Source organism: Nicotiana tabacum, chromosome 4 (assembly GCF_000715075.1).
Source record: "Nicotiana tabacum cultivar K326 chromosome 4, ASM71507v2, whole genome shotgun sequence".
In the NCBI taxonomy this organism is placed as follows: Eukaryota; Viridiplantae; Streptophyta; class Magnoliopsida; order Solanales; family Solanaceae; genus Nicotiana; species Nicotiana tabacum.
Genome location: NC_134083.1, coordinates 21,947,324 through 22,019,412, shown reverse-complemented (window position 1 = coordinate 22,019,412; position 72,089 = coordinate 21,947,324). Strand labels below are relative to the sequence as shown.

Genomic DNA, 72,089 nt, shown 5'->3' with positions numbered 1-72,089 from the left:
CATACTATTTTGCTAAATTAATGCAAAATAAACCTGGAATATGAACTCAAATAACTTAGATCACCACTAAAAGAGAAGAGATGAGAATAAAGACTTACCTTGACAAGTGATGTAGATGAGAGGAAAGTGGGAAGATGAAGGAATTGAGGAGGTAAAGGGATTTGGAGTGTGTGTGTGTGTGTGTGAGAGAGAGAGAGAGAGAGAGAGAGAGAGAGAGAGAGAGAGAGAGAGAGAGAGAGAGAAATAATATATTAGAGTGAAAGAGAGTTAAAAAAATCAATAAATAGAACGGGTGGGGGCAGAAGAGGAAAGGGGAGGAGAGGGAAAAAAGTTAGAGAATAAAGAAGAAAGAAGAAAAAACGGGTTAGGGCGTATTACACAAAAAGATTTGCGGCTGAATCGATCGCAAATTTAAAATTTGAATTTTCAAATTGTGACTGATTCGGTCGCAAATGTTGTTGACCAGTCAGGCCTCATTTTAATTGCATATTCCGACCAAATCGGTCACAATATTCAATTTTTTTAAAAATTTTAATATTTGCAATTGATTCAGTCGCAAACGATAAAAAATATTTTCGCGGTATTTTTCGCGTAATTGAGCGACCAAATTAGTCGCAATTTTGAGCCAAAAATTTTAAAAAAAATAAACATGTATTGTTTAATAAAGTTTCCGACCGAATCAGTCAAAAATTGTGAATAAATTAAATCGGTCGGAATTATTCAGTCACAAATTTGTTATTTTTTAGTAGTGATTACAAATAAAGATTCTGGATGCATGAAAAACATAAAACTTCTAAGAACAATTCTAAAATAATTGCATAGTAGCAGTTTATGAATATTCTAAAAGAAATTCCTTTCTTTTTCTTTCTTGTAAAAAAAAACTTTACTTTATAATTCGGGAGTTCCAACTATCCTGACTTATTTCTGTCTTAGTCACCGTATGATCGGTATGGGTCCGATCCCAACCTGATTGAATAGGCCCAATCCACGAGGCGCCACTCGCTTCATGGTTCTCAGCGCTCATGTATCATACCTTAGCCTGGTTAAGTAAATTCTCAGCTACGAGACCCTCGGCTCGTGTGCTCCATACGTTGGCACAAATAGTTTCAGGAAGTCAATGCCTTGGTGAGGACCCTCGGCCTGCACGATGACCCCTTCTCAGAATAGAGGATACTCCCAAAAATCTTTTCTTTTTAAAACTTCTTCTTGTGACATTTCAAGTCGAAAGAAATTTTTTCCTTTTTTTAAAAAAAAATCACTTTTTTTCGAAATCAGCGTTTGTTCATAAAATTTCCAATTTTCACTTGAAGATGCATTTTGAAAATTTTTGAAAATTTGAAAAACTCCAAAAAGCTGTTTTTCAAAATTTTCACTCAAATCACCCACAAAACTTCAAAAACAACCCAAAATTATATTCATGTCCAAATACAACTCTAAATTTTAAATACTATTTTTACTTGAAAAATATTTTCCCCTTATTTTGGAATTTTACAATTCTTATGTCCAAACGCCCATTAAATCTTTTCTGAAACATCATATACATACTCATACTGGTATCCTTAAATGTAAAGCATGACATAAGAATGAAATAAATATTTAAAAGTATTTCTAAAGATTCTTGTTTCTTCATGAATTTTCAACATGAAAATGGCATATAATAATAACACAAAAATCTGAAAATGTATGCACATATATCATAATAAATTATCTAAACTTTAGCTAGAACAGTTCTAAGTTAATAGGTACTCACTCGCTCCAATTAAGTACATATTAACTCTTTTAAGCAATTCATCAAACATCTTGTATGCGTGCTTTTCTGAGTTAAACCGCTTTAGTAAAGGGTTATATCAACTCACCTCAAAACTCCTCGAGCCAATACGTAGGCCCCAATCCAATTTATACCCATCAGACAATTGATTCTTCAACAACCACTGCATTTTAATTAATTTTAAAGTTTTACACCTAAATATGAAATTTAATGTTGATACAGAGAAAAAAGGGAATAATCTATTCGATTCTTACCTACTACTACTGTAGGATAATTGACAATAGGGAATTTTATATACCTGAGTTCAAGAATTAGTGATTTTTAAAGAACCCTAGAACTTTCTATGCGTGAGAAATTTCGTGGCTGCCTCTATTTCGTATAAGGCTTTAAGCCCTTTCACTACTAGAAAACTGTCAAAATTTGTCCACAGAATACCGACCAGAATCGGTCGGAAATTAAATAAATTGGTCGCAAAAGTCAAAAAAAATATTTCTGACAAAGAAAATAGTGGTCCCACAGTAAATATATAACAATTCCGACCAATTTCGGTTGGAAATTGGTCAACATTAAACTCTTTCAAATATACGGACCGATTTCGCTCAGTAAATTTGAAATTATGCTTTCCCGCCCAAGGCAATTGGTTTTTAATATAACAAAAACTATAAATATAAAAAGAAAAATTACCAACCGGAATAAGTTTTAATTAAATTTTTCCGACCGAGTTCGATCGGAAATATAATTTTAAAATAATTAAAATATAAATTTAATAAAATTATCGACCGAAGTCGGTCGGTTTTTGTCAACCTTTATATAAATAGCTTTTAAATAAATAATATTTAATACTTAATTGATATATATATATATATATATATATATATATATATATATATATATATATATATATAGTGTCCATATAAAAGTAATACACACACACACACACACACACACTCTCTCTCTCTCTCTCTCTCTCTCTCTCTCTCTCTCTCTCTCTCTCTCTCTCACACACACACACACACACAGCACACATATATATATATATATATATATATATATATATATATATATATATATATATATATATATATATATAGCTTATAGCTTATATACCAATTACTTAACCAATGTACGATATATTTAATTCCGGTTAGTTAATATATTTTTTTATATAAATAATTAATGTGTTATTTCAGGATTATAAATGAAATTTTAGAAAAAATAACTAAGCATATTTTTACATTAAAATGTCATCATAATTTTATTCACTTGAAATAACTTTTTATTGATTTATGGAATCCTTATTTAATGCACTCTTTTTTTCATAAAAAAAAAACAACAAACAAACAAATAATAAAATGGATAGATTAGTAAATAAATATTCCATGGGAAAAGAAGTAGTGGGTTTTTCCATGGAAAAATAATTTTTTATTAAAAATTTTCAAAAATTACGCGATTTCGGTCGAAATATTTGAAATTATGCTCTTGTCCCACATCGGCCGAAAGATGTGAGCTTTTCCATCTTATAAGTTGAGCTTTAATGCCATAGAGTCCAACAGTCGTGGACTAACAAATAATAAGGAAATATAGGAAGGATCGTAGTTAGTACTTAGTAATAAGATTTAATATTCTATATTTAGAATTAGAATTCAATAAAATAATAATGATAATATATACCGGTGCTAATTAGTAATATAGTAATAAGATATAAAATTGTGGTGCTATGATATCTCGAGTTGGGGAGTATACATGCGATACAAAAAAATATATATCTGGAAGATTTTTAAAATTGTTATATATTTAAAATTCCGACCGATTTCGGTCGGTATTTGAAAATAAATAAAAAAAAGATTTAGTTAATACCGACCAATTTCGGTCGGTATATGTAGTTTGGTTGTCGGTCAACGCATTGAGCTAACCGACCGCTTTCGGTCGAAAAATTTTGATCGATTTCGGTCGCAATACCTTAGCGACCATCATTTTTTCGACTAATTAAAAGCGGTCAGAAATCGATCGTTTTTTCTCAAATTCTGACCGATTTCGATCGATTTTTCTAGACGAAATTAGCCAATTTTTCAGTAGTGTTTTGTTGTGCGTGAGTAACCAGAACGTGAGGCCTTCTGTTTGTTTAAGGCATTAAGCCTTTTGTTTAATCCTTTTGCCTTGCTCAGCCCTTTATGGGCTAAGGCTGTCACGTGCTTTCTTTTATTGTTTTTCCTTTTTTTCGTTTGTTTGTTTTGACTTAACTAGTATTTAATTATACTTACTTTTAATAATTAATAATATTCTCCTAATTATATATCTAATTATTTATAAATAGAGAAGTAATTCAAAATCAATTACAAAGGTTTAAATCCGTAATAGAAGTATAATTTTTATGCACTCAAGGCAAGATTTAAAAAAATTAAATTCTATAATTAGCATATGTTAATTTGAGAAGTGTTAGGTACAGAGAGTTAAGACTCATTTTATATGCCACTATACTGCTTTTTTCCCATGAGTGAAAAAAAGAAGAAGAATTTTAGATCGAAATCAAACCGAGTAGTGAACAATTTAACCCTAATATAAAAAAGAGCCTCATTATCTTTGTGGAAAACACTGCGGATTTTTGTTGTGCAGTGTATCTGGATATATAGAGGCTTTTCAATTTTTTCGGATTCTCCTTCTCTATTATGGCAGCTGGTCCTTGGATCTTTCATCGCGTCAAACTGAAAGCAAGTTTCTTTTGCAGTGAAGTGTCATTTGGGCTTTTTAGTCATCGTACCAATTAGCCAAAAACCTTTCCCAGAGAAAGCTAATAAGTGAGGATCTTCCTTTGGTCTGCATGTCTGTATTGTCTTGTATGTGTAACAGTCATAACTCATAACGGTACTAAAAGCTTAAACCTTGCCAACTTTTCACGTTTATTTTCGTTTCCTTTTAGATTTAGTTAGATACTCATGTAATGAATAAGATTATTTTACATTTATTGTCGGTTACTACTATTAAATAGTGTCTGAAAGTAATTTAGGCCTTATTCAAGACAAAGAGGTGTAAATATCTCTGAGAAATATTTACAGGAGAATACTAGTGTTGAATTCGTTTTGATGTTAAAACAATAAATAACTATATGAATTGTTATGTTAATGGTATTAAATTTTCGGGTATATACTGTAAAATTGAAAGAATAGTGGCTAAAATTATATTGTTCATTTTGTTCTAGTTTAATTTGCGGAGAAGAGAGAAAACTTTTCGAATTCTTAAAGCGGAACTTGATACATAATATACTGTAGCATTTCATATTAATCATCTCGCAAAACATCTCCGAGGGTGCTTTCAGTTTTTATAAAAGTAAATAGCTTTTCTCTATTGAAAAAAAAAATCAATTTTTTTCTTCCATTTGAATAAAATTAAACGCCACCTATAAAGAATATGGTCTGAGTATATCGTCTAGCGCGGAAAAGAAATGGAAGTTAACAAGTAAGTTACTTTTTCTATATTTGCCTGGAATTTACACATGATAGGTCCATGATCAAGTTCAAAGTTTAACTACTCTCTGGACTAAGCATTCAAATTATAGACTGGTGGACCCATCATAAAAATAATACTATGCCCTAAAAGTTCCTTAATTTTGTTGGGAAACCTCGAAATGTGACATGCTAGAAAATGACGTGCTCGTCGCCTCAAAATCCTAGGAAGTTTGTTAAAATCTATCCTTTGAGTCAAACTGATTAAGTTATGAGGTTTGGAAAATGCATCCTACTTTTAGCTGTCATGGTTATTAAACATATAATTGATCTAAAATTCTTTGTCCACGATAAGTGATTTTTTGACTTTTTTTGTAGTCCAAAATAAATAATTTTTTCAGATTTTAAAAATGAATTAATTATTTTTTTCCTACATTGCCCTTGGAGTAAATAATATTAGAGTATGTGTTAGGGGTGTTTATGTGAAGAGATAGTAAAGCTTAATATGATCAATTTCATTGCTAATTAATATTAAAAGGTGGATTTCTTAATCTGTGTGAAAACATCCAAAAAATCACTTATTGTGAATAAGAGGGAGTAATATTTTAGAAATCAAGAAAAGATTAGTTAACTTTTTTCACCTTTACCTGTTCTCTAATTAATATGGAGAGATTAATATAGTAAAAGCAAGAGTAACAATTGAGAACATAAGGAATAAATAATGATAACTTAGTCGATTTATTCTTTTAATTGAAAATTTTCTTAATGAGCATGCAAAACCCAAACAGAACAAGCAAAGGGGAGGGAGTAGCATACAAAATTTTAAGTTGATTTGTTTATGTTTATCCTAACTGTCTCTGAGACATGAAATATTGTTTATGGTCTCTGATTAATTTGTATGAGATAATACTCAGAGTCAATAGTCTTTAGGAAGAATATTACTAACTGTTACCTTAAAAATAAAAATAAAAATAAAAATAAAAGCAAAATCAGCAAGACTATACTATTTGGTATCTGCAATCCTTTATGGAGCAGTTAGTTAGGTGTAAGCAGGATGCGCAAATAGTCATACCTACTGTCTACTGAAGCCAAAGTGCAGCATTTCCCAGAAAGATGCAGAAAATTAGGATTACTGTAATTTCAAAGTGAAATGTGAAGTGATTGGTGAAGAAGCTTTTGGCATCAGAAGACTGTCCCTTCTCCGGAAACAGTTCTCCACTTTGTCTAACCATAAATACCACCCCCTACTGCTAGCAATTTTGTTCATCATCCCATATATGTATTGCAATATTCATGATCTAATATAATATAGAAAGAAAAGTCCCATCTTCCTGAATCCAAAAGAGAAACTTTGCTGCTACTATTTTTCACATAAAACTCAAAAGCAAAATCACAAGCTAACCTATGGCTCTATCAAGGAAGTACTGCACACTTTGTGTGAAAGTTGGACTTACATTGGTTCTTTTATTGTCTCTGGCATTTCATCCTTCCGAATCAGGTAAAACTTGTTTCTTTTTTCTATTAATTGTAGGGCTAAATGCTGCATGCAGAGATAATAAAAATACGATTTTATAATTTTCACTGATCTGTATATGGTAGTTGATGAGTAATTTTCTATCTGGACTTGTGTTTGTGCAGTGAGAATGGCTAGGAAAATGGTGATAGGGTCAAGGCCACCTGGTTGCGTAAATAAGTGCATGAGTTGCCAGCCATGCAAGGCAACTCTAGTCATTTCACCAAGCCAGAAGACCAAGGGTGCTAATAATACAGATCCATCTAAAAGACAAGCTGATGATATCTATTATCTCCTAGCTTGGAAATGCAGATGCAGAGATCAGCTCTTTCAACCTTGATATGATCCTCCACCCCTCCAAGTTCAGTAGTAAATTTTCCTAAGGAAAAAATTAAATTAGTAGTGTCAACTATATATGCTTCATCAATATCAAAAACATATTAGAATGCTAGAGAATTGAGGGATTAACTGTGTTTTTAGTATATAAGCTAAACACTGATTTTGTATTAGATGCTCAAATACTTGTCCGCTTGCGGACAAGAGTTGATGGCATTTGCTTAATCTGCTCCATGTTCTTTGATCTTGCTTTGTTTTCTTCTCTACGTTTATGTGTTTTCTTTTTTGTACATATATAATTTTCTTTTCTAGGTTTTTGCAGAAAGGACAATTCTTGAATATTGATTAAGAAGTAATGATCAGATCCAAGCGTAGATAGGGAATATGTAAGGAAGGTACACCAAGACGTGCCAATACGTTCACCCTTTTCCCCATGCAATGATCGATGGATTTACAATTTGTAAAGCTGAATATTTCCTCGTCCCTATCGACATTTCTGTCCGACTACAAGTACTAATTAGAAAACCAGCCCATAAGAAATGACATAATGAACCATAGGCATTACTTCGCCATAACTGTTGATGTTTTGTACTTCAATACCACACAAGAGAGGGTAATTTGTGCGGTATCCAATTTTTCACGTGCACATATTATAAAAAGACTTGATTCTTCTATGTGTTCCTTATACTACTGTTGCAGAATAATAAATGCGGAACGTAAAGAACACAAGTATTTTTACGTGAAAAACACCTGGCTTAAAAGGTGAAAAAATCATGACCTACTACCCAGTAGGATTTTTTCCAATACTTTACTAAATCACTGAGCCAAAAACAGCATTTACAAAACTCTTTGTAAACCTAGGGATTACCTCTAACCCTTTGTGGCAACCAGCCTCTAGCTGTTGCGGCAACTTCAAGTTAACTCTAACTTGAATACTTCACTCAAAGTACCTAGTACAATTGCTTCTAGATAAAGCTGAAAGGTACAACTCAAAAGCCCTACTACAATGAAACTAGAATAAAAGACAGACACTCGGAACCGGTTCATGTAGCTTCAGGTTCGCACACAAGAATTGCTTGCAAAATGCCTTGCTATTTTGCTCTCAACTCATGTTTAACTTCAGCGTTTGTGCTCCCTGTAAAATGATAATATCCTGCAATATATAGAGTTAGTAGAATAGGAAATAACTAGAGTTCTAATGCTATACTCTTTCATGGTGGAAGAGTTCTAGTTATCTTCAACTTCTAACTCCTCCCTTATCTAGGATAGAGTTCTCTTCGAGTAAGGAGTCCTTCTCCTTATCACTTATGCAACCTTTTCGTTCAGGAGATATCAGATATAACCACTTAAGCTTATCTACTTCACGTGCATGCCTTGTGCTCGAATCTGCCCGTGTTTGTGTACACTGTGTATGAATCTGGTTCATGCTTGGGTTCCTTTATCAATCATCAAAACAAGCTTACTTAGGCCAATAAATTCTCCCATTTTTGATGATGACAAACTCTGTGCCTTTCATAAGCATAAGACCTGTTTCAACTCAGCTCAACATCAATACAATGTTAGAACACTTTCTATTTTTAAAGTCACAAATCATCAAGGACCAGGTTCATTAGGTTATAAACATCATACTCCAGAGTAAAAGCACAACCTATCTTCACTCTTTTGGCATCATCGAAAAGTTGCATAATTATGTTAGATAACCAGATTTTAATAGATATTACTTATGGATACTGGGGCTACTTCAAATACAATCATGGAGTCAAGCATCATATATTAATATAATGATATTAGCTATCTAAGAAGCATCAACAAACAGTTAGAGCACAAAAACAGTTGATTAACATTGATACTAGTCATCCACAAAGCATGAAGAAAAATAAAGATACCGGATCATGAGCAAAAATAACAAAAAGAAATCCCATTCGGGTCACTAGTTTGTCTAACTAGTATGGGAGGGTTTCAAGGCTGGGAAGGACCAGGTTCTTGATTTCTGGCCTGAAGTAGCTTTAACTTATCATGAAGAATGCCTTCATTCTTCTCCTTCTCCTTTGCAAGCTCAGCCCTGAGAGCATCCCTCCCAGTTTCTACTTCAGCTAGCCTCTCAATCTCAGCATCCTTATCCCCACTCTCTTACACCAAGGCTCTCATTTTGTTGTTCACAAGCACCTTCTTGGATGAACCAGGTTCTTTGGCAGCAGCATGGACTTCATAGTCATAAGCATTCAGGGTGTTTGCTCCAAAATGATTCTTGCTTGTACTGACATCCCATTTCTTGAGGGGTACCTTGAAGTGAGCAAGTACATCCGTGAGAATGAAACCATGGGGTATGACATGAATTTTAGTGCCAGTTAGAACCCTATCAAGAAGCTGGATGATAAACCCAGGCCAATTGATCTGCCTCCCACTATCCAGGTATTCCATAAGGACCAGGTCCATGAATGTGGCAATGTGCCTTCTTTCCTACCTGGGCAGCACAACCTTGTTAACAAATTCAAACAACACTTTGTGGGGTGGCTTCATCTCACTTTTGTATACAGCCTTGGGCTGAAGCTTTTCCTCATTGTTAGCAAACTTCCTTGTAATGGCAAGTGAGGTGGGGAGGTTTGCTAGGCTTGGCCATTTTAACTTTTTGTAATCATTGTACCCTTCAGCAGGTACTCCTAGAATTTCTCCCAATTTCTTGTCATCAAAGCTCACAGTGACCCCCTTTTCCACACTGGTGACTCTGCCATTTTTTTATTTCATAATTTGCCATGAACTCTACAATCTCAATTCTGGCAAGCTTTCCATCTATCTGAAGGACCATGTCCTTCCAACCCTGCAGTTGTAGCTTTTCTAGCAGCATCATCATGCCTTCCTCCTCCAAGTCCCTGAGGAGTCTACCCTTCAAGATGGTTCTTTTCCCAAACTTAACTGTCTTATCCTGCTCTTCATCAAATTCCTCTTCTTCTTCACTCTCTTCTTCCTCCACTACTTTCACTTTTCTAGACTTCATGGCAGACATGGTTCATTTTGCCACGGTAGAAGGCTTTGCAGACTTTGTCTTCGAAGGAGACTTCTTTTTGGAAGTCTTTATTTTCTTTGCCTTTGGAGTCACAACCTCCACCTCTTCTGCCTCCTCTTCATCATGAAGGACCGCATGTTCATCTCCTCAATTTCAACTGCCTCAACAGGCTCACTCACTTTCTTCTTTCCCTTTGCAGTAACTTTTCTTTTACTTTTTTCCAAGGCCTTTTCAAGTTCAGCCTCATTCTACTTCTTCTCACTCCTTGTAGCTCTTCCTTTTGTGAGAGGAGTCTCTACAGGGATAGAAGAGGCATCATTTCTCTTCTTGTTTGCCCTAGGAGTTCCAGGAATTTTAACTCCTAAACTCTTTTTCCTTTTTGGATTATAGCTGTCAGATACGTGTTTTAGTAGGTCTTCAAGGGGTTCCTACAAAGAAGGAACATGTTCTTGAAACCTCTTCCTCAACCTAACCAACCCCTCATCAGCTTCTCCAAACCCACTACCCCCTTTTTCTCTCAAACTTTCTTCCTCTTCAGCAGATTTCTCACTCCACAATACCATAGCTCATGTTTCTTCAGTAACAACTAGAGTGAGTGAAGATTCAGCCACTCCTTCTTTTCCTATTTCCCCCACATCACCTTAAGCAACCTCACTCTCTTTTTCTTTTTTCTTTTTATCTTTACCACCAATTTTCCCAGATTCAGTGGTTTTAACCCCCGCCACAGTTCCTACCAGAACAACCCTATTTTCTAGATTTTCAGCAACCTCAGAAATTGTTTCAGATGTAATTTTAGGACTAGATGTTACCCACTCTGTTTCAGTTGAAACAGTTTCATCCCCCCTCAGTAGTAGACTTAAATGATTCTTCAGATTTTTGGGGTTCTTGTGCCTGACTTGCTTTCAGTTATTCATCTAATTTCTTGGATAATTCACTCCCTGCCAATGTCTTATGTGCAATAGCCTTTACTCATCCTTTCTTGGGTGTAGGGTTGGTTGAAGGTGTGGGTGTGGATTCTTTGGATGGTGATGAGGGTATTTCAGAGAGGCTAGCCATTGATAATGGTAGAAGGAATATGTGTGTATTTAGAAGATGAGAGAAGATTGAGAGAAATATTTGGTGGCTCGAAATTAGAAGTGAAGAAACGGCTAAGGCCAAATCAATATAAATAGGGAGAATTTAATTGGGTAACGGAAACTTTTTAGAAGCTCAGGAGTCTAATCAAACTGGGAGTCAGTTTGAAAAGACGTTGATGACTCTCCCTAGAATCTAGGCACTTATTGCGCTTTGGGACTCTCTTTGGGTGAAACTGGTTCATTTTGTAACGTATAAGCTCAAGGAAGGTTAGGATTAAATGGGACTCCCCTTTTGATCATAATCCAAATATAATTATTTCAAAATATGCAGAGTGGAGAGTACGTACTAAGTAATCTTGATGAACCAGGTTCTTCACTGAGAAATCTCTTGTGTAAGTCTTAATTTTCTAAGAGAATAAAGATAATATCATTAGAGATTAATGAGATATTTTAGCACATGGTACAAGAGTATACTAGTAGAAGCATGAGACTGAGCAAAATCTTATCTAATTATATACAAAATTCACAAATTATCTAAACAATTTTTGAGTTAGAACTGGTTCCTTTTAGGTAATCTTAATCATCCCTAGTTCTAATATGTTCCTTTCAAAGTGATCTCTACTTAGAGATTTTGTGAAGATGTCAGCTATTTGCTTGTCAGTAGCACAAAATTCCATAATGATCAAACCTTTTTCATAGTTGTCCCTCAAAATATTATGCATAACATCTATGTGCTTATTTATTTTGTGATGAATCGGGTTCTTGGTCATACTAATTACACTAGTGTTATCACAAAAGATGGGGATATAACCTACATCAATTCTAAAATCCATTAATTATTGTTTGATCCACAACAATTGATCACATCATGAGGAAACAACAATATATCAGATTCAGCAGTAGATAAGGCCACAAAAATTTGCTTTTTGGTGGCTCAAGACACAAGACATGAGCGAAAAAAGTGTGCCATACCTGAGGTACTCTTTTTATCCATAAGAAAACCTGCATAACCAGCATCAGCGTATCCCACTAAGTTGAAATTACTACCTTTTGGATACCATAGGCAAAGGTCAGTGGTACCTTTTAGGTATCTCAAGATCCTCTTGACAACAGTAAAGTAAGACTCCTTTGGATTTGCCTGAAATCTAGCACAAAGGCCTACACTGAAAACAATGTCAGGTCAGCTAGCAGTGAGATATAACAATGAGCCAATCATTCCCCTATACAACTTCTGATCAACAGATGAACCAGGTTCATCTACATCCAATTTTGTGGTTGTTGCTATAGGAATGTCGGTTTCTTTGGAATTTTCCATTTTAAACCTTTTAAGAAACTCTTTCACATACTTCTGCTGATGGATCATAGTTCCATTTGAATTTTGTTTAATTTGTAAGCCTAAAAAAAATTAAGCTCACCCATCATACTCATTTCAAATTCATTCCCCATTAGTTTAGCAAATTCTTTACTTAACTTATCAGTAGTTGCTCCAAAGATTATATCATCAACATATATCTGCACTACCAAGAGATATTTACCTTTTTCTTTCAAGAATAAAGTATTGTCAATCTTACCTCTCTTATAGCCATTCTCAAGCAAGAATTTTGAAAATCTTTCATACCATGCTCTTGGAGCCTGCTTGAGCCCATAAAGTGCCTTGTCAAGTTTGTACACATGATCAGGACATTCCTTGCTTTCAAAGCCGAGAGGTTGCTTGACAAACACGTCTTACTTTAGATAGCCATTGAGGAAGGCACTCTTGATATCCATCTAATGGAGAGTGAATTTTATGTAGGCAGCAAAGACTATAAGGAGTCTAATTACTTCCAATCTTACAATTGGAGAAAAAGTCTCATCATAGTCTATGCCCTCCTCTTGACTATATCCTTGAACCACCAATCTTGCCTTGTTCCTTGTAACTGTTCCATCTTCGTCAAGTTTGTTTCTGAAGACCCATTTTGTACTAATTACTGATATGTCCTTGGGTCTTAGTACCAGATGCCAAACTTGACTTCTTTCAAATTGGTTGAGTTCATCTTGCATTGCATTCACCCAGTCTGTATCCTGCCAAGCCTCAACAACATTTTTAGATTCAATAAGAGATAAAAAAGCATCAAAAGCACAAAGATTCTTCAAAGAAGATCTGATTTTGATTCTAGAGGTTGGATCAGTAATTATGTTCTCAATGAGATGAGAACTTTGATACTTGTAAGGTTTCACAACCAGTTGGTTTCCCCTAGATTTTCCTTCAATGTTTTGTTGCTAAGGAACGGGTTCATGGACAGGTTCCCTCGAGGTTTGAGGATCAGTTCCTCTTAGTTCAGTTCCCCCTGTCAGGTTTCCCTAGGTGGATGGACCCGTTCCATCACCTGTTCCTTCCTCCAGTGCAGCTTCAGTCTGGGCTGTGGTTTCATTTGAGTTCTTACCAGCCCAATTGCTTCATCATCATGTTCCTGCCTCTCAAAAAGAATGTTAGTTTCGTCAAAAGCCATATGTACACTTTCTTCTACACACAGTCCTTTTGTTATAAATCTTATAAGCTTTACTATGTGAAGAATATCCCAAGAATACTCCTTCATCAATTCTGGGATCAAACTTACCTAAGGAGTCTTTACCATTATTGTACACAACGCACTTGTATCCAAATGCCCTAAGATGGGATATATTTGGCTTTCTCCTTTTAAGTAACTCATAGGGAGTCTTCTCAATAAGAGGTCTAGTCATGCACCTATTTATGATGTAGCATGCAGTGTTCATAACTTCTGCCCAGAAACTATGGGGCAGTTTACTAGAAAGAAGCATAGTTCCATTTCTTCCAATGTCCTATTCTTTATTTCAAATACTACATTTTGTTGTGGAGTCCTAGGAGCAGAAACATTATGATTTATGCCATGCTCATCACAAAATTTAGCAAATTTAGCATTCTCAAATTCAGTACCATGATCGGACCTAATTGATGCAAGTTGATTACCTAGTTATTTATGTGTTTTTCTAACAAAAGAAGTGAACATGTCAAATGCTTCATCTTTAGATGAAGCAATGTCCAAGTAAACCTAGAGTAATCATCAACAAGCACCATAACATATCTTTTACCACTTATGCTCAATGTTCTCATTGGTCCACAAAGATCCATATGGACAAGTTCCATCGTCCTGGTGGTTCTTACCATTTTCTTGCTTTTGAAAGAGGATCTTACCTGCTTCCCCCATGCACAAGCCTCACAAACTTTATCTTCCTTTAATTTAATGTTAGGTAGCCCTATCACCAAGTCCTTGGAGACTAGTTTGTTGAGTTGACTTAGACTGGCATGTCCAAGTCTCTTGTGCCAAAGGAGGGGATCATTATCCAACACACTTAAGTAAGTGAGTTCATTATCTGAAAGTGTGAACAAATCCACAACATATATATTGTTCACTCTTTTTTCCTGCAAAACTATCTTGTCAGTGGTAAGATTAATCACAAAGCATTTTGTAGAGGTGAATGCTACCATGTTACCTCTATCACACAATTGTGACACACTTATTATATTGTACTTCAGTCCATCTATCAAGTAGACATTCTCAATAGAGTAAGAATCAGTCTTACCTACCTTTCCAACCCTAATGATATCACTTTCTTCCCATTTTAAAAGGAGACATTACCTCCTTTAAGGTCCTCAAGTGAAAGAAACTGGTTCTTGCTTCCTGTCATATGCTTTGAGCAACCACTATCCATGTATCATATTTGGCTGCTCCCCTTCACTTGGACCTGCAAAAGGAAATCAGGGGTTATTCTTAGGAACCTAAACTAGTTTGGGTCCCTTTCTATAGGCAAAAGGATGAATCAAATTCTTTTTAGCCCAACTTGGCAGCCTATTTTTCCCTTGAACAAAATCTTTGTTTTTTTGAATTGTCTTTTCTTTTGCAGTGCATTCACTTTTATAGTGACGAGTGTTACCACAGTGTGTGCAAATCTTGTTCTCATGAAGTGTAAGATACTTACTTTTGGGATCCCACTTAAGTGCGGGGTTCCCAAAGCCAAGTCCTCTTCTGTTGCTACTATGGTGTTCTTATAGCCATGAAAGTGCATCAGAGGACCTATTCCATTTACAAGTTTTGTCTAGCTCAAGCTTGACCTTGCTTAGATTCTCCTTTAGGATTCTTACCTGTTCGTCTCTCCTGTATAACTCATCTTTCATTTTTCCTACATTTTATTCTAAAGTGAGTTGTGTGTAATCAGCTGTCTTTTTGCCTGTTCCTAGTTTCAATTTTAGATTTTCAGATCTAAGCTCTAGGACAGTCGAGTCAAGTGCATGAACCTGGTTCTTCAACACAGTATTTTCACTTACAGTTTCACTAACCCTAAGTTCCAGGTTTTTGCACTTAGCCTTCAAAATTACACATTCTTTAGACAGATGTTCCTTTTCGTTATTTACATCCTCAGATTCATCAATTAGCTCTAGTAGTAACTCAGATAACCTTTCTTTAGACAAAAATTTAATCTTGTCTTTGAGATGAATTACACTTACCTCAGTTTCTTCATCAGATTCTCCAATGGCTATAAGTGCTTGTTCATCCTCATCATCATCATCATCTAAGCTTTCACCCCAAGCAGCGACCATAGCCTTGGTTGATCCTTTGTTGTTGCTTTTCTTGGGTTGAACATGTTCCTTCTTCCTGTTCCTTCGTTCAGCTCTTTCCTTCTTCCATTTGATTCCCCATAAAGAACAGTTCTTGATGTGGTGATCAGTCTTTCCACACTTGTAGCAGCCATCATTGGTTTGCTTTTTAGGAGCTTTTGACTTACTATAGCTTCCACTTCTTGAAGAACCTTTTACTCTTCTCCTGTACTTCTTGAAGTCCTTGGTGATCATGTCCATTTCATCATCTTCTAGATTAGAATAACCTTCAGTGATTCTGAGTGCCAAGCTCTTTTCCTTCTTAGGTATATTCATCTTCATGGTTTGTCTCCTAAGTTCATAGGCAATGAGATTTCTAATCAATTCATCTAGTGGGAGAGTAGCAATGTTCTTTGACTCTTGGATGGCAGTGATCTTGCTTCTCAAGTGATTGGCAAGACCATAGTAAGTACTTTCTCAACCCTCTCTTCTTCAGGAATAATCCTTCTAAGAGATTTTAGTTCATTTGTCAGTGTAGTAAACCTTGTATACATCTCTTGAATGGTTTCTCCATTCTTCATAGTAAAGTTCTCATACTGAGTATACAGTAGAGTTCCTCTAGATCTCTTCACTTGAGTAATTCCTTCATGAGCCACCTGTAGTGTGTCCCAAATTTGCTTAGCAGTGGCACAGTCTTGGATTCTGTTGTACTCATCTGGACCAAGTCCACAAACAAGTCATTTCTTGGCTTTAGCATTCTTCTCCCACTTCTTCAAGTCCTCAACAGTACAATCTGCTCTTGTCTTTGGCACATCTACTCTTTCAGCATTTTTCTTCAATGTAGCCAGTGGACCATCAGTGACAGTGTCCCATAGCTCATAGTCCTCTCCTTGAATATGATCTCTCATTTTGTTCTTCTACCAAGAATAGTACTGGCCATTAAAAAGTGGTAGCCTAGCAGTGGATTGCCCTTCCCAGTTTTCAGGTGGTGCACTCATCTTGATCTTGTCCTAAGGTGTTAGACTCTTCAAGAATAACCTGCTCTGATACCAATTGATGTTTTGTACTTCAATACCACACAAGGAGGGGGTGATTTGTGTGGTGTCCAATTATTCGCGTGCACAGATTATAGAAGGGTTTGGTTCTTCTATGTGTTCCTTATACTACTGTTGCAAAATAATAAATATAGAAAATAAAGAACACAAGTATTTTTACGTGAAAAACAACTGGCTCAAAAGGTGAAAAAATCACGACCTACTACCCAGTAGGATTTTTCCCAACACTTCACTAAATCATTGAGCCAAAAATAACATTTACAAAACTCTTTGTAAACTTAAGGATTACCTCTAACCCTTTGTGGCAACCAATCTCTAGCTGTTGCGACAACTTCAAGTTAACTCTAACTTGAATACTTCACTCAAAGTACCTAGTACAATTGCTTCTAGATAAAGCTGAAAGGTACAACTCAAAAGCCCTACTATAATGAAACTAGAATAAAAGACAAACACTTGGAACTGGTTCTTCTATCTGGTTCATGTAGCTTCAGGTTCGCACACTTGAATCACACATGAATTGCTTGCAAAATGCCTTGCTAGTTTGCTCTCAACTCACGTTTAACTTTAGCATTTGTGCGTCCCTGTAAAAATGAGAACATCCTGCAATATATAGAGTTAGTAGAATAGGAAATAACTAGAGTTGTAATGCTATACTCTTCCATGGTGGAAGAGTTCTAGTTACCTTCAACTTCTAACTCCTCCCTTATCTAGGATGGAGTTCTCTTTGAGTAAGTAGTCCTTCTCCTTATCACTTATGCAATATTTTCGTTCAGGAGATATCAGATATAACCACTTAAGCTTATCTCCTTCACGTGCATGCCTTGTGCTCGAATCTGCCTGTGTCTGTGTACACTGTGTATGAACCTGATTCATGCTTGAGTTCGTTTGTCAATCATCAAAACAAACTTACTTAGGCCAACAAGGTAAACATTTATGTAGGATAGAGTTTTGAATTTCACTTAAATTTAAATCCTAAAATAGAACTTAATTTCTCCTTTTTCATTTATTGTAATTATATTTTTAAATACAATATGGCAGAGCTAAGAACGTGTTTGTTTCTCATTTTAAATTTTCGACCTGCAAAAATATGCTTTTGCTCCAATGTATATTCTTGCTCCCTCGAATTTTGGCTCAGCTACAATCCACAATTGCATATATATAGTGAAGGATTGACCTTTCCAATTTCGCGAAGAAGCTTCCTTTACAGATTGCTACTAAACAATTATAAGAAAAACTAGTAAATTTGATCGCGATTCGCAGGGGTGGATGCAGAGGGTTAGCCGCGGGTTCAATTGAACTCATAACTTTTGACGTGGAGTAAATTTTTATGTGTAAAAATTCCTTAAAATTATAAAAATAATAAATATGAACTCATCAACTTAAAAAATATAATGGGTTCAATACTAAAAACTTTATAACTGAACCCATAGAATTTAAATCATGGATCCGCTTCTGGCGCTTCGCGCGATTTTAGAAAACATACATAATTCATCAAAAGACCATTATGCTAATGACTAATTTAGATATTGTACCTCTTTTTATGAGAGCAAAAACACTTATATAGTATATTACTATTGGGTTAATTTTATAATTTTGGTTTATTTTGAACAGACACTTCTATGTATTATATGAAGTTTATTTAAGTGTCATCTAATTGATAAATATCTAAATAGTACTAAACTATATAATACTCTAATTAAAATGAAAACTACATAAATTTCATCTTAAAGCTACCAATTATACGAAGAAAAAAATATAAACTAAAGTTAGTTGTGTATGTTGAGAGATAACATTGTACATAGCTGAAGTAAAGATATCTTTTGGTAAGCAACAAATAAATCTGGAACATTTCTGTTGTACTCTTGTTCTTGTATATACTATGATTTTGAAATAAATAAAATCAAAATAGTCACAAATGTCTTTGGTAAAGAAAAAAGGAAGACCCAAAATATTTATAAAGAGGAAGAAAAAGAAAAAAGATAGAATACCATAAGGTATCTTAAATTTTGAATTAAATATTTGGGGGGTTATGAACAACATAGGAGTTATGGATATTATTAAGAGTGGAAGTTAAAGAGGTTTGAGTTACGAAAATAAAAATTTTAAAACAAATAAAGGACAAAAGATAAATACAAATTGTCATAAATTTACATATTAAATATTTGGGAGGCGTGGATATAAAAGACATGAGAGTTAATGAGATTATTAAAAATATGGGTTATGAAGATAATGGGGTGAGAGTTATGAAGATTTAATAATAATAAAAAAAACTCAAAAAAAGAGAAAAAAAATAAATAAGTTGCTTGGCCTAACCTCACTTTCCTATTGCCCACTCTTTAATTTTCAAGGTTACTCTTCCCACTCTCAGGGTCTATTATATTCAACGTTTCTAGAAAAGGAAATTCCTTCCTGCATGCTGTTATATCTAGTTAGGTGCTTTATTAAAAAAACCAATTCAACTGCTTTAGCTAAATGTAACAAAATACCATTGCCCTAGCGGGTAATGCAACTTTCTCTGCATCACATACCACCACATAGCATTGAGCTTTGTAAGCTCATCAATGAAGATTTTTAAGGAACCTAGCATAAATGCAAGGCTGTCAATCACATGCAATGGATCCTCAAATTTTGGAATTAGTATTAGTATTAATGTCACATATACAAACAAATGTAACGATGTTGTGATGCTTGGGGAGTTTCAGTAAGTTCATATATCAATTATTTTGTTACTTAATACCAAACTTTGTTTAATTTTTGGTAGTATTCATTTTGTCTAAGTTTTATGGTGTTATAAATACGTAAAAGTCTTTCTATATAAAAATAAATAAGTACATTCTGACAGATAAAGAACATGAAAGAGATGAGTAGTGTAACCGTACCGTAGCAATTGTCAAGGGTGCAAATAAAATTTGTATAGATTGTTTGAACTTTCTCGCAACATGTCCCGGTATAACACTAAGAGCAATGTTTAATATTACTAAAATATAACTAAAGGAAGTAAAAAGGAATAAAAGAAGAGTATCATGAAAGTCAAAAAGAAAATTACGGCGATCTTTCTATATCACCAATTCCTCTGGTATTCGTGATTTACATTGTCACAGTGGAAAATTTGCTATCAATTTTGGATCCGATTCCAACGACGGCGAGATGTAAATAGGACCACGCAATCAGGTTATGGTTTTTAGCAATCCACAGAATGTGAAGGGATGTTGTACTTATGTACATAATGATATTTGAAAGCTTACCAATGTGCCGTTTAGTGTAACGGGTGTGATGTTTCAATTGATGGTCATTTACTGCGTCATTGTACATAACATTTCGTAATGGACGTTTTGAACGTTTCATAAATTCTCCTAGTACCCAAGTGTCACGACCCAAAATCCAACTAGTCGTGATGGCACCTAACCCAACCCACTAGGTAAGCCAACTTTCAATTATCCAATTCCAATGAAATTAATTAAAAGAGAATATCTAAAACCGATACATCTCCCCAAGAACTGGTAGTACAAATCATGAGCTTCTAAGAATAGAGTATACAAAGCTGAAATGAAATAAATACATAGTCTGTTTGAATAATACATAAACATAGCTTTTATAAATCTAAGGCTACCCTGAACAAGAGGCAGCTACAACAGGAACGCAGGTACATCTTCAAGTCCCGCAACCATCGAGCACAACAACAACAACAGCCAACATCTGCACGCAATGTGCAGAAGTATAGTATCAGTACAACCGACCCCATGTACTGAGTAAGTAACAAACCTAGCCGTAGGTTGAAAGTAGTGACGAGCTTCCACTAAGTCAGGTCCAAAACCAATAGTCCACAACACTCCATAACAACATAAAGCAAATAATACCAGAAGTAACTCAGAGACAAAATGCTCAGCCAAATCATAATTTTAAAATAGTAGTTCTTTCTTTCAAATACATCAGTGAAAACCCAAATCGTTTGCTGGAGTTGCCAAAAATATGAATAGTTTGAAAACAATAAATTTCTCCCAAAATCTTGTCAAAAATAAATAAGAAGTTTCATTTTCCTTCAGGATAACCCGTGTAAAAACAAATACATCACTATGCCCATCTGTCAAGAATGTGTGAAAAATCATGAATGATGTGATGCAGTACAGCACGATAAAATACATCTCTATACATGTATGTCATGTGTGCATGCCAATGCAATGCAACTCAATAATAAAAATCATAAAACAGCCCATCGGGCAGAACACCACTCATATACAGCCCCTCGGGCAAAAATCTCACAGTCACTCTTGCCACTCGGGCATACCTCACAATTACTCTTGCCACTCGGGCATACCTCACAATCACTCATGCCTCCCAGTCACTCAGCACTCTGCACTCGGCACTCGCACTCAGTAGGTACCTGCGCTCACTGGGGGTGTGTACAGACTCCGGAGGGGATCCTTCATCCCAAGTGCTATAATCTGCACGGGCAACTCATGTGCGATAATAATAAAGTATGCTGCAGGCGGGCAGCCCCGATCCACACTCATCCTCACCAATCAGGCCATCGGCCGATATCAAACATGCTGCGGCGTGCAGCCCGATCCTATGAATATGCAACATGCTGCGGCGTGCAGCCCGATCCCATGAATATGAAACATAAATCAGGCCCTCGGCCTCACTCAGTCATAAACCTCTCAAGCCACTCGGGCATCTCAGTTAAACAGGGCATTCTGTCCAAAACATTTTTATGCATCAAAATAGAGTCATAAAACTGAGTTATGATATGCAATGAAATGAATATGACTTTTCAATTTAACACAATAAATCACAGCAATATGACCTCTGTGGGTCCTAATAATACTGGCACATAGCCTCAACATGATTTGTAATATGCTTTTCAACTCAATTTCTTTAACACATAAAACCGCATGGAAAATACCAAGGTTATTTAACTATAACATTCCACATAAACAATTATGTCATAATTTCTATAGTGCACGTCCACATGCCCGTCACTAGCAAGTGCGTCACCTCCCAACAATTCACAAAATACATATATTCAGGGTTCATACCCTCAACTCCAAGATTAGAAGAATTACTTACCTTAATCCAAGCAAATTCTTTAATCCAATAAACCTTTTCCTCGTGATTCGGCCTCCGAACGCCTCAAATCTTAGTCAAAATAATTTGATACAATCAACACGAGGTATAGAAATCAATTCCATATGAAAATGCTAATTTTCCATAAAAATCCGAAATTTAGTTCAAAATTTATCCGTGGGGACCACATCTCAGAACCCGATAAAAGTTACAAAATTCGAACACCCGTTCCGATACGAGTCTAACCATACAAAAATTATCAAATTCCGACATCGGATTGACCTTCAAATCTTCATTTTATATTTTTGGAAGATTTTATAAAAATCTGATTTTTCTTTCATAAATTCATGGATTCATGATGTAAATGAGTATGGAATCATGAAATATAATCAATATAGGATAAGGAACACTTACCCCAATATTTTCCCGTGAAAATCGCCCAGAAATCGCCTAAACCGAGCTCCATAAACTCAAAAATGAGTAAAAATGACAAGAACCCCGTTTTATAGACCCTCAGTTGTTTCGGGCGTCACAGGTAGCATGGGGTGCTGCCTGTGGCGCAGTTTCCAGCATCCCAAAATTCCCAGCGCCAGGGCTAGCGCCCCACGCTACCGTGGGCGCTCGCGGCGACGGAAAAATCGTTTCAGACACGAAAATAGGCATAACTCTCTCATACGATGTCCGAATTCAATGATTCTTTTTGCTATGGCTCCGTAATTTCAATACGGATCAAATAATTCAATCAAAACTGAATTTGGAGCTCATTTGCTTAATGTGATACCACATATTCTTGAAGAATCGATATCGAACATTCTAGGTTCGATGCCGAAACATAGCAAATCAATCCGGAATAAACTCACATTTTGCGTACAAGTTATAAATGGAATAACAAAGTTGTTACAATTTCAAAAATATGATTCCGACCTCGATATCAAAAAGTCAACCCCCCGGTCAAACTTTCCAAAATTCAACTTTCGGCAATTCAAGCCAAATTCCACTACGGATTTCCAAATAATTTTCCGGACACGCTCTTAAGTCCAAAATCACCATACGGAGCTATTGGAATCATCAAAATTCGAATCCGAGGTCGTTTACACATAAGTCAACATCCGGTCATTATTTTTAACTTAAGCTTTAAAACTTGAAACTAAGTGTTCCAATTCATTCCAAAACCTCACCGGACCCGAACCATTTGCCCCGACAAGTCACACAACAACTGTAAAGCCCAATTTTAGCAGTAATGGGGGAAGCAAGGTTGTAATACTCAAAACGACCGGTCGGGTCATTACATTCTCCCCCACTTAAACATACGTTCGTCCTCGAACGTGCCAAGAGTTGTTTCCAAGCCATCCAATCACCCGTTCCATCTTACCACACACATACCCCGGGGGTGAACCCACATCACCCTATTCCATATAGGCTTGACAACACAATCTAACTGAATTCATTAATTTAACTCTAGACCATAAGCCTTGGAATTAAATTTCCAACCTTTAGAATTTCTTTCAAGACACAAGTCTTACATTTACACATCGTATAAATCCGAACAAGTTGCATCGAGCTATAACTATCACCACGGATATAATCAACCAACATATTACACAACTCGCTTGCTCGTAGCACTATTCCCAATCACAGTAATTACTCCAAACCAACCAAGTACTAGTATAAAACCTCATATCATGCCAAACCTCATCCCAAAATCTTCGTACACTGTTGATAATAAAAGAAACACGCGAAATAAACAAGTCACAGAGCTCTCTCGCCCCAACCAGAACCATAATTACTTTTTGAGCCGACTTTCAATATTATCCTCCCTAACATACGGTAATCAAACATGATAGTACCCATTTGAGGTCCAATGACCTTATATTACTAAAAACAACTATTTCCACAGACATGCCGCACCAATATAACTCAGAGCCATAACTCATGCCATCTGTGCACCAATACGCAACAATTCAAATATACTCAGTCATGAAAAATGACTCAAATGAGAGAACTGTCCTGCAATATTAATAACTACCGCCACAACGAAATGCTGAAAATTCATCATACACCGTAGAACCACCACCCGATTCTAACACAAGGTTCATACCTTAATATAGTTCTGCTTTAATGTGTGTCCCCATCCAAATGTTGGTCCATATAATATAACCCGAGCCACCCTGCTCAAAATCAATAACCACAGAGAGGCAAATGACAAAAATGCAACACAAAACCTGAAAGAACATAACCATTACGCAATCGATCATGCAATACCCAAATACTCATCACGCTCAAATTCCACTATAAAACTCAAATAGGACCGCACCATCTGTGCACATAACCAATGAATCACAACTCCTCGTAACATAAATGAGCAACTCACAGATTATCTCAGAACACGAATAAGCTCAACATCAACCGAATGACATATCCCTCAACTATAGCAGTATGGAGCCAACCATTCCGACTCGGTGTAGAATACACATCTTAATTGGGCCTACCAATGGACCGCCAAATCAACTCGGGTTACCCACAAATAGATAAAAGTTCTTTCGAAACTCCATAATGACTGAATCATAACACATTCTATCATCTGGCTAGCTCCGGCCACCACTTCACAATCCATAACCATGAAACAATCCGCTCTTGAGAACTCCCAATCTCCAAATCCATAGAACACGCGAATCACCATATTTGATTCCATCTCCACCGCCCGAATGCCTAACACTTCTCTCATACATGATCATCCCATGAGAAATACTTTAAAAGTTCTTCCGTGCCAATTGACAAAATTTGAATATCAGCAGTCTATCAACTATGTGAGTACCGCAATACTAATTTATACATCCGTAAGTAAAAATATAATGCGCCTTCTGAAGTCCGCCCTTTTCTCATACAACACCAAGTAGTAATAGTATTCATCTAGTTATTTAAAACCGTCCATGATGTCCAACATTCATTACCTTCTCTTCAAGACTGTACTGCCACCTTGTGCATGAAAATCTAGCTTTCGTACAACACATAACATCTATATTGCCATCATGTGAAAAGTACAAGAATCTTATTATCAACTTTGAGTCACCAATAATTTACATACCATTTTAGTTAGAACCCTTTCTCTTCCTTCTTTCCAGGAGAAAATCACAATACACAACACGTTCCCCACACCGGTAGAAACCATCAAGAATACTTAGGAATCCATTTGCCCATAATCAAGCCCTTAAAACTAAATTCCTCTAACTCGACCAAGCCACGCAGGTCACCAAGTCCAGGTGTATTGCGACAAAGCACCTGTAGAAAACCCCCACATCATAAGAACCGAAAGAACCGATCATATCCATTACCATACTGATCCAACCTACTACCCAATTGTCCTATTTTCTCTGAGTCCCTTCCGAATTTGTCTTCAGATTGATACTTCTTCTTGCTAAAATACCATGATCTTTAACCACAAATCACCCTACAAACCTTAGCATAGAACCACAACGCCCTACGACCCATAAGCAACTGTATTCTTCTTAAGCACCTTCAAAAATACCACAACTATAACACTCACTTTGAGAATACCTTATGCGAATTTGAAATTGTTCTTCTTACCTTCCTTATACAAAAATGTAGAATCCTCAGTCATATAGAATTTCCGCAAGTCCAGGCACCATCAAACGCAAATCTCAGATTTTATCCATACACAAGTCCAGAAATATTTTCAATTGCTACATATAATTCTCAAACCCACTGAAATTTTCTCGGGAGTCACCCACTTTGCTCAAATCTAATTGCACCGCCCAAATGGGCCAAAATACATGTGCCCCATTAGCACAACAACACTCAAAGAAGTAACTCTACTTTAACACCACCTATCAAATTCATACTCTGTGCACACTATATCATTCACCAATAACAACTCACTCATCCCGCGAATTTCATTTACTCATACGTGCAATATAATCCTTAACCAGTAATTTCCTTATTCGAGTCACCCTCGATCTCAACTTCTGCAAGTCATAGCTAACCCACAAGTATGCCTCAGACCAAAATTAAAATTTAACACCTAACCATGAAATCAAATTTTCAATAGCAGACTCCCCCACTTGGCTCAAAGCCATAGATTAAAACATTCCATAAATCACAATACCAATACTCTCTTACTGCCATAATGCCACAGTCAGTCCAATGAAACTTCTTCCCAAGTTCATACAATGCCAACTATAAAAATACCTCAATCATCTGCTAAGCTCGTATTCATCCTCTTAACATACAAGTCAACTTTCTCAACCAGATTCAGATTCAAATCTCCACACATACACCCCGTCGGTAGAAAAGAAACTCTCTACTCACATCATAAGGAATACTCCTACGTAGATTACTCCGCAGGGGATAATCCACCTGCTTAGCCTCAATCTGGTATCTTGTTATACCCTTTCGCATTCACAATTACTATGCAATCACTTAGTCTATCTGAGTCCAAACTCATTAACCAGACGTGAGAATTTAGTTTTACCCCAAAATTTAACCATGTGAAAGATCCATCAAAACATTCATACTAGAGATTGTACGCCACATCAATTCGAAAATCAAGCACCCAATGGCCTTTCCTTTACATTTCAGGGAAACACTTCTCGTCATATTCAAATCGTCTTAACACATCCCGCATTTACATCATACTCATCACAAAGCCATTCCACCGCTCATCGAGCCACAACTTCCACTCATAGGGATATTACCGGACATATGAGTCCAAATGTACAAGTTACAACTGAAACTATCGAGCCTAAGCTACGGTCTAAACTTGGCCTCAAGTCCTCCAGACTCGCCCATAACAAAAACACAATATACACACCTCGAACCTCATTCATAGAATCACAAGCCGGTGATGCACAGCTGATACCGAGCGCTCATGTGCGTATACGAATACGTGGAAGGAATTCAAAGAGTTATATTTCAAGCTGAATCAATTCCGCACGATAAGGAAAGAAAGATGGAAAATTATCCTAAATGCCTTGTAGCCTCTCGAAGATAAGTATGAACGTCATCATACCGATCCACAAGACTCTACTAGATACTTGCTCTTGACTTGTAGAAGCTATGAACCTAGAGCTCTGATACCAACTTGTCACGACCCAAAATCCAACTAGTCGTGATGGCACCTAACCCAACCCACTAGGTAAGCCAACTTTAAATTATACAATTCCAATGAAATTAATTAAAAGAGAATATCTAAAACCGATACATCTCCCCAAGAACTGGTAGTACAAATCATGAGCTTCTAAGAATAGAGTATACAAAGCGGAAATGAAATAAATACATAGTCTGTTTGAATAATACATAAACATAGCTTTTATAAATCTAAGGCTACCCTAAACAAGAGGTAGCTACAACAGGAACGCAGGTACATCTTCAAGTCCCGCAACCATCGAGCACAACAACAATAACAGCCAACATCTGCACGCAATGTGCAGAAGTGTAGTATCAGTACAACCGACCCCATGTACTGAGTAAGTAACAAACCTAGCCGTAGGTTGAAAGTAGTGACGAGCTTCCACCAAGTCGGGTCCAAAACCAATAGTCCACAACACTCCATAACAACATAAAGCAAATAATACCAGAAGTAACTCAGAGACAAAATGCTCAGCCAAATCATGATTTCAAAATAATAGTTCTTTCTTTCAAATACATCAGTGAAAACCTAAATCGTTTGCTGGAGTTGCCAAAAATATGAATAGTTTGAAAACAATAAATTTCTCCCAAAATCTTGTCAAAAATAAATAAGATGTTTCATTTTCCTTCAGGATAACCCGTGTAAAAACAAATACATCACTATGCCCATCTGTCAACAATGTGTGAAAAATCATGAATGATGTGATGCAGTACAGCATGAGGAAATACATCTCTATGCATGTATGTCATGTATGCATGCTAATGCCATGCAACTCAATGATAAAAATCATAAAACAGCCCCTCGGGCAGAACATCACTCATATACAGCCCCTCGGGCAAAAACCTCACAGTCACTCGTGCCACTCGGGCATACCTCACAATCAATCTTGCCACTCGGGCATACCTCACAATCACTCTTGCCACTCGGGCATACCTCACAATCACTCATGCCTCCCAGTCACTCAGCACTCGGCACTTGCACTCATTAGGTACCTGCGCTCACTGGAGGTGTGTACAGACTCCGGAGGGGATCCTTCATCCCAAGCACTATAATCTGCACGGACAACTCACGTGCGATAATAATAAAGTATGCTGCAGGTGGGCAGCCCCGATCCACACTCATCCTCACCAATCAGGCCATCGGCCGATATCAAACATGCTACGGCGTGCAGCCCGATCCCAAGAATATGCAACATGCTGCGGCGTGCAGCCCGATCCCATGAATATGAAACATAAATCAAGCCCTCGGCCTCACTCAGTCATAAACCTCTCAAGCCACTCGGACATCTCAGTTAAACAGGGCATTTGGCCCAAAACATTTTTATGCATCAAAATAGAGTCATAAAACTGAGTTATGATATGCAATGAAATGAATATGACTTTTCAATTTAACACAATAATTCACCGCAATATGACCTCTGTGGGTCCCAATAATACTGGCACATAGCCTCAACATGATTGGTAATATGCTTTTCAGCTCAATTTCTTTAACACATAAAACCGCATGGAAAATACCAAGGTTATTTAACTATAACATTCCACATAAACAATTATGTCACAATTTCTATAGTGCACGCCCGCACGCCCGTCCCCTAGCATGTGCGTCACCTCCCAACAATTCACAAAATACATATATTTAGGATTTATACCCTCAACTCCAAGATTAGAAGAGTTACTTACCTCAATCCAAGCAAATTCTTTAATCCAATAAACCTTTTCCTCGTGATTCGGCCTCCGAACGCCTCGAATCTTAGTCAAAATAATTTGATATAATCAACACGAGGTATAGAAATCAATTCCATATGAAAATGCTAATTTTCCATAAAAATCCGAAATTTAGTTCAAAATTTGCCGTGGGGACCATGTCTCGGAACCCGACAAAAATTACAAAATCCGAACACCCGTTCCGATACAAGTCCAACCATACAAAAATTATCAAATTCCTACATCGGATTGACCTTCAAATCTTCATTTTACATTTTTGGAAGATTTTATAAAAATCTGATTTTTCTTCCATAAATTCATGGATTCATGATGTAAATGAGTATGGAATCATGAAATATAATCAATATAGGATAAGGAACACTTACCCCAATGTTTTCCCGTAAATATCGCCCAGAAATCGCCTAAACCGAGCTCCATAAACTCAAAAATGAGTAAAAATGGCAAGAATCTCGTTTTATAAACTCTCAGTTGTTTCGCGCATCACAGGTAGTGTGGGGCGCTGCTTGTGGCGCAGTTTCCAGTATCCCAAAATTCCCAGCGCCAGGGCTAGCGCCCCACGCTACCCTGGGCGCTCGCGGCGACGGAAAAATCGTTCCAGACACGAAAATAGGCATAACTCTCTCATACGATGTCCGAATTCAATGATTCTTTTTGCTATGGCTCCGTAATTTCAATACGGATCAAATAATTCAATCAAAACTGAATTTGGAGCTCATTTGCTTAATGTGATACCACATATTCTTGAAGAATCGATATCGAACATTCTAGGTTCGATGCCGAAACATAGCAAATCAATCCGGAATGAACTCACATTTTGCGTACAAGTCATAAATGGAATAACAAAGCTGTTCCAATTTCAAAAATATGATTCCGACCTCGATATCAAAAAGTCAGCCCCCCGGTCAAACTTTCCAAAATTCAACTTTCGGCAATTCAAGCCAAATTCCACTACGGATTTCCAAATAATTTTTCGGACACACTCCTAAGTCCAAAATCACCATACGGAGCTATTGGAATCATCAAAATTCGAATCTGAGGTCGTTTACACATAAGTCAACATCCGGTCATTATTTTTAACTTAAGCTTTAAAACTTGAAACTAAGTATTCCAATTCATTCCAAAACCTCACCGGACCCGAACCATTTGCCCCGACAAGTCACACAACAACTGTAAAGCCCAATTTTAGCAGTAATGGGGGAAGCAAGGTTGTAATACTCAAAACGACCGGTCGGGTCATTACATTCTCCCCCACTTAAACATACGTTCGTCCTCGAACGTGCCAAGAGTTGTTTCCAAGCCATCCAATAACCGTTCCATCTTACCACACAAGTACCCGGGGGTGAACCCACGTCACCCTATTCCATATAGGCTTGACAACACAATCCAACTGAATTCATTAATTTAACTCTAGCCCATAAACCTTGGAATTAAATTTCCAACCTTTAGAATTTCTTTCAAGACACAAGTCTTACATTTACACACCGTATAAATCCGAACAAGTTGCATCGAGCTATAACTATCACCACGGATATAATCAACCAACATATTACACAACTCGCTTGCTCGTAGCACCATTCCCAATCACAGTAATTACTCCAAACCAACCAAGTACTAGTATAAAACCTCATATCATGCCAAACCTCATCCCAAAATCTTCGTACACTGTTGATAATAAAAGAAACACGCGAAATAAACAAGTCACAGAGCTCTCTCGCCCCAACCAGAACCATAATTACTTTTTGAGCCGACTTTCAATATTATCCTCCCTAACATACGGTAATCAAACATGATAGTACCCATTTGAGGTCCAATGACCTTATATTACTAAAAACAACTATTTCCACAGACATGCCGCACCAATATAACTCAGAGCCACAACTCCTGCCATCTGTGTACCAATACGCAACAATTCAAATATACTCAGTCATGAAAAATGACTCAAATGAGAGAACTGCCCTGCAATATTAATAACTACCGCCACAACGAAATGCTGAAAATTCATCATACACCGTAGAACCATCACCCGATTCTAACACAAGGTTCATACCTTAATATAGTTCTGCTTTAATGTGTGTCCCTATCCAAATGTTGGTTCATATAATATACCCCGAGCCACCCTGCTCAAAATCAATAACCACGGAGAGGCAAATGACAAAAATGCCACACAAAACCTGAAAGAACATAACCATTACGCAATCGATCATGCAATACCCAAATACTCATCACGCTCAAATTTCACTATAAAACGCAAATAGGACCGCACCATCTGTGCACATAACCAATGAATCATAACTCCTCGTAACATAAATGAGCAACTCACAGATCATCTCAGAACACGAATAAGCTCAACATCAACCGAATGACACATCCCTCAACTATAGCAGTATGGAGCCAACCATTCCGACTCGGTGTAGAATACACATCTTAATTGGGCCTACCAATGGACCGCCAAATCAACTCGGGTTACCCACAAATAGATAAAAGTTCTTTCGAAACTCCATAATGACTGAATCATAACACATTCTATCATCTGGCTAGCTCCGGCCACCACTTCACAATCCATAACCATGAAACAATCCGCTCTTGAGAACTCCCAATCTCCAAATCCATAGAACACGCGAATCACCATATTTGATTCCATCTCCACCGCCCGAATGCCTAACACTTCTCTCATACATGATCATCCCATGAGAAATATTTTAAAAGTTCTTCCGTGCCAATTGACAAAATTTGAATATCAGCAGTCTATCAACTATGTGAGTACCGCAATACTAATTTATACATCTGTAAGTAAAAATACAATGCGCCTTCTGAAGTCTGCCCTTTTCTCATACAACACCAAGTAGTAATAGTATTCATCTAGTTATTTGAAACCTTCCATGTTGTCCAACATTCATTACCTTCTCTTCAAAACTGTACTGCCACCTTGTACATGAAAATCTAGCTTTCGTACAATATATAACATCTATATTGCCATCATGTGAAAAGCACAAGAATCTTATTATCAACTTTGAGTCACCAATAATTTACATACCATTTTAGTTAGAACCCTTTCTTTTGCTTCTTTCCAGGAGAAAATCACAATACACAACACGTTCCCCACACCGGTAGAAACCATCAAGAATACTTTGGAATCCATTTGCACATAATCAAGCCCTTAAACCTAAATTCCTCTAACTCGACCAAGCCACGCAGGTCGCCAAGTCCAGGTGTATTGCGACAAAGCACCTGTAGAAAACCCCCACATCATAAGCACCGAAAGAACCGATCATATCCATTACCATACTGATCCAACCTACTACCCAATTGTCCTATTTTCTCTGAGTCCCTTCCTAATTTGTCTTCAGATTGATACTTCTTCTTGCTAAAATACCATGATTTTTAACCACAACTCACCCTACAAGCCTTAGCATAGAACCACAACGCCCTACGGCCCATAAGCAACTGTATTCTTCTTAAGCACCTTCAAAATACCACAACTATAACACTCACTTTGAGAATACCTTATGCGAATTTGAAATTGTTCTTCTTACCTTCCTTATACAAAAATGTAGAATCCTTAGTCATATAGAATTTCCGCAAGTCCAGGCACCATCAAACGCAAATCTCAGATTTTATCCATACACAAGTCTAGAAATATTTTCAATTGCTACATATAATTCTCAAACCCACTGAAATTTTCTCGGGAGTCACCCACTTTGCTCAAATCTAATTGCACCGCCCAAATGGGCCAAAATACATGTGCCCCATTAGCACAACAATGCTCAAAGAAGTAACTCTACTTTAACACCACCTATCAAATTCATACTCTGTGCACACTATATCATTCACCAATAACAACTCACTCATCCCGCGAATTTCATTTACTCATACGTGCAATATAATCCTTAACCAATAATTTCCTTATTCGAGTCATCCTCGATCTCAACTTCTGCAAGTCATAGCTAACCCACAAGTATGCCTCAGACCAAAATTAAAATTTAACACCTAACCATGAAATCAAATTGTCAATAGCAGACTCCCCCACTTAGCTCAAAGCCATAGATTAAAACATTCCATAAATCACAATACTAATACTCTCTTACTGCCATAATGCCACGCTCAGTCCAATGAAACTTCTTCCCAAGTTCATACAATGCCAACTATAAAAATACCTCTATCATCTGCTAAGCTCGTATTTATCCTCTTAACATCCAAGTCAACTTTCTCAACCAAATTCAGATTCAAATCTCCACCCATACACCCCGTCGGTAGAAAAGAAACTCTCTACTCACATCATAAGGAATACTCCTACGTAGACTACTTCGCAGGGGATAATCCACCTGCTTAGCCTCAATCTGGTATCTTGTTATACCCTTTCGCATTCACAATTACTATGCAATCACTTAGTCTATCTGAGTCCAAACTCATTAACCAGACGTGAGAATTTAGTTTTACCCCAAAATTTAACCATGTGAAAGATCCATCAAAACATTCATACTAGAGATTGTACGCCACATCAATTCGAAAAATCAAGCACCCAATGGCCTTTCCTTTACATTTCAGGGAAACACTTCTCGTCATATTCAAATCGTCTTAACACATCCCGCATTTACATCATACTCATCACAAAGCCATTCCACCGCTCATCGAGCCACAACTTCCACTCATAGGGATATTACCGGACATATGAGTCCAAATGTACAGGTTACAACTGAAGCTACCGAGCCTAAGCTGCGGTCTAAACTTGGCCTCAAATCCTCCACACTCGCCCATAACAAAAACACAAAATACACACCTCGAACCTCATTCATAGAATCACAAGCCGGCGATGCACAACTGATACCGAGCGCTCATGTGCGCATACGAATACGTGGAAGGAATTCAAAGAGTTATATTTCAAGCTGAATCAATTTCGCACGATAAGGAAAGAAAGATGGGAAATTATCCTAAATGCCTTATAGCCTCTCGAAAATAAATATGGACGTCATCATACCGATCCGCAAGACTCTACTAGACACTTGCTCATGACTTGTAGAACCTATGAACCTAGAGCTCTGATACCAACTTGTCACGACCCAAAATCTAAACTAGTCGTGATGACACCTAACCCAACCCACTAGGTAAGCTAACTTTCAATTATCCAATTCCAATGAAATTAATTAAAAGAGAATATCTAAAACCGATACATCTTCCCAAGAACTGGTAGTACAAATCATGAGCTTCTAAGAATAGAGTATACAAAGCGGAAATGAAATAAATACATAGTCTGTTTGAATAATACATAAACAGAGCTTTTATAAATCTAAGGCTACCCTGAACAAGAGGCAGCTACAACAGGAACGCAGGTACATCTGCAAGTCCCGCAACCATCGAGCATAACAACAACAACAGCCAACATCTGCACGCAATGTGCAGAAGTGTAGTATCAGTACAACCGACCCCATGTACTGAGTAAGTAACAAACCTAGCCGTAGGTTGAAAGTAGTGACGAGCTTCCACCAAGTCGGGTCCAAAACCAATAGTCCACAACAATCCATAACAACATAAAGCAAATAATACCAGAAGTAACTCAGAGACAAAATGCTCAGCCAAATCATGATTTCAAAATAGTAGTTCTTTCTTTCAAATACATCAGTGAAAACCCAAATCGTTTGCTGGAGTTGCCAAAAATATGAATAGTTTGAAAACAATAAATTTCTCCCAAAATCTTGTCAAAAATAAATAAGATGTTTCATTTTACTTCAGGATAACCCGTATAAAAACAAATACATCACTATGCCCATCTGTCAACAATGTGTGAAAAATCATGAATAATGTGATGCAGTACAGCACGAGGAAATACATCTCTATGCATGTATGTCATGTGTGCATGCCAATACAATGCAACTCAATGATAAAAATCATTAAACATCCCCTCGGGCAGAACAACACTCATATGCAGCCCCTCGGGCAAAAACCTCACAGTCACTCGTGCCACTCGGGCATACCTCACAATCACTCTTGCCACTCGGGCATACCTCACAATCACTCTTGCCACTCGGGCATACCTCACAATCACTCATGCCTCCCAATCACTCAGCACTCGGCACTCGCACTCAGTAGGTACCTGCGCTCACTGGGGGTGTGTACAGACTCCGGAGGGGATCCTTCATCCCAAGCGCTATAATCTGCACGGACAACTCACGTGCGATAATAATAAAGTATGCTGCAGGTGGGCAGCCCCGATCCACACTCATCCTCACCAATCAGACCATCGGCCGATATCAAACATGCTGCGGCGTGCAGCCCGATCCCATGAATATGCAACATGCTGCGGCGTGCAGCCCGATCCCATGAATATGAAACATAAATCAAGCCCTCGGCCTCATTCAGTCATAAATCTCTCAAGCCACTCGGGCATCTCAGTTAAACAGGGCATTCGGCCCAAAACATTTTATGCATCAAAATAGAGTCATAAAACTGAGTTATGATATGCAATGAAATGAATATGACTTTTCAATTTAACACAATAATTCACAGCAATATGACCTCTGTGGGTCCCAATAATACTGGCACATAGCCTCAACATGATTTGTAATATGCTTTTCAGCTCAATTTCTTTAATACATAAAACCGCATGGAAAAATACCAAAGTTATTTGACTATAACATTCCACATAAACAATTATGTCACAATTTCTATAGTGCACGCCCACATGCCCGTCACCTAGCATGTGCGTCACCTCCCAACAATTCACAAATTACATATATTCAGGGTTCATACCCTCAACTCCAAGATTAGAAGAGTTACTTACCTCAATCCAAGCAAATTCTTTAATCCAATAAACCTTTTTCTCATGATTCGGCCTCCGAACGCCTCGAATCTTAGTCAAAATAATTTGATACAATCAACACGAGGTATAGAAATCAATTCTATATGAAAATGCTAATTTTTCATAAAAATTCGAAATTTAGTTCAAAATTTGCCCGTGGAGACCACGTCTCGGAACCCAACAAAAGTTACAAAATCCAAACACCCGTTCCGATACGAGTCCAACCATACAAAAATTATCAAATTCCGACATCGGATTGACCTTCAAATCTTCATTTTATATTTTTGGAAGATTTTATAAAAATTTGATTTTTCTTCCATAAATTCATGGATTCATGATGTAAATGAGTATGGAATCATGAAATATAATCAATATAGGATAAGGAACACTTACCCCAATGTTTTCCCGTGAAAATCGCCCAGAAATCACCTAAACCGAGCTCCATAAACTCAAAAATGAGTAAAAATGGCAAGAACCCCATTTTATAGACCCTCAGTTGTTTCGGGCATCACAGGTAGCGTGGGGCGCTGCCTGTGGCGCAGTTTCCAGCATCCCAAAATTCGGGCATCATGGAAAAATCGTTTCAGACACGAAAATAGGCATAACTCTCTCATACGATGTCCGAATTCAATGATTCTTTTTGCTATGGCTCCGTAATTTCAATACGGATCTAATAATTCAATCAAAACTGAATTTGGAGCTCATTTGCTTAATGTGATACTATATATTCTTGAAGAATCGACATCGAACATTCTAGGTTCGATGCCGAAACATAGCAAATCAATCCGGAATGAACTCACATTTTGCGTACAAGTCATAAATGGAATAACAAAGCTGTTCCAATTTCAAAAATATGATTCTGACCTCGATATCAAAAAGTCAACCCCCCGGCCAAACTTTCCAAAATTCAATTTTCGGCAATTCAAGCCAAATTCCACTACGGATTTTCAAATAATTTTTCGAACACACTTCTAAGTCCAAAATTACCATACGGAGCTATTGGAATCATCAAAATTCGAATCCGAGGTCGTTTACATATAAGTCAACATTCGGTCATTATTTTTAACTTAAGCTTTAAACCTTGGAACTAAGTGTTCCAATTCATTCCAAAATCTCACCGGACCCGAACCATTTGCCCCGACAAGTCACACAATAACTGTAAAGCCCAATTTTAGCAGTAATGGGGGAAGCAAGGTTGTAATACTCATAACGACCGGTCGGGTCGTTATAGGAAGTAAAGTTTTTTTACGGGAAAAATAAGTGAAAAGACCAAAAAAAGGAGAATCAAGATAAATGAGAATCGTTGCATATGAGACATGCCTTATCAGCTTGGTTATTCCCTCTTTTATATATATATATATAGAGAAGAGATGTATTTTCCACAAAAAGGAAAAAAAGAGAAGCGTATAGCATGTACTCCCCTGACCTAAATAATTAGGCTTAGATTGGATAATTAAAAGAAAATAAGAATCTGAATTGTAGTTAAGGGACCATTTAAGTTCATGTGTTGGACTTTTTAAACAATACAGTTAAATAGCAAAGGAAAATAAGTTACCTTGACTTAACTTCAACATGGAATAACTTAAATGAATATTCCTTGAATTTTAATTGAGCTGAAAAGATATTAGCCCAACTCTACTGAACTAGCGGGTTGAATTAATTGAGCTAATCTTAGTGAAAAATTCATCTTGACGGCTCTACAAATTTGTATCAGTAACATTATTCCAAAACCAAGTCATGTCATTTATTTGCATAATTGTAGCGAGACAACCGAGAAAAAAGAGTCGGGAAAATACAGAAAACAGAGAAAATGAGAAACAAGAAAGAGAAAAATCAAAAAGGAAAAATTGTCAGTCAGGAAAATTAAGAGTTTGTTTGGATGGCTATTACATATCGTTTGATTAGTCTATATAATAGTTGGATAAATTATTTTTTTTGTCGTTTCATAATATTATAGTATATGGTAAAATATGCAGTGATACGTGGCCATCCAAAAAAGAGACACGTGGGACCCAAGACGGAAATGGCCAAAAATCGAAGACAGATGCTTTGTTTGTCACCGGAAAGAATGACGCTCATAAGATGTGATAAATGTTCTACGCCCGGCAGCATTTAATAGAGAATATTCTATGGCATTAAGAGCAATTACCCGTTACAGAGAATTTGGCATTCATGTCACCGTTACATCTCCATCAATGTCCCTCATAATTGACATTAAAGAAGGGCACAATCCTAAGACCTCTTTCATAGCTATAAATAGTGAGCTCAGTTGTTATTGTAAAGGACACAAATTTTCTAACAACCTTACGCTACATTCTATACAAAACTCAATACAATCTTATCTTCTTACTTTTTAATTTCGTTGTTGTTGTGCCCGAAAACCCTGTTCCCGGAACTGTTGCTTCTGTTGTTTCGTCTATATCTTAAGGCTAAGTATTGCATAACTCTTCGATTATTTTATTATTTCAGGATCAAATTAATTCATTTGTCTAGAAACCATGTATAAATTCAACTGTACCGTTTTACGGGTAAACAGTTTGGCGCCCACCATGGGACCTAGGCAGCCGTGTAATTAAATTGATCCTTACCTTTTTTACTAATGTGTTTTGATTATTTTGTTTTAAAAATAAAATCATAAGAAATGGCAGATAACACTGTTAACGACACGCACAACCCGGAGATTCGAGGGGATCGGCCTCATTTCGAGGACTCAATTAGTGACACCCATAATGATGGAAATGATGCTACACCGGTGCATGACAGGCAATGTCCTCAACATGTTCGGGAGACCACTCCCGATGATGCTAATGAGGAACATGTCGTTGACGCGGTAAGGGTCTTGCAAGAGCAACAGGCAATCATTCTAGGCCACCTCACGCGACAGGATAAGGTTATGACGAAGTTGAAGCAGGCGCTGTCGGGAGATTCAAATAATGCAAACGGACGAAATTCGGTTTCTCCCGGGGTTCCCATGAATCAAACAATGCAAAGGGTCGACAACAACACTCCTAGAGGTGAAATTGGCTCTGATGGAGCAGGGGGAACAGATCCGGCCTTAACAACAAGAATGATCCTTTCAAGAATGAACTTTTATGATTTATAAGGGAAGTGAATGCCCGCATGGACCAGATCCCAGGTGCGCCACTAGTGCTGAAAGGTCCGGACTCGAAAAAGTATACTCAATTACCATACAAACCAAGTGCAGCACCAAAATTAATCCCAAAGCGGTTCAAAATACCTCAAGTGCCAAAGTATGACGGAATTTCAGACTCCTAGGAGCATATTACCACCTACACAACGATGGTAAAGGGAAATGATTTAACTCATCACGAAATTGAATCTGTGTTGCTAAAGAAATTTGGAGAAACCCTCACGAGGGGAGCCTTGACGTGGTATTTGCTGTTATCCGAGCATTCTATAGACTCCTTTGAAATGCTCACGGATTCTTTCATCAAGGCTCATACCGGGCTAGAAAAGTACAGCCCGAAAGGCCGACATATTCAGGATTGCACAAGAAGAGTCCGAGCTTCTACAAGAGTTCGTTACCCGATTCCAAAAGGAAAGAATGTTGCTCCCGTCTATCCCGGGTGAATGGGCGGCTGAAGCATTCACTAAGGGATTGAATCCGAGGAGTTCAGACGCTTCCCGGAAATTGAAGGAAAGCCTGCTCGAGTTTCAAGAAACGACCTGGGCGGATGTCCACAACCGGTACAAATCAAAAATAAGGATTGAAGATGATCAGGTTGGTTTTCCATCATCGACCAAAGGACGAGAAAAGAACAGAAAAAAATCAAAGGATGATTATGACGCGGACAGACGGACTTCTAGGGGCCGGTTTTTGCCCTACGAACGAATCGAAAGCTGCAGCAAGGGTTTTCGGATAGCGGACAGGTTCGCCATTGACATGAGGGCTGATCGCGGTCGGAACAATCAATCACTACAGGATAAAAAAGCGTCAGGGTTGCGGGATCCTTCTTACCCCAAGTTATTGGAATACAACTTCAATGTCAATATATTGGAGTTGGTATCGGCCATGAGAAATATCAAAGAAGCACGGTTCCCATAACCGATGAGATCTGATCCCGGCCAGAGGAATCCCAACTTGTGGGGTGAATACCACGGGACGAATGGCCACCGGACAGGGCACTATCGACACCTCCGGGAAGAAGTGGCAACATTATTGAAGAATGGTCACCTTAGAGAATTCTTGAGTGACCGAGCTAAGAACAATTATGGTCTTAACCAGGACAACGCGGAACCCTCGAAAGCAGGAGAAGATCCCCCGCATCAGACAATCAACATGATCTTCGGAGGGAACGAAATTAATGGGGTCACCTTTTCAGCGGCAAAGAAGACGAAAGTATCAATAACGCATAGCAAAAGGCTTCGGGAAGACGATATCACTTTTACGGAGGAGGACGCAGACGGATTGCTGCTACCACACAATGACGCACTAGTAATTTCTTTAAATGTGCTAGACTTTAAGATTAAACATGTTCTAGTGGATCCAGGAAGTTCGGCTAATATCATACAAAGGAGAGTATTGGAGCAAGCTAAACTCACCGGAAGCATTATTCCGGCCACAAAGCTCCTCGCCGGTTTCAACCTCGCAAGTGTGACAACCCGGGGAGAAATTTTATTACTCACAAATGCTAAAGGAGTAATGAAAACAACTCGTAAATGGTGATATGGGATACAACAACATTCTGGGAAGGCGATGGTTTCACGAAATGAAAGTTGTACCATCAACGTATCATCAATTGCTGAAGTTTCCAACACTCGAAAGAATTAAGCAGATAAGGGGTGATCAACCGGCGTCAAGGGAGATGAATGCAATTTCGGTCTCTAGTAGCAAAGGAAAGGAACACGTTGCATAGGAATTACAGGGACCTACACCTACTCTCAAACTAGATCAAGCTAGGCCGGGGGCAGAGGCGTCGGAATATTATCAGGTGCCGAGATATTTCTAAGTTCCGAAAGAGACTGATGCAACGAAGTCCACAGAGGAGGAGCTGGAGCAAGTGGCATTGTTCAAAGAATTCCTAGAAAGGAAATTCCACTTGGGGACAGGATTGCACCCAGAACTCAGGTCCGACTTTATTAAATTCCTTAAATCTAATGCCGATTGTTTTTCATGGTACATGAGGATATGACAGGCATCCCGACAGAAGTAGTCATACACAAGTTAAGTTTGGATCCCAACATACCTCCGGTAAGACAAAAGAAACGCCCGATTGCCTAAGCCAGGAATAAATTCGTCAAAGAAGAGGTAACTCGCTTACTTAATATCGGTTCGATCCGAGAGGTACGATATCCAGACTGGCTAGCCAATATATTAGTAGTTTCTAAGAAGAATAATAAGTTTCGCATGTGTGTAGATTATAAAGATCTTAACAAGGCATTCCCGAAAGACTCATTCCCACTGCTAAACATCGATCAAATGATTGATGCCACGGTCGGGCACGAGTTGATGAGTTTTTTCGATGCTTATTTCGGGTACAACCAAATTAAGATTAATGCGGAGGATCAGAAAAAGACTTCATTTATAACGCATTTTGGTATATATTGCTACAATGTGATGCCCTTCGGGTTGAAAAACGCCAGAGCCACTTATCAACGGCTCGTGAACAAGATGTTTGAAAATCAAATAAGAAAAACTATGAAAGTTTATATAGACGATATGCTCGTTAAGTCTTTAAATGCAGGTGATCATCTTAAACATCTGCAAGAAACTTTCGACATCCTAAGGAAGCATAATATGAAACTTAATCCTGAGAAATGCGTGTTCGGGGTCAGCTCTGGTAAGTTTTCTGGGATTTCCGGTATCACAAAGGAGAATTGAGGTAAACCCCGATAAGATCAAGGCCATAGAAGATATCCCAGACCAACTATAAACTAATGACTGCAATTAAGTCCTTGGTTTCCCGGTCATCAAAAAAGTGTCATCGTTTCTTCGCACTGCTCAAAAAGAAAAATAATTGCGAATGGACCCCGGAGTGCCAGCATGCTTTGAGGGATTTAAATAAGTACTTGTCAAGCCCTCAATTGCTTTCAAAACCAAAAGAATGTGAAACGTTGTTGGTTTATCTCGCGGTCTCGAAAGTTGCAGTAAGTGCAGTTTTAGTTCGAGAGAACGAAGGTACGCAATCTCCCATTTATTATGTTAGTAAAATTTTAATGGGAGCAGAAACGCGTTACCTACATTTGGAGAAACTGGCCTTAGCTCTTGTAGTCGCCGCTCGGAAGCTGAGGCCCTACTTCCAATGCCACCCAATAGCCGTGGTGACTACTTTCTCTTTGAGGAACATCCTCCATAAACCCGAGTTCTCGGGTAGATTGGCCAAATGGGCCGTCGAAATGAGTGAATTCGACATAGAATATAAACCAAGGACTGCAATTAAGTCGCAAGTCATGGCTGACTTCGTGGCCGATTTCAGTCCGGGATTATTGCCTCTAGAAATCAAGGAGGCAGTAATAGTGTCGGAATCGACATCGAGGGTTTGGACCTTATTTGCAGACGGAGCTTCCAACATAAAAGGGTCCGGGCTTGGTATAGTCTTAATCATGCCTTCGGGGGAAACCCTAAGGCAAGCCATCAGGACGGTCCATTTAACTAAAAATGAAGCAGAGTATGAAGCTTTGAATGCAAGGCTCGAATTGTCCCGAGGACTTGACTCCGAGGTCATTGAAATCAAATGTGATTCACAGCTGGTGGTAAATCAGGTCTACGGGATCTTCGAGACCAAAGAGGAGTGCATGCAACAATACGTGGTAAAGGTTCAGGCTCTGTTGGCGCGATTCCGAGAGTGGTCAATTACTCATATCCCAAGGGAGGATAACGCAGAAGCAGACGCATTGGCAAACTTAGGAACATCAATGAAAATAAAGGAATCGGAGTCCAGGACGGTAGTACAACTGATGAACTCAGTCCTGGATACAGATGGTTACTATGAGGTAAATTCAACTAATCTGGTCTGGGATTGGAGGAATGAAATCATCGATTATCTTGAACATGGGAAGCTACCTGAAGACCCCAAAATATCCCAGGCGCTGCGTGCCAAAGCAGGGCGATATAGCTTCAAGGGAGGCCAATTATATAGAAAATCTTTTCATGGCCCGTTGGCCCGATGCTTAGGGGCATCTGAAGCTAACTATGTCATGAGAGAGGTTCACGAAGGGATATGCGGCAACCACTCGGGCGCAGATTCCTTAGTACTGAAGTTGGTAAGGGCAGGATATTATTAGTCTCGCATGGAACAAGACGCCAAAGACTTCGTACGAAAATATGATAAGTGTCAACGCTACGCACCACTGGTGCATCAGCAGGTAGAACCCTTACATTCGATTCTGTCCCCGTGCCCGTTCATGAAATGGGGGATGAACATCATCGGACCACTGCCACCGGCTCCCGAAAAGGTAAGATTTCTTTTAATTTTGACTGACTATTTTTCTAAGTGGGTGGAAGCAGGTCCTTATCAGAAGATCGGAGAACGCGAAGTGGTGGATTTCATATGGGAAAATATAAATTGAAGGTTTAGAATACCAAAAAAGATAGCATGCGACAATGGGCCACAGTTTATCGGCTCAAAAATTACAAAGTTCCTCCAAGATTTGAAAATAAAGAGGATCACATCTTCACCCTATCAAAGTGATTATTCAAAACCTCGAGAAAATGTTAGAATCGGCTAAGGGTAATTGGACCGAGGAATTACCCAGAGTTCTATGGGCATACCAAACTACGGCCAAGTCGAGCATAGGGGAAACCCCTTTTTCCCTCGTATACGGTGCAGTAGCTTTAATCCCGGTGGAAGTAGGGGAACCCACCTTGAGATATTTCCAGGCAGATGAAGAATCGAACAGCGAAGCAATGTTAGTCAACTTGAAATTGCTCGATGAACGCATGGACTTAGCGCATGTAAGAATGGCAGCTCAAAAGCAAAGAATGGAGCAGTATTATAATCGAAGAACCAACCTCCGTTATTTCAAAGTAGGAGACTTGGTCCTAAGGAAAGTAAGTCAAAACACCCGGGAACTCAACATGGGGAATCTAGGTCCAACATGGGAATGCCCCTACCGGGTTTCAGCTATCACCGGAAAAAGTGATAAGTGAAAATTTTGATTACTTATTAGCGCCTTTTAGCTTTCGTTTTAGTCCAAAGGTGTCTAATTGTATTCCCGAAAACTGATGAAATATACTCACCTGCAGGAGTATTGGAAAATGAGCCACTACAATAAAATCCAACTCAAGGAGGAGTGATATGAACAAGGACAAAAATCAGGCACAGAAGCTCAAGTGCGAACAGCAGATTTCTATCTGCGGCCGCAGAATGTGATGGAAAATCAATAGAGCCTGTAATAACTGATAACATTTTCTTTTTATTTTTACTTTCATTATGTACATATTCTTCTTTCTCTATTGATGTATATATTCTCTTTTCCATTATCAGTTTGCATATTCATTTATGCTTTCAGCAGCTTACTTTATAACTTCTTTATTTTATTTTCTCAGTAGTCAATGTTTAGTCTAATAGCTTCTTATTTACTTTAATAGCTTATTTTTAATTTAGTAGTTTCTTTTCATGTTTAAGTGATCAATAAGCCTTTGGTTTTCTTAATGCCACGGTTCTTTCCAAAGGTGGTTTTTGTGTGAACCGGGTGACTCTTCCCAATGATGGATGGCGTGACAACCTTCTTAAGGGATTGAATCCGTTTTTTATGTTTAGGTAAGAGCAGTAGTAATAATGAATAAGAGGACCTAATTGGGTCGAACTAGAAGAATCAAGCATGATTCACTTGGTACCAACACACTTAACTATATGCTTATGATTAAAAAGAAGTTCTTGGAAAGAAATAGCTCTAGTTAGTGACCTTTTGACTCTTGTGTTGACTTAAGCAATCATCGAGTGGTATAGTTGAAACATTAGTGATTTTCAATCTCGAATATCGTTATTATAGGCCCTCGAAACTATCCTCTTGAACAATCCAACTGTGTGAGAGGTGAGATATTTTGTTGCAAGTCCAAGTACCCATGCGAATGGTCTAGAACTTGCCCTGAATGTGTTTCTAGACGAAATTCTAAGTTTTGCTTGGCTTGAGAAGTGATTGTAGGCTCTCCTTGACCCATTTTGAAATTTTCCATGACCCACCAATGTTGTTATCCCTAGTCAACCCTTTTGAGCCTAAAACCTTTCTCATTTGATAACCATGTTACAAGCCTTTACCCATTTTGTAGTGATCCTCTCTTGGCACCCGAGATTTTCTTAACACTCTTGAGAAACAATTGGCTAAAACATAAGTTTGGGGGAGAGACGAGAAATTTGAAAGTGGTATCAAGGTACAAAAGAGAAAAGAAATGAAGAAAAGGAAAGGCAAATAAAAAGAAAGAAAGAAAGAATAAAAGAAAGTGAATAAGTTGAAGAGTTAAAGGGATTCAAAGAAAAGCAAAAATGCAAAGCATGGAGAAAACAAAGAAGGAAAAAATGAATATCATGACCAAGAAAGAATGATGTTAAGTCTCTCTAGTTCCCCTAAGGAAAAAGAAAATGACTCAAATAGTCGGCAAAGCATGAGCCAAAAAGAGAAAATGGAAGGCTTAAGGAAAGATGAACCCGTTCTATTCCAACATTTCCTACCTTAGTCCAAAAGCCTTCATTACATTCCGAAAAAGCCCTACGTGATTTCAAGTCGAGTGAACTTATATTAGTGATGATTTACATGAGGGGCAAGCATATGGTACTTCGAGCCGTAATTGTGACATTATTTTGAGAGAGATGAGCGAAACTTTCACAAATTCTTGAAGTGAGTGCTACATTCTTAAGTGAGATATGCTAACGGAGAGTAGAGGAGGAGGAGTTTGAGATCCACAATGACCTACATGAAAGAGCGAACTTCTTTGATGAGTAAAGTCAACTCTTGATGCTCTAGTGTCACATTAGAACTATTTGTTCTTAAAACTTTAAATCATTACCTTGTTGATAATTCATAAGTGTTGTGGGTAATTGTTGGTCCCAATTGATGCGTGTTTGATTCGCTTTAGATTATCTGGAATAGCTCTTATCTTGTGGAGATGGGAATTACCTTATTTGCTTGAGGACAAGAAAAAGCTTAAGTTTGGGAGAGTTGATAAGTGGGAATTTTGACTACTTATTAGCGCCTTTTAGCTTTCTTTTTAGTCCAAAGGTGTCTAATTATATTCCCAAAAATTGATGAAATATGCTTACCTGTAGGAATATTGGAAAATTAGCCACTACGATGAAAGCCAACTCAAGGAGGAGTGATCTGAACAAAGAAAAAAATCAGGTATAGAAGCTCAAGTGCGCACAACAGATTTCTATCTGCGACAGCAGAATGTGAAGGAAAATTAACAGAGCCCCGGTGCAAAGTGCGGACCGCACAATTATTGTGCGGCCGCAGAATCTACGTAAGAGCCAAAGTTCAGAGAGTTTCATTTCAAGCTCAAGAAGAAATGCAGACCGCACAATAATTGTGAGGACGTAGAAACAGCTATGCGACCGCACTCAGGAAATGTGTGGTCCGCAGAAGACCCAGTGCGGCCGCACCCAAAATTGTGCGGACCGTAGAACATGAGAGATGCAGCTGCAATCCAGAATTGTGCGGCCGCAGAGTCAACTCCTGTCAAGATCTGAAGAAAAGTGCAGACCGCACATATAATTGTGCGGTCGCAGAACCTCCGAAAGGGCAATTTTGTCTGAAAATTCCAGCTTTGTATAAATTTAATACTATTACGAAATTAGGCCAAGTTTTGAATATTGAAAGTCCTGTAGCCGTTTTTACTTGCTCTTTTAGGCAACTTTAGCTTACTTTGGTGATTTAACATTGGATTTCTATCTTTTAATCTTGCAATATGAGTTTTATCATCTTTTCTTCTTTATTTTCTTCTATACCCATTATGAGTAGCTAGATTTCTAACTAGGGTTGTGACCCAACCCTAGTGTATAAACTTAATGGGTGTTTGATTTATTGCTTGTTTATGGTTGGGTGTTGATTATCTAGACTTGTTCTTGCTTTTATTTGAAGATTTAATGGTTGCAAACATTATCTCATGCCTAATTCACTTGGTCTCTTCTTGAGAAAGAGAGACTTAGTCTAGGAAAACTTGACTAACAAAAATTTGGGATAAAATCAAGAGATTGATAGTCCCAATTAAAGGGTTGAACCTAGAGATAGTAAAATCCGACTTGAGCATTTTATCAATTATTTTGTTCAATACCTATTTGGACTAGAGAAAGCCAAACTGGGCAAAATCACTCTCTTACCGAGAGGTATTGAGTGGGTACTTGAGTGTTGATAGCTATAATACACCCCGACCAACGAAACAAGCTTTACAGTTTACAACCCATTAGGCAAACACCTAGGTGAAGGTCATAGCCCTAGGCCTTTTACATTAATTTAAAACAACAACAAAAATAATTTCTTAGTTTTAATTATTTATCTTGCAATCTTAGTTTAAATTAGATCTAGAATCAATCAAATCTTGTGGAAGTGTAATTTAAGATAGTTCAAGCTCATTCACCACAATATTGTCACGACCCCAAATTATCCCTCTGTAAAGTGTCATGATGGCACCTATTCTTTACGACTAGGTAAGCCTAATATTGCGAAAAATATAAAGAAACACAATATTTTAAAGAGAAACAACATATTATAAATAGCCAAGAGTAGTACCACTCGGCATATACAAAATAATTTCCCAAGACCCGGAATATCACTAAGTCACAAGCTGCTATAATCTATGTAGCTCTATACAAAAGTCTGAAGATAATAAGAAAGTATCTAGGCGAGGGAGTAGAAGGGGACTCCGAAGATCTGCGGATGTAAGCAGAAGTACCTTGAAGTCTCCTAGAATCAGCAGCACGTACTAACCCCGAGGCTGATAGCTCGCACTTGGATTTGCACACAAAAACATGTGCAAGGAAGGGCATGAGTACACCACAATGGTACCCAATAAGTGCCAAGCCTAACCTCGGTCGAGTAGTGACGAGGTCAGGTCAAGGCCCTACCGGAGTAAATATAATAAATTAAACAATAAAAGATATAAGTGAAATTTACGGTAACATAGTTAAAGAAATTCTCGAGAATTTAACAGTTAAGGGAGCCCTCGGCTCAAAACAAGGTAAACACAGTGGGAAAATCTCTCGGGATACCGTTTCGTAGTTTCAAATGAATATGCAGTACAGGGGGATCTCCCGGAATACGGCCGTAGTCCCAAAGTAAATATGCAGTACAGGGGAATATCCCGAAATACGTCCGAAGTCCCAAAATAAATATGCAGTGCTGGGGATCTCCCGGAATACGTTCGTAGTCCCAAAGTAAATATGCAGTACAGGGGGATCTACCGAAATACGTCCGTAGTCCCAAAGTAAATATGCAGTACAGAGGGATCTCCCGAAATACGTCCGTAGTCCCAAAGTAAATATGCAGTACAGGGGGATATCCCGGAATACGTCGAGTTATACAGTTTATACTGGACACAGATAAGGCAAATAAGGACTTAGCTAAACATGACGTACAGAATGTCAATTAGGCAGTTAAAACACGTAAATATGTTTTTCTAGTCTAAACTACACAATTAAACATATTAGTACGACTTAATAAGAGAACCAATTTATGATTTAAAAAGGTTAAACAGGATTTTTGCAATAATAGCCCATATACGTACTCGCCACCTCACGTACACGGCGCCCACACACCAAATAATATCAAGATATCCTAAGGGGGAAGTCCCCAACACAAGGTTAGGCAAGCCACTTACCTCGAACCGCTCAAATCACTTCGATAACACGTTCTTGCCACGAGTATCCGACTCCAAATGGCCCGAATCTATTCAAATAAATTCCATAATGTAAATATAACTACGAGTAATTAATTTAGCTAATTAATTTGAATCTAACGCGTGAAATTAGGAAAAATGCCCAAAAATTCACCCCGGGCCCACGTCTCGAAATCGGGTAAAAGTCACAAAAATACAAACACCCATTCACTCACGAGTTTACTCGTGCCAAAATTGCTCAAATCCGATACCAAAATCTCGATCAAAACCCCAAAATTCGGCCTAAGAATCTTTCTCAATTTTTCACCCCAAATCCTAAATTAAATGATGAAATCAACCATAGATTAGTGGAATACAACCATAAAGGAGTTAGGAATCATTAACCAAAAACTTCCTCCGAAAATCTCTCCAAATTTCGCCTTCTACCGAGCTCTCAATCCAATTTTTGTGTTATGAACTCAACCCTCTTTTTTGAACCTTAAATTCTGCCCAGGTGTGTTCTTCTTCGCGAACACGACATCACGATCGCGAACGCGATGAACAATCTTCCACTGGCCCAAAATTCCTCCTTCGCGAACGCAAGGGGACTCTCGCGAACGCGTACCTTCCACTGACGGACCCTTCGCCAACGCGTAGGCTTAATGCCCAAAGCTTCCTCTGCCCCGTTCCTCTACGCGAACGCGAGGACCATATCACGAACACGTAGGCTTAAGGGCCCACACCTTCGCGAACGTGGGAACAACATCGCGAATGCAAAGAACAACTTCGCTGCCTTTCCCATATGCACTACGCGATCGCGAGGCACCTCTCGCGAACGCGATGAAGGATTTTTCTGCAGTAAAACACCAGAAATCTGCCGCTTCTCTAAGTCCAAAGATGACTCGTTGAGCATCCGAAACATACCCGAGGCCCCCGGGACCTCGACCAAACATACCAACCAATCCTAAAATACCATACAAACTTAGTCGAGCTCTCAAATCACATCAAACAACGCTAAAATCATGAATCGCCCTCCAATTCAAACTTAAAGAACTTGAAACTTCAAAATTCTACAACCGATGCCGAAACCTATCAAATGACGTCCGATTGACCTCAAATTTTGTGCACTAGTCATAATCAATATTACGGACCTACTCCAACTTCCGGAATTGGAAAAGGACCCCAATATCAAAAATTCCACTACCGACCCAAAACTCCAAAAATTTGACTTTCGCCATTTCAACCCTATATGAGCTATGAACCTCCAAAACACAATCCGGACATACTCCTAAACCCAAAATCACCAAATGGAGCTAACGGAACTGACGGAATTCCATTTCGGAGCTGTCTTCACATAGTTCCGACTACGGTCCAAAACCTAAGGCTTAAGCTCTCATTTAGGGACTAAGTGTCCCAAAACACTCTGAAACTCAAAACCGATCATCCCGGCAAGTCACAATAGCAGAAAAAGATTTGGGAAAAGCAGTTAATAGGGGATCGGGGCTTTTACTCTCAAAACGACCGGCCAGGTCATTACAAATATATACTTCTAAATCCCATTCATATAGCTCCCTGTGGAATTCGACCCTGACTCTCTGTTGGGTATTACTATTGCATCGACCATTTCATAACCTCAAATAGAGGTGTGACTTGGACGAGATCAATTTTTGGCGCCGTTGCCGAGGAACTAAAAATGGATTTAGCTATATATTTGGTTTTGTGTGTGAATTGTCTTCTTTTCCTTCCGTGTTACTAATCTTTTTGGTGAAACAATTATAGGTGAAATAATGGCTCTCAACAACAATGATCCACTCGGAAACATGCCTTTGGGGGATGTGGACGTGGAAGATGACCAAGTTGAAGAGGTTCCTCTTGAACCTCAAGCAAATAGACGAGGCAGACCGCCTCAATACAAAGTTCCCGTTCCACCCCCAAATCCACCAAGAGCGGCTCCACACCGGGTGTTGCCGAATAAAAGGTATGCAAGTGCCATAGTCTCGCCCCGCGTTAGGGCGGACAACTTTCAAATCACAAATGTTATGCTCACATTGCTAGAGCAACGGGAATTCTTCACCGGGGCTCCGAATCAAAATGCATACAAACACTTGAAAGGGTTTGTGGACACTTGCTGGGGGAGTAAACAGACAAACGTCTTCGAGAATGCTTTAAGGTTGAGGCTATTTCCTTTCTCTCTACGGGGGAAAGCCTTGGATTGGTTAGAAAGGTTGCCAAACCATTCTATCCATACATGGGATGAATTGGCGGAGAAATTTATTTCCAAATTCTTTTCTCCCGGGCATATGGCTACTCTTAGATACGAGATTCTAGCATTCAAACAAGAACCCAATGAGCCATTGCATGAAATATGAGAGAGGTACCAAACTATGGTGAAAGAGTGCCCAAACAATGACATAACGGAGGCTATGATTCAACAAACTTTCTACGGGGGGATCAATACTACCAATCAATGCGTGGTCAACCAACTTGCCGGTGGAAATTTTATAACAACGCCATATGCGAAATGTGAGATCTTAGATAAAATGGCAGATACTTCATCGGCATGGCAAAGTAGAGCGAATATTCCTCAAGGTGATCCAAACGTGATTCACCTACATAAAGAATTGCATGATCATGGGCAAGCAATTACCGAGTTGACCACCACAATGAATCAATTAGCCAAGGCTCAACTTCAACAAATGAAAGGTCCTAAGCAAGTCAATGCAATGGAGGTAGTTAATATGATGGTAAACAAGAGAAGGAAAAAGGGTCCTCAAGTGCAAATCCGTGCGGAACATTATGTGCAAGAAGATAATGGGTTTGATCAAGATAAATCTTACAATGACCAAGAGGAGGAAGTACAATATGTGAACAACTTCCAAGGGCAAAGAAACAACTCTCAAGGCCCGAATCAACAACAATGGCGACCTCATGGTAATCAAGGGAATTGGAACAATCAAAACAACCAAGGGAATTGGAACAATCAAAACAACCAAGGAAATTGGAATGGTCAAAATAACCAAGGCAATTGGAGTGGCAATAGTCAAGGATATTGGGGAGGCAACAACCAAGGGGGATGGAACAATAACCAAGGAAATCGGGGGCCGGGCTTTCAAAGGCCCCCGATGTATCAACAACCGAGCAACCTGCCTCCTTATCCTTCCCATGGTCCAAGCTCTTCCAACAATGAGATGGGATGAATTGAGAATATGTTCAAACAAATGATGGAGAAGAATGCCGACTTTGATGCTCAACTAGCCTCTCACAACACTTCAATTCGCAATTTGAAAGTTCAATTTGGGGCAAATTTTGCAAGCTTTAAACACTCGTCCTAAGGGGGCACTACCAAGTGACACGGTGGTGAACCCAAAGGGTGAGAACAACATGGGACATGCCATGGCCGTGACTACAAGGAGTGGAAAAGGTGGGGATGCAGCCACCTCAAGTCAAAGGAAAATTGAGGATGATGAACAAGTGGTACAAGAAGATGAGATCCCGAACAATGTGGTGCAAGCAAATGATGAAGTAAGAATTGATATTGATGACAATGTGGAGGAGACTCAATAGGAATTGAACCCGTTTAGGGAGCCCATTATTGACATACCGGAACCGGTAGTGCCAAAGGCTAAGGCACCAATGCCAAGGCCTCCCCCTCCATACCCTCAAAGGCTTGCCAAGAAAATGGAGAGAATCAATTCAAAAAGTTCATTAACATGATGAAGATTCTATCTATTAATGTGCCATTAGTTGAGGCTTTGGAGAAAATGCCCGGTTATGCAAATTTCATGAAGGACTTGGTGACAAAAAGCGGTCGATGAATTGTGAAACTATAAAGATGGCTCATCAAGTGAGTGCTATTATGCACTCAATGGATCCTAAATTGGAAGATCCTGGCGCTTTCACAGTTCCTTGTACCATTGGAAGTGCCGACTTTGCTAGAGCTCTTTGTGATCTTGGGGCAAGTATCAATTTAATGCCTTATTCGATTTTCAAGACATTGGGAATTGGGCAACCAAGACCCATATCTGTGAGATTACAAATGGCGGATCGTACCATGAAGAGACCGTTGGGTATAATTGATGTTGGGTTGGTTCGTGTTGATAAATTCATTCTCCCGGTGAATTTTGTGATTCTTGATTGTGAAGTGGACTATGAGGTGCCGATTATTCTGGGTAGATCTTTCCTTGCTACGGGGAAGGCTCTTGTTGATGTGGAAGCCGGTGAACTCACTTTCCGAGTGGGTGATGAAAAGGTGGTTTTCCATGTGTGCAAATCTATGAGGAAACCGAATAGTAATGAAGTGTGTTCGTTTTTGGACTTGGTGACCGATGTGATTATTGATGATACTAGTGCCACGATGAATGTTGATGCTATTTTGGAGTCCGTTTTGCTTAACCTTGATGATGACGAGGCGGATGGCTATGTGGAATGCATGAACTCATTCCAAGGAATGGGGCCGTACACTTATGGACCCCGCAAATAGTCCTTGGATCTTGAAAATCGGAAGACTCTTCCAACAAAGCCCTCAATCGAGGAGCCTCCCACTTTAGAGTTAAAGTCACTGCCTCCGCATCTCAGGTATGAATTCCTTGTCCCTTGTTCTACTTTACCGGTTATTCATTCCTCGTGTTTGACTAACGTGCAGGTAGACTCCAAATTGGTGATGCTACAAAAGAGAAAAAAAGCTATTGGATGGACATTGGCAGATATTCGAGGAATAAGCCCCACATTTTGCATGCACAAGATTAATTTGGAGGAAGATTCCAAACCCTCCATTGAACATCAAAGGAGTCTAAATGAAGCAATGCAAGAGGTGGTCAAAAAGAAATTCATCAAGTGGTTAGATGCAGGGGTTGTTTACACCATTTCCGATAGTTCGTGGATCTCTCTGGTGCAATGTGTCCCAAATAAAGGGGGCATGAATGGTGGTTACCAATGACAAAAACAAGTTGATTCCTACAAGAACGGTGACCGGGTGGAAAATGTGTGTGGACTATCGCAAGCTCAATAAAGTCACAAGGAAGGATCATTTCCCACTTCCCTTCCTAGATCAAATGCTTGATAGGTTGGCCGGCCGTGCTTTCTATTGTTTCCTTGATGGGTATTCCGGCTACAATCAAATTCTTATTGCTCTGGAGGATCAAGAGAAGATTACTTTCACATGTCCTTATGGTACTTTCACATTCTCGCGGATGCCATTTGGGTTATACAATGCACCGGTGACTTTTCAAAGGTGTATGATGGATATCTTCACGAACATGGTGGAGGATTTCCTTAAGTCTTCGTGGATGACTTTTCAGTGGTCGGGAATTCTTTTGATGATTGCTTGAAAAATTTGGATAAGGTCTTGGAAAGATGTGAAGAGAAGAACTTGGTGTTGAATTGGGAGAAATGTCATTTCATGGTTGAGGAAGGCATTGTCCTTGGCCATAAAATTTCAAAGAATGTTATTGAGGTCGACAAGGAGAAAAAAGAGGTGATTTCTAAACTTTGACCTCTAACATCCGTGAAGGGAGTGAGGAGTTTCTTGGGTCATGCGGGGTTCTACCAGAGTTTCATCAAGGATTTTTCTAAAGTGGTGAACCCCTTGTGTAAGCTTTTGGATAAAGATATCAAATTCCATTTCAATGAGGATTGCATGAAGGCATTTGAATTGCTCAAGTTCAAATTGACAACTACTCCTATTATCACCGCCCCGAATTGGAGCTTGCCTGTTGAGCTCATGTGTGACGCTAGTGATGTGGCGGTCGGAGCAATTTTGGGGCAACATGTCAACACGATCTTTCATCCGGTCTACTATGCTAGTAAGACCATGAATTATGCCCAAGTCAATTACACAGTGACCGAAAAAGAGCTCCTTGCTATTGTTTTTGCTATGGAGAAGTTTCGCCCGTACTTTATGGGTACAAAGGTGATTGTCCATATGGATCATGCGACACTTCGGTACCTTATGAGCAAGAAAGGTTCAAAGGCTTGGTTAATGAGATGGGTGCTTTTGTTGCAAGAGTTCGATCTAGACATCCAAGACCGCAAAGGCAGTGAAAACCAAGTGGCGAACCACTTGTCTCGCTTGGAGGAGGAGGGGAGGCCACATGACGGCCTTGAAATCAATGACTCCTTCCCCGACGAGCAACTTCTAACCATTTCAATGACCGAGATGCCATGGTTCACTGATTTAGTAAATTATCTTGTGAGTGGTATTGTACCGGATGAGTTCTCTCCAAACCAAAGGAAGAAGATCAAACGGGATTGCCTAGACTATTATTGGGATGAACCGTGCCTCTTCTGGATTTGTACCGATGGCGTGATTAGAAGATGTGTGCCAAAGGAGGAACAATTTGAAATTCTTGGGGCTTGTAATTCTTCACCCTACGGCGGTCACCATAGGGAGCAAGAACAACGGCCAAGGTATTGAGTTGTGGATTCTATTGGCCTACTCTCTACAAGGACGCAAGTGATCTAGTTAAGCGTTGTGATGAATGTCAAAGGGCCGGTGGGATTTCAAAGAAAAATGAGATGCCCCTCACCACTATCTTGGAAATTGATATTTTTGGTGTGTGGGATATTGATTTCATGGGACCGTTTGTAAGCTCTTGTGGGAACCCCTACATTTTGGTAGCTGTGGATTATGTGTCAAAATGGGTTGAGGCCGTTGCTCTACCCAACAACGAATCTAGAAGTGTGGTGGCATATTTGAAAAAGAATATCTTCACAAGGTTTGGTACTCCGCGGGCCATTATAAGCGATGAGGGATCGCATTTTTGCAACAAAGCTTTTTATACCTTGCTTAGCAAGTATGGTGTCACTCACAAAGTCACGACCCCCTATCACCCTCAAGCAAGAGGACAAGTGGAAGTCTCCAACCGGGAGATCAAGAGTATTTTGTCAAAAACAGTGAATGCCAACCGGACAGATTGATCAACAAAACTTGATGATGCTTTATCGGCTTATAGAACGGCTTACAAAACACTGATTGCGATGTCTCCATACCGGTTAGTGTTTGGAAAAGCTTGTCACCTTCCGGTGGAACTTGAGCACAAGGCCATTTGGGCTTTGAAGAAGCTAAATCTTGAGTGGGATGTCGCCTCCAACTTAAGGGTGGCACAATTGAATGAGCTAGATAAATTTCGGTACCATGCATATACAAGTTCATCCTTATACAAGGAGAAGATGAAGCACCTCCATGACAAGTACATTCGGAACAAGAAGTTTAAAGAAGGTGATCTTGAGTTATTCTTCAATTCTCGGTTATAGATGTTTCCGAAAAAGTTGAAGTCTAAATGGAGTGGCTCGTTTCAAGTTGTAAGTGTGACACCCTTTGGTACATTGGACTTGAAGAATAAAAATGATGAAGTGTTTAGAGTCAATGGTCACCGGGTGAAGCACTATCTGGGAAAGGTTGGTGATGGCCATGTAGTGGCAGTGATTCATTTCAAGTGATTGATGGTAAACTGCGTCGTGTCGCAACGTTAAATCAGGCGCTTCTTGGGAGGCAACTCATGTTTCTTTTTCTTTTTCTTTTTCTTCTTCTTTAGATAGGTCTTATTTTGTGCTAACTGGTTTTGAAGTGTGTTGCAGGAATGAGTGTGCTTTGTAGGAACTGTGCTCAGGAAAAGTGGCTAAGTGTGAAAAAAGTGTGGACCGCACAATTTTGAAGGCCACAACAGAAAGGGATCTGTGGCCGCACAATTCTTGTTGCGGCCGCACAACTGGAGATCAAAAATTGCAAACTCTCTAAAGTTATACATGTCAGAGAAATGTCCAAAGTGCGGCCGCACAAGGAAATGTGCGGTCCGCAAAAAGATTTGTTGTCGTACCCAAAAATGTGCGGATCGCAGATCATCAAAGGGTAATTTGTAACAGGTAAAGGAGTGCGGACCGCACACAAAATTGTGCGGCCGCACTCATCTCTTGAACTCTTTCCCTAAATGGTCAAGTATAAATTGTAGCCTTCTCACTACTGTTGAGACTTTACGAACTCTGAACAATTAAAACAAAAGCAAACACAGTGCACTCAACTTATTCATGCATCTAACACTCATTTCATCATCTTTGATTCTTCCTTAGCATCACTACATCACTAGTATGTTCAGTTTTTTTCAATTTTCTTAATTTTATTCCTAGTTAGTTTAGTTATTTTTACGCCTAATGTCAAATTCATCATCATGTGAGCTTAAATTTGTATGGGTAACTTTCTATTTGCTATTTGGGGGATGAGTAAACTGTGTATCATGTCTAAATAGTTACTACCATGTCTAAATTGTGCCTGAATTAGAAACCCTAAGAGTCTGCCCGATAAATTTTTGAATTGTGCGGTCCACAGATCAGTAGGCTAGGGCATTTGGTGTAGAATGATTGTGCGGACCGCACTTGAAATTGTGCGGTCCGCAAAAATTCAACCGTGAGTGTGTGTGTCCACAGATCAAGCAACTCTCTGTCTTTAGAGAGTTGTCATTTTTGAAGTTTCAATGTGGGGCTACACCCAAAATTGTGCGGACGCACTTCAGATGTGCGACCGCACTTAAATTTGTGTAGACCACAGAATCATCACTGCGGCTGCACTTTCAAATTATGCAGTCCGCACAACCCCATCTGTGACCACACTAAAAAATGTGCGGTCCGCACTTCCCCAACCCGCAACATGTTTTGTTCTGAAAATTTTATGCTTACATGCACTTAACTAGAACTGACTCTTACTGCTATTTTGTGCAGAATATGGTTAGATCAAGTGGTCATGGTGATACATAAAAGCGGAGGGGTGAACCTTCCAGAGGCAGAGGCAAAAGCACCTTACCCCTCGCCCTCCAAAAAGTGATCAGTAAGAAGGCAACAATAGGCTGAGGTAGATAGTCGGAGCCCTCCGAATCAAGTTCATATGCCCTGTCTAGGAAAACATCGGAGGGCGACTCAGTGCAAAGGCAGCCTGCTGTGAAATCACCGCCACAGCTTCCCCAGGACAGATACCGATTGAGAGATGAGTCTACCTCTTCTGAGAGTACTTCTGAGGAGTCGGATAATGACAGTCAGGGTTCAGAACCCTCATCTACTCATGCCCCCGCCACACCAGTCATAGTTGATGATTTTGATGATATTTCGGATGATGATCGGGGGGTGATACTAGAGTTGCAGGACTAGAGAGGTCAAAGAAGAAGGAAGTTTGGGAAGATATGTTTGTAAGCCTGACTGTATTCAACAGGTTCCGAGAGTGGTGGTCGCAAAGATCGCTCACTCTTGAGAAGCAGTTTGTGTTGAAAGATCTGGATAGATACAACCCAAATGTGTTAAGACAATTTCGGGAAAGAAAAGGGTGGAAATGTTTCACTTAAAGTGTAGTATATGCCAAAGAGCACTTGGTCCGGGAATTTTATGCCAATATGGCACACATCAAGAAGGGGACCAAAGTGAAGAAAGTGAGGAACTTGAAAGTGAGGCTTGACCAAACCACCCTGAACATATACCTAGGGTTGGAGGATGTGGAGCTGGTGCAATACTTGGAAAAGCTGGCTATGGGCGATGCAGCTCGCCCATGGCTAGCTGAGCTTCTGGCAGCTCCGGGACCACCACCACCATAGATCACAGCAGGGGTTCCCATTCAGCGAAATACCCTCAACTTTGAAGCAAAAGGTTGGTAGACATTTGTGTGCAGTCGAATAGATCCAAGCCAGAATGAAAATAATCTCCCAGTCCCACGGGCAGTCCTAGTTGCCTCCATCATGGCCGGGTACCCAATCAATGTGGGTGCCATCATGTCGGCCAATATAGCTTCGGTCATTAGGCAGGGTGGCAGCTCCTATTTGTATCCCAACACTATCACGGAGTATCTTACGGATGCGGGGGTGGAGTCCAATAGCTTTGATACGAAGGTTAGGGCTAAGACGCGATTCTCCTGGTACTCTCTGAAGTACCCAAGGAACCCGAAGAACAAGGGTAAGTTGACTACTACCGTAGGCCAGTTTGATGAGCCGTCGGTGGCAGTTGTAGATTCAGCTGCCACGCCTTCTACAGTAGCCATGCCTTCCACAGCAGCTGGGCCTTTCACCGATACAGCTGCCATACCTCCACCTCCATCTTCAGGGCCATTAGTATCAGTGCCTTCCTCCTCTATTTATCCACTCTCTGCACTGCGAGTCTCCCAGACACTGGCGAGTCTCAACAACTGGATGCAGACAGCTACTGCAAAGTTGTCTGACCTATCCAGTGCTGTTGTAGCTCAGACTTCTACCCCATCACCCCAGATACCTCTGTCAGTGGAGGAAACTTTGAAGAAAATATTGGAGAATCAGAAGACCATCATGGACACCTTGGTGGCACATGGGGGAGCAATTGAGGAGCTTAGGAAGCAGGTGAAGAAGATGAGGAAATCTCAGGCTTCGAGGAAATCAGTTGACAGGTTGAGATGAGAGGTGACCAAGATAGGAGCCGTTGGAGACCTTCCGTTTAACTTACTGGTGGAGACAGCTCCAGCAGTACCAGTAGACCCAACAGCACCCTCAGCACCAGTGGTACTAGCTGGCCAATCTAAGGAGCCAGGCCTCGCTGCCCACACTGCTGAGGCGCTGCTACAGATGTTCACCAACCCAGATACTCCCCGAGCAGAGGATGATGAGATCCAAGTGGAGGAGCCTGAGAGAGGTGATGCTGCTATGGACACAGAGACCATATAGGGGGTCCTCTCTACTCTTTCCCTTCCTTGTTTTTATTTTGTTAAGCATTGAGGACAATGCTTATTTTTATTTAGGGGGTGGAGTCTATTTTGATTCAACATTTGACATTGGCCTGTAATAACTGATAACATTTTCTTTCTATTTTTACTTTCATTATGTACATATTCTTCTCTCTCTATTGATGTATATATTCTCTTTCCCTTTCTCAGTTTGTATATTCATTTATGCTTTCAGCAGTTTACTTCATAACTTCTTTATTTTGTTTTCTCAATAGTCAATGTTTAGTCTAATAGCTTCTTATTTACTTTAATAGCTTCTTTTTAATTTAGTAGTTTTTTTTCATGTTTTTGGTTTTCTTAATGCCACGGTTCTTTCTAAAGTGATTTTTTTGTAAACCGGGTGACTCTTCCCAACGATGGATGGCGTGACAACCTTCTTAAGGGATTGAGTCCGTTTTTGATATTTAGGTAAGAATAGTATTAATAATGAATAAGAGGGACTAATTAAGTCGAACTAGAAGAGTCAAGCATGCTTCACTTGGTACCAACACACTTAACTACATGCTTATGATTAAAAATAAGTTTTTGGAAAGAAATAGCTCTAGTTAGTGACCTTTTGACTCTTGTGTTGACTTAAGCAATCATCGAGTGGTTTAGTTGAACCATTAGTAATTTTTAATCTCGAATATCATTATTGTGGTCCCTCGACTCTATCCTCTTGAACAATCTAGCTGTGTGAGAGGTGATATGTTTTGTTGCAAGTCCAAGTACCCGTGCGAATGGTCTAGAACTTGCCCCGAATGTGTTTCTAGGAGAAATTCTAAGTTTTATTTGGCTTGAGAAGTGATTGTAGGATCTCCTTGACCTGTTTTGAAATTTTCAATGACCTACCAATGTTGTTATCCCTAGTCAACCCTTTTGAACCTAAAACCTTTCTCATTTGATAACCATGTTACAAGCCTTTACCCGTTTTGTAGTGATCCTCTCTTGGTACCCGAGCTTTTCTTAACACGCTTGAGAAATAATTGGCTAAAACATAAGTTTAGGGGAGAGATGAGAAATTTGAAAGTGGTATCAAGGTACAAAAAGAGAAAAGAAATGAAGAAAAGGAAAGGCAAAGAAAAAGAAAGAAAGAACAAAAGAAAAAAAAGAAAGTAAATAAGTTGAAGAGTTGAAGGGATTCAAAGAAAAGCAAAAATGTAAAGCATGGAGAAAACAAAGAATGAGAAAACGAATATCATGACCAAGAAAGAGTGATGTTAAGTCTCTCTAGTTCCCCTAAGGAAAAAGAAAATGACTCAAAGAGTCGGCAAAGCATGAGCGAAAAAGAAAAAATGGAGTGCTTAAGGAAAGAGGAACTCGTTCTATTCCAACATTTCCTACCTTAGTCCAAAAGCCTTCATTACATTCCGAAAAACCCCTACGTGATTTCAAGCCGAATGAACTTATATTAGTGGTGATTTACTCGAGGAGCAAGCATATGGTACTAAGAGCCGTACTTGTGACATTCTTTTGAGAGAGATGAGCTAACTTTTCACAAATCCTTGAAGTGAGTGCTACATTCTTAAGTGAGATATGCTAACGGAGAGTAGAGGAGGAGGAGTTTGGGATCCACAATGACCTACATGAAAAATCTAACTTCCTTGATGAGTAAAGTCAACTCTTGATGCTCTAGTGTCACATTAGAACTATTTGTGCTTAAAACTTAAAATCATTGCCTTGTTGATAATTCATAAGTGTTGTGGGTAATTGTTGGTCCCAATAGATGTGTGTTTGATTCACCTTAGATTAGTTGGAATAGCTCTTATCTTGTGGAGATGGGAATTACCTTATTTGCTTGAGGACAAGCAAAAGTTTAGGTTTGGGGGAGTTGATAAGTGGAAATTTTGACTACTTATTAGCGCCTTTTAGCTTTCGTTTTAGTCCAAAGGTATCTAATTGTATTCCCAAAAACTGATGAAATATGCTTACCTGCAGAAGTATTGGAAAATGAGCCACTACGATGAAATCCAACTCAAGAAGGAGTGATCTGAACAAGAAAAAAAATCAGGCACAGAAGCTCAAGTGCGGACCGTAGATTTCTATCTGCGGCCGCAAAATGTGAAGGAAAATCAACAGAGCCCCAGTGCAAAGTGCGGACCGTACAATTATTGTGCGGCCGCAGAAGCTACGTAAGAGCCAAAGTTCAGAGATTTTCATTTCAAGCTCAAGAAGAAATGCGGACCGCACTGCGACCGCACTCAGGAAATGTGCGGTCCGTAGAAGAGCCCAGTGCGGCCGCACCCAGAATTGTGCGGACCGCAAAACATAAGAGATGCGGCCGCAATCTAGAATTGTGCGGCTTCATAGTCAACTCATGTCAAGATCTGAAGAGAAGTGCGGACCGCACATATAATTGTGCGGCCGTAGAACCTCCAAAAGGGCAATTTTATCTGAAAATTTCAGCTTTGTATAAATAGACTACTTTCACGAAATTAGGTTAAGTTTTGAATATTGAAAGTCATGTAGCCGTTTTTACTTGCCCCTTTAGGAAAATTTAGCTTACTTTGGTGATTTAACATTGGATTTTTATCTTTTAATCTTGCAATATGAGTTTTATCATCTTTTCTTCTTTATTTTCTTCTATACCCATTATGAGTAGCTAGATTTCTAACTAGGGTTGTGACCCAACCCTAGTGTGTAAACCTAATGGGTGTTTGATTTATTGCTTGTTTATGGTTGAGTGTTGATTATCTAGCCTTGTTTTTGCTTTTATTTGAAGATTTAATGATTGCAAACATTATCTCATGCCTAATTGACTTGGTCTCTTCTTGAGAAAGAGAGACTTAGTCTAGAAAAACTTGGCTAAAAATAATTTGGGATAAAATCAAAAGATTGATAGTCCCAATTAAAGGGTTGAACCTAGAGATAGTAAAACCCGACTTGAGCATTTTATCAATTGTTTTGTTCAATACCCATTTGGACTTGAGAAAGCCAAACTGGACAAAATCACTCTCTTACCGAGAGGTATTGAGTTGGTACTTGAGTGTTAATAGCTATAATACACCCCGACCAACGAAACAAGCTTTACAGTTTACAACCCATTAGGCAAACACCTAGGTGAAGGTCATAGCCCTAGGCCTTTTACATTATTTGAAAACAACAACAAAAATAATTTCTTAGTTTTAATTATTTATCTTGCAATCTTAGTTTAAATTAGATCTAGAATCAACCAAATCTTGTGAAAGTGCAATTTAAGATAGTTCAAGCTCATCCACCACAATATATACTTCTAAATCCCATTCATATAGCTCCCTGTGAAATTCGACCCCGACTCTCTGTTGGGTATTACTATTGCATCGACCGTTTCATAACTCAAATAGAGGTGTGACTTGGACGAGATCAAAAGGCTCATACGAGTTGGAAAACCAAAATGGAGAAAATTTTCCCAACAATTAGAACGTGGCACACCTCAAAAGATATTATTGCTGATGAACATTATCCGATCAGAAAGTATGTGTTGCAATCTTTTTCCCTTCGTTCAGTTTTTGTCCCAATTGGGTTTTTCTGGCAAGGTTTTTAACGAGGAAGCAACATAAAGCATACTACGAAGAGAGCAACAATAAGACCTTTAATATCAAGGCACGCAAACAAAGATCCACTCAGGGATGGTTAGATAATCTTTTGCTCTGTAGAAAATTTCCACCGGGAAGTTAAGTTTGCTATTGAGCAAAGGTTACCTGATCGTTCACGAGCAATGCATTAGTGGAATCTTCGAAGATACAAGACATCCAGTGTTCCAATTCGCACTCTACGCATTCGAACACTAGGGGGAATGGTATGAGGATACGGTAACAATGACTGCCACGTCGACCGAGAAACCAAAAATCGGAAATATAATTGCATCATCGGGACCGGGGACTGCGCGGCCAGCCCCGTAGAAACAAGTTGTACAAGTTAGCCACAAGTACTGGCAATCTCTTTTCAGCATAGCAAATGCTTATGTACTTTTTGAAAATAGAAGGAATAAATGAAATCCTTTTGTTTTTATCTTGTTTCTTATGTGAACAATGAATTAACTTACTTTTTCATTTGAAAGTTAAACAAATATTTCAAATGGTAGTGCCATAATGAACAGGAGACGTCCTCTTCAAGAGCACCGTAAACATAATAGGGCCCTCTATTATAAAAATTCTCATGTTAAAAGGTTGATTCCGGAAGAATTTATGCCCGGAATCAAAATGCCTTCGGGGAAAGATACGCCCGAAGCCGTAGACGAAAGGACGCAAAAAGTAAACTTGCGTAAATACTTATCAAAGCCCTCATAAAAAAGGGCTGATGCCCAAATCCAAAATGATTTCGGGGAGAATACACCCAAGGCTTCATATAATAAGACGCAAAACAGAAAAGCTTGCGCTAAATTCTTAAGCAAAAGGAAGAAAATGCAAAGATTAAAGACTTGCATGAATATTCAAATGAAAGGAAGACTCAAATAATACTTGAGCAAAAGATATTTTTATTTACAAAAATATGTCAAAATGGCACAGGTATAGGAATTGGGAAAAGAAAAGAAAAGCTAAATTGCAGTATCTCCTGAACCAGTAGGAAGAGAAGTGTTCGCGCCCCCGGGAGAAGTAGACGGACCCACCAATGGCTTAATATTTACACCAGTTTTGGCCTCTTCTAAGGTTTTTCTCCTCATGTTGTACATAGCGTAAGTTTTCTCAATAACGAGGGAAGCTGCTCGGTGCTTAAGTTCTTCTTTGAGTTGGGATACCTCGGCAGAAAGGTTTTCCCGGGTGGACCTAGCAGATGTGAGGCTAACATCAAGGTCACAGGCAGTTGAACTAAAAAGCCTATTATGCTCGATAGTTTTCCTATACTTCTCTTCCAGCTGGGCGTGTTTCGCCCCCATAGCAGCAAGCTCTTCAATTTGGGGGTTCAAGGCCGCCTCTAAGTTGATCACTCTTTCAGCGGAAGCAGCCTCACGTTCGGTTGCAGCAAAAACGGTGTTATGGACTTTAGCCCATTTGGCTAAGGGTTACCATTTCTTGCTCGTTTTGCTGCAAACGAGCCTCCAATACAACAACCTCAACAACTTTGGCTTCCAGTTCCGAAAGGTGAGCGACATGTTGCTCCCGCTCTGCCAAAAGCTGATCCCATGCGGAGGTAATCTCTTCCTTTTCACGAATCAACCTATGAAGGCCCTCGGAAGCAAGAAAGTTGGCCTATAAAGTAATAAGGGTAAAATTCAGGATGTGTTCATACCCAAAAATAGAAGGAGTAATAAAGGAAGAAAAGAACGTACTGCTATAGCATTGTGCATGGCGTTGTTCAACAAACACTCTCCCGAGAGTGCCTGAATCTTTTCCAGTCTTTCTCTGAAGCCAAAGGCTTTAGATAATTAGCAAGCTCCACCGCCCGGGATAGCAATTTACATCCGGTGGAGACCTAAAGAGTAGCATTCCTCCTCCTTTGTGGATCTTCAGAAGGGGCAGCATAATTTTGCCCCAAATTCCCATGAATTGGGGACTATGGAAGAGGAACACCTTCTTCATGGTCAAGTACGGCCGGTGGAGGTGTTGTAGCAATTGTTGATGGAAGGGTGGATGAAGATGGAAATGATATAGCAGTTGCTGGTGTTGGTAAAATTGGAGATGAAGCTGATGGAGTTGAAGAATGAGAAGCAGCTGCATCAAATCCAGTGCTGGTTGTTGGTTGCTCGCCAACCAAAGGCGGCAGGGACCTGGTACTCAGCCTCGCAATACTGAGCACAGCAATTGGGGCCCGAAAACGGGAGTTGACATTATCTACTAAATCAAACTCTCCCCAAAGTGTCGAGGCATCGTCCTCGGTTGGTGTAGTTATCTCAACGGGCCGAGCATCCTGTTGAGATGATGAGGATCGTCGTCTTCTATGTAGAGAAGCTCCCTCATCACTAGCTTCTTCATCATCGTCGATCGTCACGGCATCTATGACCGGCCCGAAAAGAGGGCCAGTCACCATCTCTACCGGAGATGACTCGGGGGCATCGGTCCTCGCCCTCTTATTTTTTTCCCCGGCTGCGGAGGAGCATCTTCTCTTTGGTTGTTTGTTTTCCAGTCAGGGACTCCATAAAGAAACATTTGCTCCTGAAGCAGGCCCGAAGACACATGTTCGAGTAAGCGCCTCCTGAAGCAGCCTCGCTGCATCAGCAGGATCAGCCAAGACATTCTCCTCGAGAACAACAACAGAGCTCGCAGGTAGACCTAATTTCATAAGACAGGTTAGAAGGGATCAATCAAGTTCTACACATGAAAAATCGAAACAAAGTGAGTTTGAACTACCATGATTCTTGGCCTTCCACCCGTATTTAGGGGCCAACTCTTTCCACAAGCGAGTCTCTGGCGTCGTAACATCCAAGATCTTTTATACCCACCGATCCAAACCTTCAACCATAGGTGGGATCCATCGAGTTGTTGAAAAAGGCGAAGGATGGAGGATCAATTCGGCTATAGAAAAATATTCAGTAAAAGGAAATATTAAACAAAAAGCTTACGAGTGCGGTTCCAAGCGGCCGAAAAGGTTGGAGCCGTTGCTGGAATGATGTCATTGGTGACAGCTGTAATGAACCGTTCCACCCATCCACGATCGTTGTCATCATCCATGCTAGACAATAGAGCATGGTGACCACGCTTGCATAGGTTTATCATTCCCCTGCAGAAGATTTTGGGAGAATAGAGATTCATCATATGAGCTAAGTTTAGCTCATCTCCAGTCTCCTGGCACAAACGTCGAATGCAAGCAACCGTCCTCCACACAGAATAACTTACTTGTGCCAAACACAGTTGGTAGCGGAGGCAAAACTCCGCAATCATGGAGTCAAGCTCTCCGTTCAAAGAGAATGCACCCAAAGTAAAGGGATACGTGTAAAAATATGTAAAACCCTCCTTGGGTAAGGTGACTCACTCCGATAGGTCAGGGGCAATAATGTCCAAGTTATGGCAGTGGCAGTCTTCCTTCACAGCAGGAATGCTAGAAGGACATATGGAAGAAAGATACCTGCTGACGGCCCATGTACGAGAGTTAGCAGTAGAAAATTTCTCTTTGAAGTCTCTTGTGGTAATAAGACTTCTAGGGATGATGGAGTCCACCGTTGGAGGAGCAGAGTCCTCAGCCTTGTTCTTGCCCTTTGAAAAGCCGGTACGCTTTGAGGAAGAAGCCATTGTATTGGAAGAAGAAGAAGATTTTTTGTACTAAGAGAATTAGAGGAAAGGTGAAGAGCAAGATGCAAGTTAGATAAGGGAAGCTTGAAAGATTATAAAGTATAAGGGAGAAGGTTGATACGTATAAGTAAAAGTTTTGGCGGCTAAATTCATGGCCATGATTACCTCGATAATCGAGTAGAAAGTTGTGTTGAATCATGAGATGACGCGTGTTTGGGGCATTAAATGCAAAGAGATGTGCGTCTAATCAACTGTAAGAAGCCTTCAGAGGGAATTATAGTACTTCCCGCCAAAAGAGTGTTTCTACCAACTTTCCGGTAACACAAAGTTATGTCATCGGAAAGCAGAGGACTATCTGTATAGGGTAAAATATGCAGTGACACTTGGTCGTCCAAAAAAGGGACACGTGGGACCCAAGACGGGGATGGCTAAAGACCGAAGACAGTTGCTTCGTTTGTCACCAGAAAGAATAACGCTCATAAAGATGTGATAAATATTCTACGTCCGGTAGCATTTAATAGAGAATATTCTATGGCATTAAGAGCAATTACCCGTTACAGAGAATTTGACATTTATGTTACCGTTACATCTTCATCAATGTCCCTCATAATTGACATTAAAGAAGGGCACAATCCTAGAACCTTCTTCATAACTATAAATAGTGAGCTTAGTTGTCATTGTAAAGGACACGAATTTTCTGGCAAACTTACGCTACATTTTATACAAAGCTCAATACAATCTTATCTTCTTACTTTTTAATTTCGTTGTTGTTGTGCCCGCAAATCCTGTTCCCGAAACTGTTGCTTTTGCTGTTTCGTCTATATCTTAAGGCAAAGTATTGCATAACTCTTCGATTATTTTATTATTTTAGGATCAAATTAATTTATTTGTCTAGAAACCGCGTATAAATTCAATTGTACCATTTTACGGATAAATAATTATACACCAGCAATTTTAATCGATATATAATATTATGAAAAAATAGAGTATGAGGTAAAATAATTATTAAAAAGATAGAATGAAGAGAAATAGAATTATAGTACGAGTAAGACGAGTAAAAATAAATAACTATGCAACCACACCAAATTAATTATTATATAAAATGGATTCTTATCAATATATAATATCGAATTTAATCATAAGATATAATAAAATTAAAATAATAGTTAAAATAAGATTATATTTAACAATACTATAGATACAACCGTCCAAACAAAGCGTAGGAAGACGTGTCCCAAATTAGTCCGAGTGTGCTAGTTTTGAATGTAAATGACTTGCTTCCGATCAGATTCCAAAATTCCTGTAACGAAACACCAAAATGAAATCTTTGGTTTCTCTCAAGAACATTCACCGTTCCCCGCCAAATGTTTCCACCTCCGCCGTTAATTCCGTAACGCCACAGCGCCTGTCTTCGCACTCCACCACTATCACCACCACCTCTAACCTTCGTTTCTCTTCTTTTATGTTATATCCACAAAGCTCAATAACCCAATCCTCTTCTTATCCTAACACGTCATTCTGTCGCTGCCGGGCTACCAGTTCCGGCCCACCTTCGCCTCCACAAACCGACCCACCCAATAACGAAGAAGACTCATCCTCATCTCCAGGTATTCGTAGCTCATTTTCTTGTATTTGTATTGAATTTTTTGTTTTCCTATTTATTGCTTCAGATTAAACCGCTATCAATAGCTAAATTTGACTTTGATGCTACTACTTATTGGAGTAGTATCTTTTAGTAAGAACTACTGCTGTGTTTGAAACAAGATTCATATCATGAACTATATTCTTAGACGAGGTTTTAGCTTCAATATACCATCTCTGTTAGATATAATATCTGTTGGGAAGTAGATTCATTTATTGCCAATTCCTTGCAAAATTATGTAATGACTTGTAACTAATTCTTAATCACCTAGGGGATAAGGAAAGGAGATTATGTTTCTTGCTTGATATATTTTCGAGCTATTCTTTTCAAGATCAAAATTTGATGCAATTTATCTGAAAATTAAGATGTCTTAGGAGCAATTTTACCACGTCTTCACATTAGTATATGTTGATGCTTTGCTAATCTTGTAAGCATCTTTCTTCAACTTCGAAAAGTTTTTCATGTATAATGTCATTACTTTCAGTTTCAACTATCTGTTGCTTCATATTTAAAGATGGAAGCTGTTAGAAAGAATGCACCTTGGCTTAGGGTAGTAACAACTATAGAGCTATCTTGCATATTTATATGAATCCTTCAATACCCCCTGCTGCACTGATACAACATGGATGTGGGTGTGTGGTACATACCAGATTTGATCAATTCTTCCAGGGTGCGTTGGCGGCCAAGGAACTAAGAAGCATAGGTTTCCGTGGTTTTTTTATCCGGTTAACATACATACTCTATACATATACACGTATAACTGCAAAATATTACCCCCAGGGCTTTGGTCTGATGGTAAGAGCGCAATGCGTGATGTGTAGGTTAGGTACATCATGGGTTTGAACCTTGCCACAGTCAAAAATCTGGTATTTAAGCGGAGAAGGGTAGAGGGGCGAGCCCATTATCCCTCATGGATTTCCTGGCAACCACCCCCCACCCCAAAAAAAAAGGAAAAAGAAAAAGAAAAAGAATTGCATTAAGTATTAGAATATTTTGTTATTGCATGAGATATGCTTATGGAATAAAATTATTTATTTTGGTTCGATGTCTTTTCAATTTATTCTTGTACATTTATTAGACGATCCGAACATACCTATACTCATTCCTGTTCCCTGAATCCTAAGTAAATATAATAACAACAGCCCAGTGTATTCCCACAAGTGGGGTTTGGGGAGGATACGATGTACGCAGCCTTTCCCCTACCCTGGAAGGGCAGAGAGACTGTTTCCGGTAGACCCTCGGCTAAAGAAAGGATGGAAGGAGCACTGATAGCAAGTAATAAAAATACAGGATATTTAGAAAACTAAATCCCCCTGAATCCTAAGTATTAGGTGATAAATAATCCCACCCATATCTTATACCTTCACAAGCGTCCATGTACCGTAGCTCTGTGGCATTTCTGGATACAGTGCAGCAAATGATCTCCTAAATGGACAACCAAATGTTCGTTCTGCAAGATACATGGATACTTGGATGCTAATCATCAGAGGAGATTGAGAAACACGATGACAAAAACAAAACATATGTCATAACGTGGAGGTTAATGGTTGGAATGAGCTGAACACTATCGTCATTAATGAATTTTGACCAGTGCACTTATATTTTGGGATGCTTTTTAACTATTTATGAAATGACCTGGATGAAACGATCATTGGCTTAAAAAAAGAGAGTAATTATCCAATGAATGATTTGTGTCACTTGCTCAATAACCTGAAACAAATATTTTGATACCCTTTTCTTGTTCCTCCTTTTTTTTGTTGTGTGTGTGTGTGTGTGGTGGTGGGTGGGGGTGGGGGTTTATGTTTGGGGTCGAATCCAGGTAAAAATATCTGGCAGCTACTTAATACATTGTTAGTGACACGTTCCAATGACTAGAATTGATCAGGATTAGCAACTGACGGACAAAAAATTGTTAACCTTAAAATATCGCCTGAAATTTCATCTCGCGTTATTAAGTTACTGGCTTAGCATAGCTTTTCTGCTGTGCGAGCTTGTTTTTGCTGTATTTTCTCTACTAAAGGGATCGTCTTGCAAATTATTTATTAATCGATTATTGTTTAGTATATGAGATACTGATGGTCAAGCATCAGACTTAAGTGATAATCTGGGAAGGTGTAATGATTGATGCCAGTAACTTTGGTACTGTTTACTTTGCTTCTGAAACTAATGGAACTCTCTTTTTCCTTGAGTGTATGCTGTGACAGTACTCATATTGTTACGGATCCCTGACAAATGTTTAAATTTCTGAATCAGGTATCGTGGAATCTTTCTCCAAAGCGCAAGACACCATGCAGATCTTTTTTGCTGTATTATTCTGGATGTCACTTTTCTTCTGGTATTCTGTGTGGGATGGGAAGAATGATGGCAGACCAAACAAGGGTTCTCGATTTAGAAGATAAAATTGTAAGAAGTTTCTTTATGGTGTCTTGTACGATTTACTCCTTATGCTGTCTACATGTTAATGTAAAACATGGGGAGCAAAGGGAAGAAAGAAAAAAAGAAAGGATTTAGTGTGTTCGGTAGTTTAGTGTTACTGAAACATGGAGATCGTTCTGTCTGCTTCACTTAAAGGTAGTATAGAGCTCCCTGTTAGCCCAGCTAGCATTAGTTCATTCATGCTGCGATTCTTAAGCTTCTACTATAGGGCTTTGAGAGCAAAATTTGCTGTTCAATTATATGGAATTAGAGTCTATTACGGTGCTCCCTATATTCGAGTCTATTACAGTGCTCCCTATATTCTGCTCTCTTGGATAGAAGAATACTTTGCCCTGTCTTGTTCAAGAATTTATGAGATTTTTTTGTTCCAAAAGCAAAGCAGACTTTTCCTTCTCTTTGTTGTCTTGTGGCGTGTGTGTGATTGAATTGAAAAGAAATCCTAAATAATAAGAATGTCGTTGGCTATCAGGTACCACAACTACTTAGCTTAACCTAGTGTTTTAAAGTAGTTCCCTGTAGGAAGTTTTGAAATATCAGTTTTAGAAATACTCATGTCTCTGAAAACTGCAAGCTTCTTGCTCTTTCCTTACTTTTTTCAACCGTGATATGAGAACGAGTAAGTAAAGATTAATTCCTCCAGCGCTATCTGTATGGTATGATATGGAGAAACATATGGTAGTGGCCTTCATCCTTGTGAAGGAAATGTAGATTTTGTTACAATATATCTTAGTGTAGAAATATTCAACCCCCTTTTTTCTTTTGGTGAAAGAAGAATTTGGAGCAATTGTCATCTAATGAGCTGAAGCAACTATTAGTGTCTTTTCCTTGGTGAATGTGGTGTGTATTTTCTTTTCTCATCGGAGCTATTTTTCCTCTCCCCGACTAGTGATGAATGTACAAGACTTGCACAGCATCATGATTCCTGAGTAAGGTGGTTTAGTACTCTTATTCAAATAAGTCTTGCTAATACAACAACAACAACAACCCAGTAAAATTTCACAAGTGGGGTCTGGGGAGGGTAAAGTGTACGCAGACCTTACCCCTACCCAATGGGTAGAGAGGTTGTTTCCAAAATACCAAATTCTAGATGTTGCTATTTGAATGCAACAAACAAGAAACACAGCTGGGGATGTAAGCTGTCCTAGAGTTGTTTTAACACTTCTCATCCTTTCTGCTTAGTATGTCTATGCCTCTGAAATTATAAATGAGAAAATAAACATCTCTCTATGCACTGGCAATTATTCTTCTCTTTTCGGTTTTCCCTTCTGCAAGCGAGTGGAAATTTGATAACTTGATGAACCAAGCACAATACACGTTTTTAAACTCTCGTGGAGTCCTCAGGCTATGGCGTCGGCATACTGGGTATACAGAGTTTTGTGTGAATGACGGCAATTATGGTTTATTACAAGGCCATGTAGGAAGTGAAAGAGAAAGTTCATTAGTATTGTATTAGATCGTGAATTTGGGTGTGAAAGAGCATAACTTGCCTGCTTTTATGTTGAGCACATTCGTTTGAACTCTTGATATGTAAAGGCAGATATTTAAACTTGACATGTTTGAATTTAGACGTTCTTAGCACTAAACTCATTTTCCCTTTAAATATTTGTTGAGATTTTTGTGGGGTTTCACATAAAACTCTCAATACTGGATCGGTCCCTGTTGATATGGAGGTGTGGATGGAAGTGGAAACTCTTAGTGAAGGAAGTTCGTAAAAAATTCCGTCTGTACACAAAAAGCAGGACCAGCTTCCTCTGGTAACGAAAGAAGAGGAGAAGAGAAGAGAAGATAGGTAAATTCTTTTAGTTAAAGACAGGGCAGTGGCCCCCTTTTGGTACCTGAATTTGGCATTCCACTGCATGATTGATGACTGCTAGCGAAAATCCTA

At 39.0% G+C, this 72,089-nt stretch overlaps 1 long non-coding RNA gene across 1 annotated transcript; it reads left to right on the top strand.

The window, feature by feature from the left end:
• Window positions 1–67,412: 67,412 nt before the first annotated feature.
• On the top strand, window positions 67,413–70,524 carry LOC142180265 (uncharacterized). Its single transcript, XR_012708562.1, has 2 exons — window positions 67,413–67,733; window positions 70,022–70,524. It is a non-coding gene; the product is annotated as an uncharacterized LOC142180265 (long non-coding RNA).
• The last annotated feature ends 1,565 nt before the right edge of the window (window positions 70,525–72,089 follow it).